Here is a 72,089-nt window from a genome sequence, read left to right as displayed (position 1 = left end):
ATGGCATTTGAGGCATATTGTATGCAGCATAATATGGATTAGGTGCAAATGGCATGTTAGCAAACTGTGCATTCATGTTCTGTGTAGGCATAGCATTAACAGGCATAGGAGGCATGGCATTCATGTTAGAGAATTGAGGCTGAACAGACATGGGAGTAGGCATGGCAGATTTGCAATTATCAGACAAATGATTTACACTACCATATTTGACACAGATTTTTCTAGGAGCATATTTGTCAGGTGTGTAGTTATTATGTTTGTTAATCCCTACTTTACCATTCCTATTGTTTTTCCTTTTAGTCTCTGTTTTTACCTCTATCTTCTCAAGTCTGTCACTCAACTGTTTGACAGTCATGTGACCAACATTAGCCTTCTTCCCTTTCTTGGCTTGACTTGACTCCCTTGAAACAAAGTTCTTGGAAACAGACCCATACTTTTCATTTAGCTTGGTTAATTTGGCTTTGCTAATGGGTTTGCTCACAGCCGACGGATTAGGATTTTTATCATTTGACGGATAACACATTTTGTTATCCGACGGATAGTCCTCATCATCCGTCGAGACATCTATCAGCAATCCATCTACCAAAATAGGTTCTAGTTTCTCCTTATTCTTTTTCCAGGCTTCATCACAAAAGGACTCAATTCCTTGAACCTTGGTGATTTGAGCATGAACATCTCTGGATGTTTTCCATGCTTTAATCACCTCCTGTTCACGATCAAGCTGCTTCTTTAAAATTTCTTCCTTTTTCAAGGACTCAGTTAATTCCTCCTTAGCAATTCTACACTCAATTTTTAGTTTCTCAAACTCAACAAACTGAGACTCAAGCACATTATTCCTCTCACTCAAAAACAAGTTGTTTTCTTTGATTTTAGCATTTTCTTTAGTGAGGGACTTAAGTGTAACACGCAAATGATACAATTCTGTAGACATGTCATTTAATGCATCATTACACTCAGCTTTAGATAAATGTGCAAGGTTTGTAGTAATTACCTGATTGCTTGAGGAACTTGTCTCTGTTTCATCAGATTTGGCCATAAGGGCTAGATTGACATAGCTGACATCCTCATCTTCATCCAAACCATCAGCTGCCCAGTCATTCTCTTGTGTAATAAAAGCCCTTTCCTTCTGTTTGAGTAGATCAAAGTATTTTTGCTTATAATCCACAGACTCAAATCTCTTCTTACTGGAATCTGACTTTCTACACTCATTTGCAAAATGCCCTGCCAAGCCACATTTGAAACACTTGAATTTTGACTTATGCACCATGTTTCTATTTGGCTTGGCAGCTCCAAAGTTCTTCTTGAACTTGAGCTTGGCAAATCTTCTTGAAAGGAATGCTAGGTGCTCATCAATGTCTTCCATATCATCTTGACTCAAAGAATCTTCACTTTCTGCAGCTAGCCCTTTACCCTTGCTTTCACAGGCCTTTGAAGTTGATTCCACAGCTTTCATCTTCACTTCCTTCTCCTTTTCCAGTTCAGCCACTAGTGCAATGGATCCTCCTTTCTTCTTTCCTCTCTCCATTCTTTCATCTTGCTCTATTTCAAGCTCATAGGTCTTCAGAATGCCATACAGTCTCTCCAAAGTAAACTCCTTATAATCTCGAGAGTTTCTCAATGAGACTGTCATTGGTTTCCATTCCTTTGGAAGAGATCTGAGAAATTTCAGATTGGAGTCTTTAGTCTGATAGACTCTTCCATGCAATTTAAGAGCATTTAGTAGCTTTTGGAATCTACTAAAAATGTCAGTGAGTGACTCACTTTCTTCATTGTGAAAATGCTCATATTGCTGAATTAGGAGCTGCATTTTATTTTCTTTTACTTGCTCAGTACCATCACAGATTATCTGTATTGTGTCCCAAACTTCCTTGGTAGTCTTGCAGTTGATGATGTTATCAAACATATCTGCATCAACACCATTGAACATAATGTTCATGGCCTTTTTATCTTTCCTGACTTGTTCAAGATCAGGGTCAGACCATTCATACCTTGGCTTTGGAACAGATGGTTCATTTCCTGTTGCAGCTCTCATTGGAACATGAGGGCCTCTTTCTATGCAGTCCACATAGGCCTCATCTTGAGAAAGCATATGAAGATGCATCTTTACCTTCCAATGATGGTAATTATCTTTATCAAGAAAAGGAATCTTGACTCCAACATATTTCTTGTTCATCTTGCTGTATTGTTTTGATCTTTAAACTCTTTGTAGATTATGAGCCTGCTCTAATACCAATTGTTAGTCCCTTAACAATATAGCAAGAATTATAGAAGGGGGGTTGAATGGAATTCTTGAACTTTTTCTTGAACTAAAAATGTTCAACTCGATTATAGATATATTTGTTTTGATTAGCACAATACGGAATATAAACTTTAATGAATCAAAACAAGAGTAATTAAAAACAAGAGTCTTTAAAAACTTTATGGTGGATTTAAACAATTCCACCAGAGATATATTTAATATATCGAGAGGACTCTGTGTGCAGAAATGCTCACAGCTGCTTATACAAAATAGAACTACTAAGAACACAGGAAATGCTAAAGATAGTGTTTACAAAGATTTCTCTGTGTTTGTTTCTTAGCTCTCTTAGTTGTTTTTCTATTTGCTACTCTCTTGGTTTATATATATTACCAAAATTACAAAGTCAAAAGAACTGAATAAATATAAAATCTAACAGTCTTGATCTTTGCTGCTTTTCGTCCTCTATTACCCAGTTAATGGGATTCCACAGTGTGTTTGTATCCAACTCGACGGCTGTGTGTCAGCTTTCACTGTTCAACTGATGTTTGAATCTTGATATGATCATCCGTCGACTTTCAGATCATCCGTCGATGACTTACTTGATCATCCGTCGAAGCTTTGTTAAGCATCCGTTGATAGCTATTTTGGCACTTGACTTCATTTCACTTATACAGAATTACAAGACATTGCTTATGTACAGTTAATCAACCTATTATGCATATCTAGTTAAAGTCAACATGACTTATATACTACTACAGATTCTATGCAAAGGTGCATACAACACTGTGCTACAAACTTATTATTACATAAGCTACTCACTCGATGGATAATAAGTTACTCATCCGTCGGGACTAAAACGAGTTATCCGTCGGGACTATAATTCTTATCCGTCGAGTGCTACATTATTTCACTAAGTAAAATTTACTTAGATGTTTTGTTTAGGTAATCATCAAGTACACAACATATTCACAACAATTTTGCTGTGGAGTTCCAGGAGAAGAGAATTCCTGCTTGATTCCTTGGTCTTTGCAGAACTCTTCCATAAACAAATTATTGAACTCAGTGCCATTATCACTTCTTATGATTTTCACGGAGTCTTTAGCCACTTTATCCAGTTGTTTAACATGATCAATCAAGATAGATGCAGTTTCACTTTTTATGTGAAAGAAATACACCCATGTGTATCTGGTGAACTCATCCACTATAACCATATCATATTTCTTCTTTGCAATAGATATGACATTCATTGGACCAAATAGATCAACGTGTAGTAGGTGATAAGGCTCAAGAATTGAAGATTCAGTCTTGCTCTTGAATGAAGATTTTCTTTGTTTTGCCTTTTGACAGGAATCACAAAGGCCATCAGGAGCAAATACTGATTTTGGCAATCCTCTCACAAGATCTTTCTTGACTAAATCATTTATATTGTTGAAATTTAAATGAGAGGGTTTCTTGTGCCAATTCCAGCTTTCTTCAATTGATGCACTACTTAACAGACAGATTGCAGAACCATCAGTACTTGTTGAAAGCTTGGCTTCATAAATGTTACCATGCCTGTATCCTTTCAGAACAACTTTGCCTGTAGATTTGCTTACAACTTCATAGTGTTCTTCGAAGAAATCCACATGATAACCTCTGTCACGGATTTGACTAACACTCAGCAAATTGTGTTTAAGTCCGGAGACTAGAGCTACTTTTTCAATGATGACATTCCCAAGATTGATATTGTCATATCCCAGAGTTTTTCCCATGTTGCCATCTCCATAAGAAACACCTGGGTCAGCTTTCTCCACGAAGTCTGATAGCAGGGCTTTATTTCCAGTCATATGTCCTGAACATCCATTGTCCAGAACTAGGATGTTTGTTTGGATCCTTTGGCCTTATTAAGTTTGTTAATATTTGCAGTGGATTTAGCATCAGAATTTATGTTAACAGTTTTCTTATCAGAATTTGCAATATCAGACTTTGCTTCAGAACTTACACTAGAAGGAATAATGCTAACTTTCTTTAAAGAAGGTTTTATTTGATAATAATCATAGTACAATCTATGATATTCCTTACAAGTATAAATGGAATTCCATAAACTACCACAATGAAAACAAGGATTTTGTGGCCTATATCTAACAGACTGACTCTTAACTCCTGATTTTGAAGGTAAGGAGTTTATGTTCTCATTCTTCCTGCAAAAAGAAGCCAGATGGTTAGAATTTCCACAGTTTTAACATTTCTTTCTAGGAGTATTAGGAACAGGCTTATAATCATTACTTTTATTCACACCTTCCTTTCCATTCCTATTTTTCCTAGGTGGCTTTACCTTGTTTACATTCTTAACATCTTTCAGCTTATGCTTAAGCTGCTTCTTTGTCATTAAGCCTATGTTAACTTCAGTTGGCTTATTCTGTTTTGGTTTGTCAGAAGTTAATTTCTCTTTAACTTCTGATTTATCAATATCAGACTTTACAGCTACAAACTTAACAGGATTTACCTTTGGCTTTTGTTTAACAACTATAGGCTCAATTTTTACAGATCCTTTATTATTCTTATCATCTCCATAACTTAAGCCCTCTTTCCAGTTTCCACTACTTAACAAATTCTGAGTTGTTCTACCAAAGTTAGTCCAAGTCCTGATAATCTCTCTTTCCTTTTCTAACTCAGTTTTTAGAGATTCATTCATTTTAAGCACTTCATCTCTAACATAGAAAGTATCATATCTATCTTTCTGAGTTTAATGGAACATAACTAACTTTTTTTCTAAATAATCATTCCTCTTTTTATAAGCAAGATTTTCAGAAGTTAATCTTTCACATGTTAAAGTTTGATCTCTATAACTAATGAACATGGTTTTAAGATATCTTCTCAACTCAATAATATCATCAGTATGAAAAGCATAAGTTGTTTGAGGTACCTTTAACTCAGCAGCTTCAAAACTTCTATCAGCATTTGCCATCAAGGCATAGTTCACCTCACTTTCAGAATCTGAAGTGTCTGTCCAGATTTTCTTCTTTGTGACAAGAGCCTTCCCTTTTGTCACTCTTCATTTTCTTGCAGTCAGGAGATATGTGGCCTTTCTCACCACAGTTGTAGCATTTGACATTTGAGTAATCTTCTATATCAGACTTTCCTCCTTTGCCATCAGATTTTCTGAAACCTTTCTTATCAGAACTTGCACCTTTCCTAAAAAATTTCTTTCCCCTTCTGAATTTCCTGTATGCAATCTTTATGATTCCTTTCACCATAAGAGCACACAGCTTCATCATCTCTTCATCAGGGTCCATCTCAGATAGACTTTCAGTTTCTGAATCCTCATCACTATTAGGACTTGATGACTCAGTATCAGACTTTGTGATGAGAGCCTTTCCTTTGCTTTTCTTTGAGATAGCCACTTTAGGGGATTCCTCCTCAGCCTTAAGAGCAACTGTCCTTGACTTTCTCCCATGCCTCTTGCTTCTTTGATCCATCTCAAGTTCATGAGTCTTGAGCATACCATAAATTTCATCAAGAGTAGTTTCATCAAGAGCATAGTTGTCTCTTATAGTTGTGGCCTTCAAATTCCAATTTTCAGGAAGAGCTAAAAGGAATTTGAGATTAGTATCTTCAAGATCATATTCCTTATCCACCAGTGACAGATCATTCAAGAGTTTGACAAATCTATCATATAAACCAGTTAATGACTCATCAGGTTTTGAGTCAAAGTGCTCATACTCTTGAGTGAGTATAGTCCTCCTATTTTTCTTAATTGAATCAGTTCCCTGGCATCTTGTCTCCAAGGCATCCCATATCTCCTTTGCAGTCTTGCAGTTAATTACCCTGTTTGACATTACATTATCAATGGCACTGTGTAGCAAATGTCTTACATTTACATCCTTTGTAATAGATGAGATATCTTTAGCTGTATATTCACTTTTCTCATTTGGTACAATCTGTGATGGCTGATCTACAACTACAATAGAGAGCTTGGTTGGCTTGTGTGGTCCTTCATTGATTCTGTCAAGGTGTTCTGGATCTGTAGCTTCCAGAAACATAGACATCCTCACCTTCCATATGGGATACTCAAAAGGTTTCAGTATGGGAACCCTAATAGTCTCATATCGATTATGGATTTGAGTCTTTGGAGTTTTTTCAGTTTTGGTGGGCTTGGTTGGAGTTTGTGCTTCTTCAGACATGATTGTTTTTTGGATCTTTACTGTATGTATGTTAAAAGATTACTCTGATACCACTTGTTAGGTCACACACACGGTAGAAGGGGGTTGAATACAGTATTTACTACAATCAAATTGAATATAAGAATTCAAGTAACAGAAAATAGATTTTATTCAACATAATAAACTCTGTTACAAAGAACTGCCCTCTCTTAGTGATGAACAAATTATCAAGAGAGCTACTAGGGTTACAATGAATAATAAACTCGATTATAATAACATATATAGTATAAACCCTATTTCTGTGTTTATATACTACACAGTTACAAGATAATCTTCTAATTGATATCGAATACAATTCTGCTTCCTAATATATATCAATCAGTTATCTTTTCTTCAAAGTATTCCATTCTTTATAGAATTCTTCTTCATGCATATCTCTTCTTATGTTTGTCTTGATCTTCTTTCCTTTCAATCAGCCGCCTTCCTTATCTGAACGTCTCCTTAAGTCCTGATATTATGTCCTGATAAATATCTCCTGATAACTTAAGTTCTGACAACTTAAGTTCTGATATCTTAAGTCCTGACTTCAGTATAAGTACTGATTTCCAGTTAAGTCCTGATTTGTCCTGTTAAGTAAGATCTGAAAACTAAACATAAATCATATTAGACATGACATCACAGATATATCTAACAAAAAGCTTCTATTGCAAGGAAACCTTCAAGGCCTAAGGAAAAAGGCATTGTGATCAAGGAGAAGTCAAATACTGAGGCATCAAAGCTCAAGACTAGAGCACAGACTGAGATTGATCCCAAAGACAAAGGGAAGGGAAAAGTTGATGAACCAACCAAGCCACTGGAGATTAGAATTCCTCAAATCCTGATGAAACCAGTGTGCAAAATGGTTCAAGTTACTGATGACACTCTTGCTGAAGATGAAGATGTTCAAACTCTGAAAAGAAGGAAGATTTCTGAAGAATCAAAGACAACTTCTGATAGTGCTCAAGTTGATTTAGATTAAAATGAAAGTAGCTGACAAAAAGAAACTTCTTTGGAAAAATGTCAAACCATCAGATCAAAAGAAAAGCCAATTGATGTCTGATTTCATGACTATTGGGTTAAATGCTGGAGAACCAAGAGACAGGGCTGGACTAGGTTCTGATGAAACTAAGATCAAGACAGGAGTTAAAGTTGCTACTAGAGATCCATTTTTGCTAACTGACAAACCTCATGAAGATGTTACACATAAAACACCTTGATAAGGTTATCTCTGTTCAAGTGGTACTGGATGCTCATGACAAACACAATGTCAAGGAAAATCTGATTCTATTTATTGAAGATGGAAGGACATATCAGATGTTAGAATCAGATGTGCTAAACAAATTACTGAAAGAACTTCAATTCTTTCATAACCTTTTAGAAATAAAGTCTGATATTACCAGGAGATAGTCAAATTTCATATTGAAGACCATAAGAGATAAAGCTAGAATTTCTGGTTCAAGGGTTATGATAAGTGGATTTTATATCCACTTGGAATGCTTTATTACAAGCTTAAATTGGTGTTTTGGACTCAAGTTATTGGTATTTTGATGTATTTTTGTGTTATTGCATTTCAGGTATCAGTTATATGAAGAAATGAGCTTTTAAAGGAAATATGATAAAAAGTGATCGGATTTGGAAGCCAAGGCCATTGTCAAGTTGTAGAGAATCTCAATAGCTTCACGTGGACAGTTGAATCGCCTAATTCTGACCAGTAGAACTCAAGTTATGGACAAACAAGATTCATCAGAAATTTTTCCAAACAGGAGCTGAGCGCCAACCCAGGAGAGCTGAGCGCCCGCCCAGGAGAGCTGCGCGCCCACCCAGGAGCTGAGCGCCCGCCCAAGGCGCGGCTGGTCGCTGATTTCGCTGAAAAAAGCATTTTTTGAGTGGAATTTGATGATTTTAAGGGTCCAGGTCCACTAGGGGTGTATATATACTTAAAAAAAAGGTTTTCATCATCCGGGAAGATTGGGATACCAAGGAGAAGACCTAGAAGCACAAAACAACTCCGAAAAAGAAGATCTTGTTTTCAACTTGTGATTCTTTGAATTAGTTGTAACTTTGGATGCTTGTTTTCGTTCTTATTGAACCTAGATCTCATTTATTCGTACTTTAATTATTATTCAGTTTATTAAGACCTTGTTTTATACCATGCTTTCATTGGAACCCATGGTGACGATGAGTTCAATTATGGGCTAATCATTGTCATGGGTATCTAGCGGATTTACTTATGGATTTCAATAATTAATTTGTTTTGATATCTTGGTGTGTGGTAATTGATTGATATCCCAGTATTGGTTGTGCTTATTCTTCTTATGTGTGTAGCTAACATATAAGATAGCGTGTTAATCTATATTGAAGCGACAGTGAATATAGAGGTTTAGAACTTGCCATGCTAGCATAGGTTCATGTATGTGTATGCATGATTAGTAGGTAACTCTAACCGTTTTACTTGCCCTATGTAATCATTATGGATAACTTGTGCTTAAACCGTTATGTTGTCAAATTCTATAAACATATAGGGTCTCAATATAATTGGTGCCTATTCAGCTTCTATCTCTTTTGTGGATGTCTGGTAGAATGGTACTCGTGCAACGAAAGTTGGCGTTTATTAGTTTCGTGTTATCTGATTAGTGTCATCACCATCACATGCTAAGGTTAAGAACAATAAGGCTATTGAATGAAGTAGTAATGAAGTTAGAATCCCATGTTTGTCATATATAGTAATTCAACCTCAATTCTCTTAGTTAATGTTATTTAGTATAATCTCTTAGTTTAATCAAAACCCAATTTGTTATTTGTCTTAGCATTGAGCGATAACCATACATTGTTGCATAGGTGCATAAATTGAACTTAACCTAAACCAGTCTCTGTGGGAACGAATCTGATTTATATCTTATACTACTTGCGAACGCGTATACTTGCGGAATATTAGCGCGTGTTTTCGCCCTAACAAGTTTTTGGCGCCGCTGTCGGGGACTCGTTGTTAATTTTTAGTTTATGTGCTTGTCATCAGTGGTCGTTAAAGTTCACTGACTCAGATTCTTTTACTTTCACGGTTTATTTGTTTGTGTTTCAGGTACTCATTACAATGGGAGATCCAGCAGCACGAACGAGAGCCTTGATGGATTTTTCTCAACCCAAGATCAATGACATTCAATCTAGCATAATCCGACCAGCTATCACAGCTAATACCTTTGAGATCAAGCCTGGCATAATTCATTGGATACAGACTTCAGTCCAGTTTGGGGGTTCTCCAACGGAAGATCCCCACACACACATTATGGATTTCATAAAGATCTGCGATACCTTCAGGTTCAATGGTGTTTCTGAAGATGCTGTGAAGCTGAGACTGTTTCCATTCTCTCTGAGGGACAAGGCTAAGAGCTAGTTACACTCTCTACCAGCTGGTTCGATTACTACTTGGGAAGATCTTGCTCAGAAGTTTCTTACTAAATTCTTCCCTATGGCGAAGACAGCTGCAATCAGGAATGCTCTTACTCAATTTGCGCAGTAATTAGGAGAATCTTTATATGAAGCTTGGGAGCCCTACAAGGAGATGCTTAGGAAGTGTCCTCATCATGGAATGCCTGATTGGATGATCATCAATTATTTTTACAATGGGTTGGGAGCACAGTCCAGACCCATGCTCGATGCAGCAGCAGGTGGAGCATTATGGGCAAAGAGCTATGAGGAAGCTTATGATCTAATTGAACTGGTGGCTGCTAATGAATATCAGTATCCAGCCCAGAGATTGCCACAGAGCAAGGTAGCAGGAGTTTTTGAAGTGGATACAGCAACGGCTATCACTGCTCAACTGAAGGCGTTATCTATGAAGATCGATTCTGTGGCTAACTATGGTGTTAAACATATAATTAGTGTTTGTGAGCTGTGTGCAGGTCCGCATACGACAGGGAAATGCGCTATATATAGTGACTCAGCTCAGTTTATGAGCAACTTTCAGAGATCATAGAAGCCGGTTCCTGGCACTTATCATCCTGACAACTGGAATCATCCTAACTTCAGCTGGAACAACAATCAGAATACGATGCAACAACCATTCCAGCAGTTTGGAGCAAAACAATTCAACCCTCCTGGTTTTCAGCAACAAATTGCACCAAAACAACAACTCCAAATTCAACAACAAAATTATGATGCAGGTCTATCTTCGAATGAAAAATCTGAATTGGAGGAGTTGAGGCTTATGTGCAAAAACCAGGCTCTTATATGCCAAAGCCAGGCTATTTCTATCAAGACTCTAGAGAACCAAATAGGGTAAATTACTAACGCCTTATTGAATCGACCACCAGGAACGCTTCCTAGTGATACAGAAGCCAATCCAGGAAAGAGGGAAGTTGAAGAACATGTGAAAGCCATCACCTTAAGGTCTGGAAAGGTCACAAGCCCCCAAATTCAGCAAGACGAAGAGCCTGAAAAATCTCAAGTTTCAAAAAATGTAGTTGTGGCTGAAGAAGAAGTGCAGAAGGAAGCAGAGGTGCAACCAAGGAAGACTACTGTGGAACACACTCCTCCTAAGGGTAATACAGGGGAGAAACATATCTATCCTCCACCTCCTTTTCCTAAAAAGCTGCAGAAGCAGAAGTTGGATAAGCAATTTGCTAAGTTTCTGGAGGTGTTCAAGAAACTTCATATCAACATACCTTTCGCTGAAGCTCTTGAACAGATGCCTAGCTATGCGAGGTTTATGAAAGGTATTCTCTCTCGGAAAGTGAAGCTCGATGACTTAGAGACTATTGCTCTAACGGAGGAATGCAGTATTGTGCTGCAACATAAGTTGCCTCTGAAGCTTAAAGATCCTGGAAGTTTCACTATTCCTTGCATCATCAGAAACTTGTCGTTCGACTAGTGTTTATGTGATTTAGGAGCTAGCATCAATCTGATGCCCTTGTCTATCTTCAAGAAGCTTGGTATGCCTGATCCGAAACCAACATACATGTCATTGCAACTAGCTGACCGTTCCATCGCTTATCCACGAAGTATAGTGGAGGATGTCTTAGTCAAGGTGGATAAACTCACCTTTCCAGTTGACTTTGTAATTCTTGATTTCGAGGAAGATAAGAAGATTCCCATTATCTTGGGAAGACCATTCTTGGCTACAGGCCGAACTATGATCGATGTGCAAAAAGGAGAGCTTTCGATGAAGGTTTACGATCAAAAGGTCACTTTTAATGTGTTCAAGGAAATAAAGTTACCCACAGCTAAAGAGGAGTGCTTTAAAATAGAGCAACTGCAGGTTTTGAATGCACCTCCGTGGAAGAGGAAGTTGGATTTGCCATTCGATACTCTTGGGTTAGTAGAGCTGAAAATTTTTCAGGAGCATTTTGAACCATTAATTCAAGAAGCTCCAACACTTGAGCTCAACCGAAAGCCAGATCACTTGAGTTATTCATTCTTAGGTGCACCCCATGATAAGGGGTTGGGATATATTTTTGATGATGTAGAGAGTGGCTGGACGGATCTTCCAGTGTCTACAGAGGGTTCCTCTTATGCGCCACGGGCAGTTGATTGGTTTGGTCTTGGTGGTGAGCAGTACAGGCGAGTGACTAGGCTAGGGCTGAGCATTCGGTCGGTTCGGTCCAAAACCGGACCGAACCGAATAGACCGAAAAATCGAATTAGTATTTTTTTCTTGGAATGGACCGGACCGAAATTATAATATGGACCGGACCGAACCGAACCGAAATAATTCGGTTCGGTCCGGTTTTGGACCGAACAGACCGAATTTTTTTCAAAAATAAAATTGTATTAAAATTTTAAACCAAAAATTATAAAATCTAAAATATAATTAAAGTAAGGTGATATATAGAGTAATAAGAGTGTAGAAATATAATTACAAATTAAAAATTATGATTATAACTTTAAGATATATGTAAAATGTATATAAAATAAAATTATAGTATTTATAATTTGGTCTTTTCGGTTTATTAGGTCCGGACCAAAATATTTTTTAAAAGAACCGGACCGAACCGAATTTTATTTCGGTCTATTCGATCCGGACCGAATAAACCAAAATTTCTGAAAAATCAGGACTGAACCGAACCGAATTAACACGGTTCGGTTCGTTTTTTCGATTTTGGTTCGGTTTTCCTCAGCCCTAGACTAGGCATATGGAGGCCATGCACGACATTCACCATCGTTTTGCTGAAGATTTGACACGCTTTCGGTATTGTTGTTCGAGACACTTGTGGCGAGGTTGATTGGCCACCTGATCCTCCACCCGACGAGGGTGACTCTCCCGCTAACTAGGTATGCCTGAAATCCTTATTATTAACTTCAATGAGGACATTAAAAATTTTAAGTTTGGGGGTGATAATATAATGATTAGTAGTGTGTGTGTCCATATAGATTCATATAGATTCATATTGCATGTTTAGTTGTAGTTCATTCATATTTTTGCATGATTGTTCATTTAGGACATATTTGTTTATTTTTCTGTGATTTCATATAGTTGCATTTGCATGCATATTTAGCATGATCCCTTAAGATGAACTATGATATTTGATAAGTTGATTTTGATTTGAGTGTGGTGACGACGAATAGAGGGATGTTTAAGTTCTAATGAATTGATTTGCATGCCAGAAACAAATATTTTCACAAAGTCTTATAGGGTTGCTTTTGATCTAGATCATTATCATACTTGTTTATTGTTGAGATTTAATCACTTGGTTATATTTAGAATTTATGATATTCTCGTAATGACGTAAAAATACTAATTTTTTTGATCTGGAGAAAAACTTGGATTTCATTGATAGTTGTTGTAAGGCTAGGCGTCAAATGGCTAGTAGCCAGCTCATATTTTTATGAGTAGTCTAGGTTGAATGAGATGGAGCGAAACTCACTCATTCAGAAATTGTTTAAAAAAAGAAGAAAAAAAAAAAGAAAAAAGGCAAAAAAGTATGTGTTTATGCATTATTGATCAAGAGTGAGCTCTTTAATACTCGAGTTATTAAGTTCTAGGGGACTTTGTGCCTAGTGACCTAAGGCTTTTATAGTCTGGGATCCGCTAACCTAACGCTCGCTACATGGGTATTATTGCATAAGTCTTTTGGGACCTCATTCATTGCACGGTCAAATAAGCATCTTTGTTATGTGTTCAATAATAGTGTGAATCCTTGTATAACTCTAGTAGAAAGGAGGTGTTGTGAGTCATAATGCGTTTATTATCTATTCTGTTTATAAACTTTTGATTGTTTCGATGATAGGTTATGGTTATTGATCTAGTATCGAGAGATATCTGTTAAGCATTCCACACACGCACGTTTCTGGTTTGTGAGTTGGTTTGTGGGATTTATTTGAGCTCTGTTCTAAGTCATTGCATTCTTAGAGGCATTGGCTTATTCATTTGGTTATGGTTATTCTGAGGGGATCGATTGCATTATCATTTAGTTGCATTCACATAGTTGCATTCATGCATTAGGTTTGTTTTGTAGTTTTGAGTCTGTTTATGCTTGAGGACAAGCATCGATTCAAGTTTGGGGGTGTGATAAGTGGATTTTATATCCACTTGGAACGCTTTATTACAAGCTTAAATTGGTGTTTTGGACTCAAGTTGTTGGTATTTTGATGTATTTTTGTGTTATTGCATTTCAGGTATCAGTTATATGAAGAAATGAGCTTTTAAAGGAAATATGATAAAAAGTGATCGGATTTGGAAGCCAAGGACATTGTCAAGTTGTATAGAATCTCAATAGCTTCGCATGGGCAGTTGAATCGCCTAATTCTGACGAGTGAAACTCAAGTTATGGCCAAAACATGATTCATCAGAAATTTTTCCAGACAGGAGCTGAGTGCCCGCCCAGGAGAGCTGAGCGGCCGCCCAGGAGAGCTGAGCGGCCGCCCAGGAGCTGAGCGCCCGCCCAGGAGAGCTGAGCGCCCGCCCAGGAGAGCTGAGCGGCCGCCCAAGGCGGGCCTGGTCGCTGATTTCGCTGAAAAAGCCTTTTTTGAGTGGAATTTGATGATTTTAAGGGTCCATGTCCACTAAGGGTGTATATATACTTAAAAAAAAAGAGTTTTCATCATCCGGGAAGATTGGGATACCAAGGAGAAGACCTAGAAGCACAGAACAACTCCGAAAAAGAAGATCTTGTTTTCAACTTGTGATTCTTTGAATTAGTTGTAACTTTGGATGCTCGTTTTCGTTCTTGTTGAACCTAGATCTCGTTTATTCGTACATTAATTATTATTCAGTTTATTAAGACCTTGCTTTATACCATGCTTTCATTGGAACCCATGGTGACGATGAGTTCAATTATGGGCTAATCGTTGTCATGGGGTTCTAGCGGATTTACTTATGGATTCCAATAATTAATTTGTTTTGATATCTTGGTGTGTGGTGATTGATTGATATCCTAGTATTGGTTGTGCTTATTCTTCTTATGTGCGTAGCTGACATATAAGATAGTGTGTTAATCTTTATTGAAGTGACAGTGAATATAGAGGTTTAGAACTTGCCATGCTAGCATAGGTTCATGTATGTGTATGCATGATTAGTAGGTAACTCTAACCGTTTTACTTGCCCTATGTAATCATTATGGATAACTTGTGCTTAAACCGTTATGTTGTCAAATTCTATAAACATATAAGGTCTCAATATAATTGGTGCCTATTCAGCTTCTATCTCTTTTGTGGATGTCTGGTAGAATGGTACTCGTGCAATGAAAGTTGGCGTTTATGTTAGGTCACACACACACTGTAGAGGGGGTGAATACAGTGTATAGTACACTCAAATCGAACTTTAAGAACTTAAGTAATAGAAAACAAACTTTATTGAAACAATAAACTCTGTTACAGTATGGAACTGTTACCTCTCAGTGATGAACAATATCACGAGAGCTGCTAGGGTTACAATGAATAATCTTCTCGAATAATGATAACACTTATAGTGTAAACCCTATGTCTGTGTTTATATACTATACAGTTACAAGATAATCGCTAATTGATATGGAATATAATTCTGCTTCCTAAAATATATCAATCAGATATCTTTTCTTCCAAGTATTCCATTCTTTACAGAATTCCTTCTTCATGCATATCTCTTCTTATGTTTATATTGATCTTCTTTCCTTTAATCAGCTACTGTCCTTATCTGATCGTCCTTTAGCACTTAAGTTCTTATATCTATCTTCTGATGATTATCTCCTGATAACATAAGTACTGATATATTAAGTCCTGACTTCCAGTATAAGTACTGATCAACAGTTAAGTACTGATTTATCCTGTTCAAGTAAGATCTGAAAGCTAAACATAAAATATATTAGCCATGACATTATCAAATATATCTAACAATCTCCCCCAACTTGTAAATTAGCATAATATACAAGTTTAACAGATATTTGATGATGTCAAAAACATTAAGTACAAATGCATGAAAATTAGACTAGATAACTACAACTTACAGTCCTTAAAGCTTTACCAATATTCAACTTCTGATAACAACTTCAGTCTGTATGAATATCAGAATTTAAGCAGTTATAGATCTTTGACTTGGCTTCATTATTTTCTGATCTCTCTGATGTCAGGAGTTGTTCTGAGATAGTTCTTCAACAAACATTTCTCAGCATATCTGAGTTCATCAATCATTCTCCTTTTGACATCTTTAAGCTCTGCAGTATCTTCACCAGTTTGAAAGATTGCAGCTCTGAGATCATTGATCTTTGCTTTTCTCAACTCCTGATCTAGTCTTATGACATAAGCTTTGTCAGACTCCAGATTGAATTCAAGTCCCTTAATACCAAGATATGTTCTGATCTGTGCAGTATTAGGCTTCATATCAACAATATCACCATTGTGATCTCTGTACTTTGGAACATATGTGCTGTCAGACTTAACAGAATAAAGCCTTTTATGTCTCTGAATCTGTTCTTTTAAGTAGTTTGTAGCAGTCCCTGTTATTCTGTCATCCACTTGAAGTAAGAAAAGTACATGCTCCAATTCTTCAAAATACTTCAATGGAATGGCATTTTGTCTTATATGATAAACCCTACCATCTGTCATGAAATACAACATGATGTATTCTTTCAAGTAGGTATGGTAAACCATCTGTACAGATTCCAGTTGATTCAATCTCTCAGGAGTTGCTCCAATACCCGGTTCACTCAAGGAAGTTGGATCATTGGTAGTGTTGTGTACTCTTCTTTCATCAGCACTTCCCAATCCAGTTTTATCTCTTGCTTCCTTTCCAGTGACTACTCTTGCTTCAAAACCACTTGCAGTAGTCTTCAAAGATTGAGTCTGTTTTGCTTTAGTGAATCCTGGTAGGAGTGTCTTTGATCTATTTTCTGATATCAAGTTAACTTGAGCTATGTCAGAGGTTACTTGCTTCTTCTAAATATCAGAACTTATAATTTCTTGACTCTGAACAACTTGAGCCATGTCAGAGGTTGTTTTAAGAACTTTTCTTGAAGTCAGAGCAAGATCATCCTTTTCATCAGTAATTTCTTCATCCTCAGGAGGTACATAAACCTTGATAGGTTCACCAACCTTTTCTTTACCCTTGGATCTTGGATCTATCTGTGGTTGTGATCTAGCCAATGCTGCTTCAGTATGTGTCCTTTCTTTGATCACAATGCCTTTGAGTTTTGGAAGTGACTTTTTACCAGAAGCTTCAGATTTGGATGTGACTTTCTCTGATTTAAGTTTGGCTTCTTCTTCCTTTAAACTTTCCAAGTCTATTCCTGGATTTTCTTAAAGAAATAACCGTCTTGACATTTCCTCATCAAGATCTAAAAGTTCATCAGAACTTAACGTTTTACCAGCAGCAGAACTTATTCTTTTCCCAGTATCAGAACTTGTCCTGTGACTAGCTTGTCTTGATGTAAACCTTCTACCTTGACTATGACCTCTACCCATTCCAGAGTATCCTTGGTCATCATTTCCATCATCCTTTCCTTGCAGTGTCTTGATAGTTTTGCATTTGGACTTAATTACCTTCTCCCCCTTTTTGGCATCAGCAGGTAGTAGAAGAGAGAGAAGCAATTCCACTAAGGATTGGATTTCAGTTAGTTGTGATTGCTGAGAAGCTTGATTTTTCAGAATTGCATCAATCTGAGCTTGTTGATGATCTTGAGTCTTCTCAATATAAGCAATCCTGTCAATGGTAGGTTGGAAGAACTTTTTCTTATCAATTTTCCAAACTTGTTCCTGTTTGATAAAGTTCTCCTGAATCTTGTGTAGCTCTGCATGAGTAGTTGAATGAAGACCTTGTAAATGTTTATTACTCAATGTAGTGACTCTAAGCTGAGTTTTGAAATCATCAGAATTTAACATTTCACCAGCTTTAGTCAAGTGCTCAGCAAGATGTTTTTCAGTTGGAACACATGAAACTGAGTTCCATTCCTTAGTCCACTCCTGACCTGCAGGAGTTTCACTCCAAGGTACTGGTGCTTCCCCGGTAATAAACTGCTTAACCAATTCAGACTTAGGAAGAGTCTGTTGAGGAGTATGTCCGGAAGGACCTGCTGCATCAGTATCTACAACATGAGCAGTTGGAGCAGTATCACCAGTATCTCCATCATGTGCAGCATCAGAACTTACAGAATCAGTATCCTCTGATAAAACAACAGTGTGAGTAGCAATGGAGGCTTCAGCATCCTCTAATTGCTGATCGGATACTAAGTTCTGATCAACAGCCATATCCTGATGCTCACCTAAAGTCCGATCATCAGTATCTAGATGCAGAGAAGGTGTCTTAGATAATTCTGGAGTTTGAACAGCATCAGTAACAGGTGTTGGTGAAGGATTTAGTGCTGTTGGAGCTTCTAAGAGAAATACTTCAGACACAACCAAGTGTTGAACATCAATATTAGCACTTGTGCCTGGATCAACAAGAGACACAGATGGTGAGTTAGCCTTGTCAGATACAGCTTCCTGAGATGGAGTTGATGGAGAAGAAGTGACTGGAGCAAATTCCTTGTCTTGTGAGATCAGAGATTCCTGATCCCCTTCCTTAGCTGCTTCCTCTTCATCATCTGAAACTGGCCTTTGTGCCCTCTATTTCTTGTACTTCTTTGTTGATTTAGATTCCTTGGGAGTTTCAGGAACTGTCATTCGACTAAGCCTCTTGAGAAGCCTTGAACCCCCAATTTCAGAATCCTTTTGAGAAATCTCTTTCTCAGCTTCAGAAACAACAGGTTCTCTAGAAGGAACCGGTTCCTCAGAATCAGATTCATCTCTCAATGTAATCCTCCTTCTCTTTTGAGGTGTTTGAGGAATATTCTTTGTCCTCTTTGGCTTGGAAGATGAAGGTTGAGCAGTCTGTGAAGTAGAGAGATAGGATTTGAGATATGTTCTGAGGGTAGGTTGAGTAGAATGAGTGGTAGGTGCTGAGGATGATGGTTGTTGGGTGTTTGTGGTTGGTTGGACATCAGAGTAAACAGATCTATAAGTATCAGGATCAGCATTTACTAGGATGTGTTTTACAGACTGAGGAATCTGTAATGGTCTAACCACTGTTTTCTTAGTATCAGCATTTACTAGATCATTAAAGTATCATTTTGTAACTCTAAAAGGTGGGGTTGAGGAACTGACTAATTGAGGTTCATCAGTACAAAAAGTATATAGAAGTTGACAGAATCTAGCAAAATAGACAATATTTCTATCCTCTGTCATCCTATCCCCAATAAAACCAATTATTCCAGTTGCAAAATCAAAATGAGTTTGATGAATAATAGCATACCCTATGTGCTGACTCAGAATTGGGATAGCATCAAAATTCGAACATTTGTTCCCAAAAGCTTTGGTGATGCAGTCAAAGAAGAAACTCCATTCTCTTCTGATATTAGCCCTTTTTAACTGCCCAAGCTTTGCCAAACTCTTTTCATATCCCAAATCAGCCATTAACTCCTGAAGTGCTGATTCCTCTGGAGTTGAAAAAGTACAATTTTCTGGGAGATGTAGAGCTTTGCGTATTGTACCAGGAGTGACTACATAAGATGAATCACCCACTTCAAAAACAATACTGGGAGTGCCATGTTTACCACCATCATCAAAGTGCCCAGTCCTCCAAAATGTCAGAACTTGTTGACTCGAAAAAACTTCAGGCTGTGTTAATGCGTACCCAATCTCACTGTGTGCAAGAAGATCTTGCACAAAATGCAATTCAGATGGAGCTTTAGCATGATCAAGAATTGCAGCATAGTTGTTTGGAACAAACTTAGCTCCATCAATGATTAAATCCTTAGGTTCCTTGTGAAAAATTGAGATTCAAAAGTGCCTGTTAGGTGTTTGATAAAATGTCCATTTGCCTAGTTTCAAGGAAAAACCGTTCCATTTATCAAGAGAAACAGTTTTAATTCAAAATTTAAACCGTTATCACTGATTGAATTATTTTTTACTGCATCATTAATATTCTGAAAATAAATCACATGAAAATGACCAAGATAAATTAGATAAGTAAGTGCTGAAAACGAATCAGAACTTAATATAAAACAAAATTTATATGGTCATCAGAATATCAATCAGGATTTATCAACACAAGATAAAATAACTCAGAGACAAAATCTTGAAGTAAAAACAACTTTCATTAATATATCAAGACAATACATTCATGAAATGGAAATTACATCAATACTTATACAAGATTTTCCCTAAGCTTCTAAACCTAACATCAACAGCCTTAGTCCTAGCTAAGAAGCCTGATAAAGCTGATGATGAAGAAAAACAGGAAGAAGACGAGATTAAGTCATCTTCTTCTTCCTACTCTCGACAAACAGAATGGCGAGTCGAATGATTCGCTCTTGCTGGCGAAGACGATGAAGATGAAGTTCTCTTCGAACGGCCACCAGATCACGTTTGATAACCTCTGGAAATTGAATCCATAGATTGTGAGGAATGTTGGTGATAGGGTATGGAGTTGGAATTCCATTCAAAAAGACATGCACAATCTCATCACCATAATTGTAGAACCAGCCAAATGCAGCCATTTGTGATGATAAATGAAAAACGAGAGTGAGTTTGTGATAAAAGTGTGATGGGAAGGCTGATGTGAAGTGGTTGCTTATATAGGCAAGAGAATGCCAGAAGACGCAAAGAAATTGAATGCTGACAGGTAGAATTAATTCTACCTCGTCTCCCTAGACTTTGAAAAAGAATAACATTCATTGGAAGGAGTTAACATGGTTTAAAACGCACAAGAAACAAGTAACAGTGGACTGTTCAAGTACGAATACCATTAATCCTAATCATAGTGACTATTAATCTTCCACTTCAACATATTCTAGTTCGAACTGAGACTGTTACCAAATTTTATTCACAGATAAGCCAAGTAAAGGATTAGACTGAGAAATCAGAACTTAGACCTATACCAGAACTTAACAGTCATCAGAACATAATTTCTTAACTCGAAAAAGGAATGCCCATCTTAGTAAATCCTCATACAAGTTCTGAGTTATAGACTTCAGAACTTAATCATCAGAACGTGTAACTAGAACTTGTCCTCAGAATTTGTGTAAAGTGACACAGTGACTGTTTATCTAAAATAACATAGACCACCACAGTAATTTTCATCATTCATATGGAGTGATTAGTGTGTGTATTAAGCTAAATAACAGATAAAGAGTAAAGTCTGATTCACTTCAGTACATCTTAGAAATAAGGCATAATTAAAATTTTGCTAAAGAGCTGTCATTATCCTGAAACCTACTGATGAATGAGGTCATGCATGAGTCCACCTCAACTGTTTTGTGCTAATTTTATGCATCTTTTCAAATTCTATGTTACAGTGGCTTCTCAGTGTAAGTGAGTCACGACTGCGTATCAGAATTTATGCTTTTATCAGTGTATTTCTCCAGTAATCATAGAGTGTGAAAAGTCACCAAGAAAATATTTTGCTTTTCTAATGCATATTTACTTAATACCAGCAATGCACGTGGGTCGTCCCTTCCACATTTTTACTCTAGATCTCAAAGGAGTACCTGATGTTATTCTTTGATTCTTTTTCTTTTTCTTTTGATAAGTGAGGTTTATCAGCACTTAGAACATTCAGCAGTTTTACTAGAATCAGAACTTAACAGATGAGTAGCATTATTCTAATTTGTGACTTAGTAATAAGATAAACAAAGTAAACTCAACTAAGCTCCATTATCAGAATTTGCTTGTGTCATAAGATTTCCACAGAAATAATTACTTCTTACATGGAATCATTTGTTTATTGAAGACTACTAGGTCAGTATCTAGCACAGTTATCCTCATAGGATTGAATAATTACTTAAACAGACATATCACTTATCAGAGTTGAGAAATATATATCAGACAACAGTCAGTACTTAAAAACATTTATCAATTAAGCACAGAATACACAATGAGATTAATTCTGTAAATACAGAGCATAAAGTCTGATAACACAGAACAAGACTAAGCAGATTTAGAGAAAGAACCTGAAACCATTCCAAGTTCATTTACCAATCTTGTAAAAGTAGCTTCACACAGTGGTTTTGTGAAGATATCTGCTAGTTGTTGATCTGTGGGAACAAAATGCAATTCCACTGTACCTTCATCCACATGTTCCCTGGTGAAGTGGTACCTGATGCTGATGTGCTTTGTCATAGAGTGTTGAACTGGATTACCTGTCATAGCAATAGCACTTTGATTATCACAGTAAATAGGGATTTTGAAATATGTTAACCCATAATCCAGTAACTGATTCTTCATCCAAAGAATCTGTGCACAACAGCTTCCTGCAGCAATATACTCTACTTCTGCAGTTGATGTGGAAATTGACTTTTGTTTCTTGCTGAACCAAGAAACCAATCTGCCTCCAAGAAATTGGCAGCTTCCACTTGTGCTTTTCCTGTCAATTTTTCAGCCTGCAAAATCTGTATCTGAGTAACCTATTAGTTTAAATTCTGATTCTCTAGGATACCACAATCCCAGATCAGCTGTTCCTTTAAGATATTTAAAGATTCTTTTCACAGCTGTTAAGTGAGGTTCTCTTAGATCTGCTTAAAATCTTGCACAAAGACAGGTAGCATACATGATATCAGGTCTACTAGCAGTTAGATAGAGTAGAGAGCCAATCATACCTCTGTAGTCAGTAACATCTACTGATTTACCGGTATACTTATCCAGTTTTGTTGCAGTGGCCATGGGAGTGGATGCACTTAAACAATCTTGCATTCCAAATTTCTTCAGCAAGTTTCTGGTGTACTTAGATTGACAAATGAAAGTGCCTTCTTCATTCTGCTTGACTTGAAGGCCCAGAAAGTAGCTAAGTTCCCCCATCATACTCATCTGATATCTTGACTGCATCAGTTTGGCAAACTTCTTGCAAAGTCTGTCATTTGTAGATCCAAAGATGATATCATCAACATAAATCTGGACAAGAAGTAGGTCCTTTCCATGGTTGAGATAGAAAAGTGTTTTGTCTATTGTTCCTCTGTTGAATCCACTTTCCAGAAGAAATTGAGCTAAAGTCTCATACCATGCTCTAGGAGCTTGCTTAAGTTCATAGAGTGCGTTATCAAGCCTGTAGACATAATCTGGATATTTGGTATCTACAAAGCCTGGAGGTTGTTCAACATATACCTCCTCCTCCAATTCTCCATTGAGAAAAGCACTTTTCATATCCATTTGAAAGACAGTAAACTTTTTGTGAGCAGCATAAGCCAAAAATATCCTTATGGCTTCTAACCTAGCAACTGGTGCAAATGTTTCATCATAATCAATTCCTTCCTGTTGAGAATATCCTTTTACAACCAGTCTTGCCTTATTTCTTGTAATTATGCCATCACTGTCAGTTTTGTTTCTGAATACCCATTTTGTACCAACAACAGATCTATTCTTTGGTCTTGGCACTAGGGTCCAGACTTTGTTTCTTTCAAATTCATTTAACTCTTCCTGCATTGCTTGCACCCAATCAGCATCTTGAAGAGCTTCTTCAACTTTCTTTGGCTCAGTCTGAGAGAGAAAAGAATTGTAGAGACATTCATTTGAAGTACATGTTCTAGTTCTAACACCTGCATCAGGATTTCCAATTATCAAATCAGGTGTATGTGATTTTGTCCACTTCCTTGCAGATGGAAGGTTGTCTCTAGAACTGGATGCTCCCCCATGATCCATGCTATCTTCATTTTCATTTTCTGATGCTCCCCCTGAAACTATGCTCTCTGAGTTGGATTCTTCATTATTTAGATTTTCAGCACTATCAGAACTTGGCTTATCAGAACTTGACGAATCAGAACTTGAAGAGCCAGATGCATGTTCTGATGTTTCTTGAGATGAGGTAGGATCTTGAGTATGCTCCCCCTACATAGGTGCATCTTCCTTTGACGTAGTTACCACAGTTTCAATAACATCAGAGTTTAATCCATCAGAGTTTACAGTATCAGGACTTAGACTGTCAGGATTTTCAATATCAGAATTTGAGTCTTCATTTTCAAATCTCAGCTGATCATGGTCAATGAAATCTTCAAGACCAGTAATCTTCTTGTCATCAAAAGAGACATTGATAGATTCCATGACCACTTTTGTTCTCAAATTATAGACTCTAAAGGCTTTTGTGGAAAGTGGATATCCAACAAAGATTCCTTCATCAGCTTTTAGATCAAACTTTGATAGCTGTTCAGGATGAGTCTTGAGAACAAAGCACTTGCATCCAAATACATGAAAATATTTCAGATTTGGCTTCTTTTTCTTCACCATCTCATAAGGTGTTTTTCCATGCTTGTTAATGAGTGTTGCATTTTGAGTAAAACAAGCAGTCTGCACAGCTTCAGCCCAGAAATAGGTTGGAAGCTTCGCTTCTTCAAGCATTGTACGTGCAGCTTCAATGAGAGTCCTATTCTTTCTTTCAACAACTCCATTCTGCTGTGGAGTTCCAGGAGCAGAAAATTCCTGCTTTATTCCATGGTTTTTGCAAAACTCTTCCATTATCAAATTCTTGAACTCAGTGCCATTATCACTCCTTAAAATTTTCACAGAATCTTTGACCATTTTATCCAGCTGTTTGACATGATCAATCAAGATAGATGCAGTTTCACTTTTTGTGTGCAAGAAATACACCCATGTGTATCTGGTGAACTCATCCACTATGACCAACGCATACTTCTTCTTTGCAATAGACATGACATTTACTGGACCAAATAGATCAACATGTAGTAGATGATAAGGCTCAAGAATTGATGATTCAGTCTTGCTCTTGAATGAAGATTTTCTTTGTTTGGCTTTCTGACAGGAATCACAAAGACCATCAGGAGCAAATACTGTTTTTGGCAATCCTCTCACAAGATCTTTCTTGACCAGTTCATTTATATTGTTGAAATTTAAATGAGAGAGTTTCTTGTGCCAATTCCAGCTTTCTTCAATTGATGCTCTACTCATCAGACAGATTGCAGAACCATCAGTACTTGTTGAAAGCTTAGCTTCATAAATGTTACCACGCCTGTATCCTTTCAGAACAACTTTGCCTTTAGATTTACTCACAATTTCACAGTGTTCTTCAAATAAATCAACATGATAACCTCTGTCACAGATTTGACTTATACTCAGTAGGTTGTGTTTAAGTCCTGAGACCAGAGCTACTTCTTTAATTATGACATTTCCAAGATTGATATTGCCATATCCCAATGTTTTTCCAATGTTGCCATCTCCATAAGAAACACTTGGGCCAGCTTTCTCCACAAAGTCTGATAGCAGGGCCTTATTTCCAGTCATATGTCCTGAACATCCACTGTCCAGAACTAGAATATTTTTCCTGTTGCCCTGCAATCACAAAGACCACTAATTATTAGTTTTAAGGACCCAGACTTGCTTGGATCCTTTGGCCTTTTTAAGTTTGTTAACATTTGCAGCGGATTTAGCATCAGAGTTTATGTTAACATTTTTCTTATCAGAACTTACACTATCAGACTTTGAATCAGAATTTACACTAGAAGGAACAATGGAAACTTTCTTCAAAGAAGGTTTTATTTGATAATAATCATAGTACAAGCTATGATATTCCTTACAAGTATAAATGGAATGCCATAAACTACCACAATGAAAACAAGGATTTTGTGGTTTGTATCTAACAGACTGACTCTTAACTCCTGATTTTGAAGGTAAGGAGTTAATATTCTTATTCTTCCTGCAAAAAGAAGCCAGATGGTTAGAACTTCCACAGTTATGACATGTTTTCCTAGAAGCATCAGGAACAGGTTTATAATTATTGCTTTTATTCACACCTTCCTTTCCATTCCTATTTTTTCTAGGTGATTTTACCTTGTTTGCATTCTTAACATCTTTCAGCTTATGCTTAAGCTGCTTATTTGTCATTAAGCCTATGTTCACTTCAGCTGTCTTTTCCTGTTTTAGTTTGTCAGAAGTTAATTCCTTTGTAACTTCTGATTTCTCATTTTCAGACTTTACAGTTACAAACTTAACAGGTTTTAACTTTGGCTTTTGCTTATCAACAGGCTTAATTTCTTCAGTTCCTTTATCATTCTTATCTTCTCCATAACCTAAGCCCTCTTTCCAGTTTCCACTACTTAGCAAATTTTGAGTTGTTTTGCCAGAGTTAGTCCAAGTCCTAATTATCTCTCTTTCCTTTTCTAACTCAGTTTTTAGAGATTCATTCATTTTTAGCACTTCATCCCTAACATAAAAGGCATCATCTCTATCCTTCTGAGTTTGATGGCACATGACTAACTCTTTTTCTAAGAAATCATTTCTTTTCTTAAATGCAAGATTTTCAGAAGTTAATCTCACACATGTTAAAGTTTGATCTCTATAACTAACAAACATGGTTTTAAGATATCTTCTCAACTCATTAATATCATCAGTATGAAAAGCATAAGTAGTCTGAGGTACCTTTGTTTCAGCAGCTTCAGAACTGCTCTCAGCACTTGATTTATCAGCATTTGTCATCAATGCATAGTTCTCCTCACTTTCAGAGTCTGAGGTGTCTGTCCAGCTTTTCTGCTTTGTGACAAGAGTCTTGCCTTTGTCACCCTTTACCTTCTTGCAATCAGGAGATATGTGGCCTTTCTCACCACAGTTATAACATTTAACATTGGTGTAATCTCCTCTGTCAGACTTTCCTCCTCTGCCTTCAGATCTTCTGAAATTCTTCTTATCAGAACTTATGCCTTTCCTGGAAAACTTCTTTCCCTTCCTGAACTTCCTGTATGCAATCTTTGTGACTCCTTTCACCATAAGAGCACACAGCTTCATCATCTCCTCATCAGCATCAGTCTCAGGCAAGCTTTCAGAATCTGAGTCATCATCACTCTCAGAACTTGATGACTCAGTATCAGACTTTATGAAAAGAGCTTTACCCTTGTCTTTCTTTGAGGAAGCTGCTTTGGGGGATTCTTCTTCAGCCTTAAGAGCAACTGTCCTTGACTTTCCTCCTTTCCTCTTGCTTCTTTGTTCCATCTCAAGCTCATGAGTCTTGAGCATACCATAGATTTCGTCAAGAGTTGTTTCATCAAGATTATAGTTGTCTCTTATTGTCGTTGCCTTCAAATCCCAGCATTCAGGAAGAGCTAACAGGAACTTAAGGTTTGAATCTTCAAGATCATACTCTTTATTAATCAATGACAAATCATTCAAAAGTTTGACAAATCTATCATATAAATCATTCAATGACTCATTAGTCTTTGAGTCAAAGTGTTCATACTCTTGAGTGAGTATTGTCTTCCTGTTCTTCTTAATTGTCTCCGTTCCCTGACACCTTGTTTCCAGAGCATCCCATATCTCCTTAGCAGTCTTGCAGTTGATTACCCTGTTTGACATTACATTATCAATGGCACTATACAGTAAGTGTCGTACCTTGGCATTCTTTGCAATTGATGCTATATCTTCAGCAGTATAATCACTCTTCTCCTTTGGTACGGTCTTTGCTGCTTCACCTGCAACAGCAACAGCGAGTTTGGTTGGTTTGTGAGGGCCTTCCTTGATTCTATCAAGGTATTCTGGATCTGTTGCTTCCAGGAACATGGTCATCCTTACCTTCCATATGGGATATTCAGATGGTCTCAGTATGGGAAATCTGATGGTCTCATACCGACTCTGAATTTGTGTCTTTGGTGGTTCCTCAGTTTTGGTAGGCTTAGTTGGAGTTTCTGTGTCCGACATGATTGTGTTTGGATCTTTAACTGTATGTGTGTTAACAGATAGGCTCTGATACCACTTGTTAGGTCACACACACACTGAAGAGGGGGTGAATACAGTGTATAGTACACTCAAATCGAACTTTAAGAACTTAAGTAACAGAAAACAAACTTTATTGAAACAATAAACTCTGTTACAGTATGGAACTGTTACCTCTCAGTGATGAACAATATCACGAGAGCTGCTAGGGTTACAATGAATAATCTTCTCGAATAATGATAACACTTATAGTGTAAACCCTATGTCTGTGTTTATATACTACACAGTTATAAGATAATCGCTAATTGATATGGAATATAATTCTGCTTCCTAAAATATATCAATCAGATATCTTTTCTTCCAAGTATTCCATTCTTTACAGAATTTCTTCTTCATGCATATCTCTTCTTATGTTTATCTTGATCTTCTTTCCTTTAATCAGCTACTGTCCTTATCTGATCGTCATTCAGCACTTAAGTTCTGATATCTATCTTCTGATGATTATCTCCTGATAACATAAGTACTGATATCCTTAAGTCCTGACTTCCAGTATAAGTACTGATCAACAGTTAAGTACTGATTTATCATGTTCAAGTAAGATCTGAAAGCTAAACATAAAATACATTAGCCATGACATTATCAAATATATCTAACAGTTTATCAGTTTCTGTTATCTGATTAGTGTCATCACCATCACATGCTAAGGTTAAGAACAATAAGGCTATTGAATGAAGTAGTAATGAAGTTAGAATCCCATATTTGTCATATATAGCAATTCAACCTCAATTCTCTTAGTTAATGTTCTTTAGTATAATCTCTTAGTTTAATCAAAACCCAATTTGTTATTTGTCTTAGCATTGAGCGATAACCATACATTGTTGCATAGGTGCATAAATTGAACTTAACCTAAACCAGTCTCTGTGGGAACGAATCTGATTTATATTTTATACTACTTGCGAACGCGTATACTTGCGTGAATATTAGCGCGTGTTTTCGCCCTAACAGGTTACAGAATTCATTCCTAATATTGTTGAAGATGATGGAAGTGAAATTCCAATGAAGAAGAATTCTGCAAAGCTTGAAGTGATACTGAAAGAGAAATGCCTATGCTACAATGAAGATTCTTCTCATCCTAGGGTAACAAGACTGGATGATGGTTTAGAAAGAAACCATATCTCTGTTTTAATGACTGCAATCTACCAGATTGGAAGTCAGAATGAAGAGATGAAGCAAGTCAAAACTACACTATCTCAAGTCCTGAGGATTAAAGAAAAAAAGCTGATATCAAGCTTTGTCAAGAATCATTTTGGATTCAGATTGACTCGGTGAGATTGGTAAAAGCTACAAGGACTGTAAGTTGTAGTTTGTTATCTAGTTAAACTCTTATTGCATTTGTACTTAAATGTTTTTGACATCATCAAATCTATTAACTTGTATATTTTACATAATTTACAAGTTGGGGAGATTGTTAGATATATTTTAGATGTCATGTCTAATATGATTTGTGTTTAGTTTTCAGAACTTAACAACATGGCAAATCAGGACTTACTGAAATCAGGACTTACCGGAAGTCAGAACTTAATATAAGAACTTAAGGTCATATCAGAACTTAAGTGCGGAAAGACTTTCAAATAAGGAATGAAGCTGATTTACAGGAGAAGATCGAGACTAAAACAATAGAAGATATGCATGGAAAGAGTTAGAAGACTGGAAGATTTGTAGAAGATATCTGATTGAAATATTTTAGGAGACATAATTGTATTCCATATCATTTAGAATATATCTTGTAACTGTGTACTATATAAACACAGACTTAGGGTTTACACTATATGTGTTATTATTCTCGAGAAGATTATACATTGTAACATAGCAGCTCTTAGTGATATTTGTTCATCACTGAGAGAGAACATCAGTTCATATTGTAACAGAGTTTATTGAATATACTTGATCTTTGTTACATACTTGTGTTAAATCAATTTGATTGTATAAACATTGTATTCAACCCCCTTCTACAGTGTTGTGTGACCTAACATTAAACAATATATTTAACCTACAGAATGTAAAATTAAAAAATATAAAACTCAAGCACTAACAACTATAAATAAGTTTATTTTAATATATATTTTTTAAAATAGTAGATATGAAGTAAAATATAACGCAACCCTACATAAATAACAATAATAAAAACTCTACAACTGAAGTCGTTGCAAATTACTGAAAACAGTCTTAACTACTCGAAATACTCGAACTGGTCGTCTACAAGCCGCAATCTACCTATTTAACTGACCATCCCAAAACCGACATTGTCTACCTATTTTTTACTTTTTCCGTAATGATATACTTTCAATTTCCAATCATAAAAACTCTACAATCGAAGTCGTTGCAAATTACTGCGAATAGACTTAACTACTCGAATTGGTCGTCTACAAGCCGCCCTCTACATATTAACTGATCATCCCAAAACCGACATATACCTATTTTTCTCTTTTTCCGTAATGATATGCTTTCAATCCCTCAAACCGGAGCTAATGCACCTTCTCTGGCGTACATTATACTTATATATATATTTTTAATAATGATGAGTTAGAAAACAAGAAATTGAAAGAAAATTCAAAAAATGTTGCACACATCTATCAACTTGAAAATTTAAATAAAAGGAAAATATAGAAAGTTAGTCAATATTTTAAAATTGACAATTTTGTTCAACCACCACCGAAACTTATTTTAAAAAGGCAAAAGGATTCAAACTAGCGAAAAAGATCAAGGCTAGGGGGACTTTCCTAGATGGGACCCAAAAAGCCTAATGAGGCACAAAGGGTGAACCCCATTCCATTATTACATATGGCAGGATGAACCGGCAAAATTCCAGGTTACAGCACAGATAGTCAGAGAAATTATAGATATACACATACATACAAACACATTTACATATATGAAAGAGAAAAATATGATGAAGATGGAGTTACCAGTTATAACATCATCAACTTTTGTCTCCTTCCAACATCATCTTTCTCTTCTTCTTGTTCTGTCCAAAACCCTCTTTCTCCCCCCCCCCCCCATTTTCTTAATTTAATTATAAAATAAACCCCAAATCAAATCTATTCAATTTCTTGATTTTATTTACTATAAAACAAGAAACCCCCATCTCCCCAGTTCCCCGATTCACGTTTCCCAAGTAGTAAATTTTTAATTAATTACTAGTACTTGTACTTACCATATAAAAATACCCTCTTTTATTTTTTATTTTTTGAAACTATAATTTTAAAGATTCCTTTTTTCTCTGCTTTCCATCCTCTCGTATGGATGGTAATGAGTAGATTTTAATTTTAACAACTTCTTTAATTAAATTCTTGTCAAGATCGAATTTTTATTCAGACCCTTTATAAATAGTGGATTGATCTAGGGTTTTTTTATTATAATGTTATGACTGGTTTGCTCTGGTTTGATAATTTTGGGATTAGGGTTTGTGTTTGTTTATTGATATGGGCTGTGGGGGGTCTAAAGTTGATAACTTGCCATTAGTGATTAGGTGTAGGGAGAGAAAAGAACTTATTAAAGCTGCAGTTGATCAGAGGTATGCTTTTTCTACTGCTCATATTTTGTATTTTCGTGCTATGATTGATTTTGGTGACGCACTTAGTAGGTTTGTTGATGAGGAATTTGTAGTTGGCGATTCGCCTCTCGATTCGCCTGTGCTTACATTGCCTTCTGATGAGGGGAAAAGGGGCAAAAGTAGGAATGTGGGTAGTACTAGTAGGAATGATGATGAGGGGGGTCATTTGCATTTATCGGATTCTGACTTGGATTTCGATGATGGTCATATTCATATAGATGATGATGAGGATGGTAGTGGTCATATTCATATAGATGATGATGAGGATGAGGATGGTGGTGGTCATATTCACATAGATGATGAGGATGAGGATGGTGGTGGTCATATTCATATAGATGATGACAGTCCGGATATTAGAGGTAAAAAGGTTCCCCCAGCTCGGAAAAGAGGTTTTCAGCTGGATGGTTATGGAGTCGATAGATATCCTCGTAGGGAGCCAGATAGTTATGGAGTAGATACATATCCTCAATGGGGGCCTAATGGTTATGAAGCTAATTTTAATCCACCCGTTCAGTCGGATTGGCAGTCATATGGTTATGGAATGAACCTGCCTTATGCTATGAATGCTGTAACTGAGCCTTATGGAATGAATGTAGGAGATCAGCCTTATGGAATGAATGTAGATCAACCTTATGGAATGAACATAGAAGATCAACCCTATGGAACAGGTTGGGGACAGTATGGAGGGAGTTCAAATTCGTATGCATATTATATGAAAAGTTCTGGGCCATCTGCTCATACAGTGATACATGGCGAAGAACCACCTAGTTATGCAAATTCATACTCAGGGAACCTTGGGGGATTCTTTGGGTTTCCAACAAGTTGGCCAACCGAAAGGCCTCCCATGAATAACCATACGGGTCCTCGGGCTGATCCACCTCCACCTCCACCTCCTCCCCCGAGTGGTTCTGGTTGGGATTTTTTTAACTTTTTTGATTACGGAGAGAATTTTAATTATGGATCTATTGCTAGCAGTCCAGATTCAGACGAAGTAAGGGAAAGGGAGGGAATTCCTGATTTAGAAGAAGAAACAGAGGCAGGGATCATTAAAGAAGTTCACAAGCAAAATGATGTGAATGATAATGTAAATAGAACTTCTAAACCAATGCCACCAAAAAACGGTGAAAGTTCAAGAGATGTTCGATCGCATGAAAGTGAGGATAGTCCCAGGATGGTATCGTCTCATAGTGGTGATGCTTCAAGGGCAATACCATCATACAATGACAGAGGAAAGAAGGCAATGCCATCATACAATGATGGAGGTAAAAAGGCAATGCCACCAGTACAAAGTGAGGGCACTTCTAGAGCAGGACCATCACGGAATAACAAGGCAAAATCGTTAAGTTCTGCAAAAGGCGAAGAAGGCAGTCCCGAAATAGTTGTAACCATGAGCTCGGAGAATGATAATGTGCAGAAAAGTGGGGTCAGTTTTGAGGCAGAAGAAATGTCACATCATGATGTTGAATCATCAAAGACGAGTAGCTTAACCACATTATCTACGCATGGTTCTCGAGATATTCAGGAGGTTGTTAGTGAAATTAAGAATGAATTTGAGATTGCTTCCAATCATGGGAAAGAGGTTGCATTGATGCTTGAGGTTGGGAAGCTACCCTATCTACCAAAGGCAACTGCGCTTAAAGGTATGGATCAAACTTTGATTTCTCTTCTAGTCTTGAATCTGGATGTATATTGCTAGTTACTTGAATTTCTTAAACATCCTTTTCCTTTTTTGCAAGCACATATAGTATTAACTCAAAATCATTCATGAGTTGCTCAGATTAGATAATTGGGATTTTGTTGCATGACAACAATGTCTTTATATAATTTACCAGAGTTCCATTTTTCTATTCTGATGAACTTGAAATCTGCCTCATATCAGACAGGATTAATTAGTATATAAAATTGTGATATCTAGAAATAGTAACTATCTTTCTTTGATAATCAACATGTTACTCAAGGGTACGGAATGGTGTTGTACAATGCTTGTAGCGAAAATGGTGGGAGGAATAGCGTAGGTGCTGCAGGACCGGGGTTTAAAAACTCCGAAAGAGACTGACTGGGAGCGATGTAAAAGGCTTTAAAATCCCCATTAGCTAGATTATTTTGCAATTAGCCCTTCCATATGAGTAGGTACTTAAATTTTGAAGGAAGAACTATTGGATAGTTACTAAATTATTGGATAAACTATAAGCTATTTACTAAAAATTGAAGGACCGACTATTGGCTTTTTTGAACACTGTTAGTCAATGCTGCTGGATTCCAGAATGCTTTACTTTCATATTAAATGAACTCTTGATTGTACCACTTATTTCAATATTACTTGTATCTGAAGCCAATATTTTGATTTTCTGTGTAGAGGAATAGCTTTATATGACCATAATGATTGTTTTTAAGTGTTTGTAAGAGCTACATTTTTCCATATGACCCTGGTCTTGATCTAGTAACTTTACAGAGCAGACTGTTTCTGAGAATTCATTCTATTCGTATATTGGAAGGCCTAGAGACACCTATCATCAAATTGTCGGATTTTACTTGCATGAGGTCATTGTACAATCTTAATGACCTATGCAAAAAAGTGTCCTTGACTTGCTGTCCCACACTTCATTTTACTTGGATGATCAAAACATGAAGTTGATAATACTAACTTGGTAATTAAGAATACATGGCTTTGTGTTCTTTCCGACCTTCATGACTCATGAGAATGGGTTTGTTTTAGTATCTATAACTCAAAATCTCACCTTGGATAATAATGCTATACCTGCTGGATTTTTTATGTTCATGTTCCGTCACATTTTAGTTGATTTTTTCTTTTCCCAGTTTACTAGCTACTTGTTGATGGATTAGTTATTATAGTACTTCTCGTTAGTATTTTATATATATATAGATATCTATCCTGCTATTTTATAGACCTATTTGTGTTTATGCAGTGGCATTGTCCAGAATTATGTATCGGAAAGCACCTTTGTCGGCATCGTCAGTAGCTAGTTCTAGACCTTCAGCCAGAGTGGATTCAAAGACAATAAAGCTTGCAAGATCCTATTATGAGAATTCTGGAAAGGACACAAATGTTGAGTATGGCAACATCTCATCTATTTTGGAGGAGCTTTATGCATGGGAGAAAAGGCTATATAAGGAAGTTAAGGTATATATGAAGCTAATTTATACCCATACACACCATCTTAGTGAATCATGTATGCCTAATGCCAAAGTGTCATATATATGCCTGATGTCAAATTGTCAAGTATCCCCTGAAATGCCCAACACTTAATGTATCTATTCAGAAGTGAGTCGATGTTGTGTTGATTTTTTTTCAAATGGATAGCTCACTCCTATACTAAAAATGTCAAACCAGTCTAAAGTAAATTTAAATATTTTGGTGGACTATTAATTTTTTTTTGTAAATTTTGGTTTCACCTTGTCCAAGACCCAGCCTGTCTTTAAATTTTAATGAATTAATGATCCAAGAACTAATTTGTAGTTTAAGTTTAATGAACTGAAGATATTGTTCCCCTGCCTTTAGATCACTATTACTCCGCTGTTACAGAACACTAACATTTGGCTTCTCGAAATTTACTCGAGAACTTGTCTGAATTCAATTATAGTATGCTCTGTCAATTTTAGTCACACAGTGTTTTATGTTGTAAACCTTTAAAAAACAATAGTGGCTTCTCTAAAGTGTTTTATGAGAAGATATATTATGAATTGAATGTGATCTGGACAACCTCAAAATCTTTTTTTATAAAATATTATCTTATATCTGCAGTACTGTAGGTTTGAAAGGTTTCTACAAGGGCTACACAATATGCTGTAAATTGCTTCCAACAATCGTATTGTAGTCCAACATGACTTGAGCACTTAAAAGTTAGATGTGAGTATTTTCTTTTAGAAAGAGTCAGGTGCCCAGTGACCACATTATGCTTCTATGTGTCATGTTTGTTTCAGTCGCTTTTAAATTGTATTCTGAAATCTGGTGTGCTATTTCAGCACTTTAAGATAGGAATCTTATCCTAATCATATCATTTAAATTATTGTCGAATGTAGGTCGAAGAAAGGATACGACTTAATTATGAGAAGTTGTGCAAGAAGCTTAAAGTTCTGGATGACAAGGGAGCTGAGTCTAGCAAAATTGATGCAACACGAGCATCTATTAGAAGTTTACTAACAAAGCTTAAAGTTTGCATGAGAGGTATTGAGGCCATCTCAAGCAGGATTCATAAGCTGAGGGATGAGGAATTGCAACCCAGGATCACCAAATTGATTCATGGGTATGGATATTAGGATTTCTATGGATGATAACTGAGTAGCATACTACACACAAGCTCACATTCACCTATTTTTACCTGTTCCACTGATGTCCAGGTGTTGCTATTTAAGCTAACGGCTGATGGTTGTTTTGGGTTTTGTGTTTTCTTCTAGAATATTTAAGTAGCTTTTGTCTGTTACTTTTGTATCTGTTTACTCTCTGGAAAAGGTAATTTTACATGTTGATTCGGTAGGTTGCAATTTTAAGTGATGTGAATTATTTCATGTTTGCTTAAATACATTGAACTGGGACCAAGGGAGTTAAAATGCATGTAGTGTATGAGGGAAAGTGGGAAAAAGTGAGACTTTATTTCCTGACATTACAGTTGCTTTAAATGTTGAAGGAGAAGATAAATTTGATTCAGCCAATGATAATGTAATACATTAGATATTGGTCTCCTGCAAAGAAAACTTACTGATGCTGTCTGACACAATGGCTTTTCTTATCACTAGTCTGTACTGTTATGCCTTGTTATGGTCCAGTTATAAATAACTGAAGTCAGAACACTCTAGTTTTGATAGTAAATTATCATAATGGTTAATGAAGTACAACTGGCTGACTGGGTATGGCTTAATGAAATATGCTTAGGATTGATATACGAGGGATATGACCAGTGATAAATATCAGATTGCCTCGACATGTCTTCATACTTGGTGCCTCTGTCTATGATGTCTCATATAATATATTTAAACTTGCAGGCTCACAAGGATGTGGAAGTTCATGCTCAAGTGTCACCGGAAGCAGTTTCAAGCTATCATGGATAGTAAAACACGAACATTGAGATCTAAAACTGGATTGCAGAAAGATTCGAGGTTGAAAGCCACTATGGAACTTGAAATGGAGCTCCGCAGTTGGTGCTCTTACTTCAATGATTGGATTACAGCCCAAAAGTCCTACGTAGAGTCTTTAAATGGATGGCTTTTTCAATGTCTTGATCATGAACCGGAAGTAACATCTGATGGAATTGTACCCTTCTCTCCGGGACGTATTGGAGCTCCTCTGATTTTTGTAACATGCCATGATTGGCACCAAGCAATGGGAGTTATGAAAGAAGACGGGGTTGCTAATTCAATGCAGCATTTTGCTTCGAATTTGCGAAATCTGTGGGAGAGGCAAGACGAAGAGCAACGTCACAGGCTCAAAGCAGAGTACCTTGCAAAAGATTATGACAAGCGGATAAAAGGGCTTCGTGGTGAGAGGGAGAAGCCAGGGCGAAACCAAGAGGCAATGTCAGGAAAAACAGTTGTTGCCTCAGACAGTGGAATTTCACGCCGTGATGATCTTAAAGTAGACTTGGATTTAATGAGAAAGAGATTGGAAGAAGAGAGAATACGACACAGTGATGCTATGAAGTTAGTGCGTGATGCAGCTTCTAGTAGTTTACAAGGAGGTTTGGTTCCAATATTCAAGGCTCTTGAGAACTTCTCATCACTGGCTTTGACAGCTCATGAGCAAGTAAGGCTACAGATTTTCGAAGAGGGCCCATAAGAAAATTAAAATGGTACAGCTAGGAACTCCTTGACGCAAAAACCTGAATTCCTACAAGTAGCCGGCAGTCTTAGAAGACAGAACCTAATTTTTAGAAAATGAGAAGTTTACAGTTAAGATTAGACATTGTACAGATTAGAGTCAGGGTAGTGAAAACAAAGGTAAGGTTAGCAGAACAGGCGTAGTTATAGATTATGAGAAGCTTAAAGAAGTTTTGTTTAGTTCAGCCTTCCAAATTCTCATCCTGGATTTCGGGTTTTTTTTTTGGTTTCGGAGTCCGGTTTTGGCACACCCTTCTGAACTAGTTAGGTAGGATTATATACAGAAATGGGTTAATTATTTCATTTGTTGTGTTGAGTGGATCATTTGTCTCATATGTAAAACAAACAGAAGGGTTAAGGTAGCATAACAATTTTGGTAGTAATCTGTTACTAAAGATTGAGGTACCTTTGTTCATTCATGTTTATTTGTGTGTGCGCACATACATATTTAGGAGTGAACAAGCTCTTGCAGCATCAGGGAAACGTCCCTTTGCTGTGCAGCTCTTAACATCTTTCCCTTTGCTGTGCAACCTTATTAAGAGCTACACATTATTAAGAGGCTTGCTACACATTATACATTATTAAGAGCATCTGCAAAGGTATTAGCTAAAATGGCCGGTTAAAATAGAGTTAGTTATATTTTGCAATCTCTATCTTTATTTGAATAACAAAACTATATATTTACTTTTAAAATGTAGTTTGTAATCCCTAACTTACTATATTATGCACTCCTTTAATCAATTTGTTAAAAATATTATATTTTGAAGGGTAAAATTGAACTTCAGCAAAATATTTAAATAATAATTTTAAATTTTTTTAACATTACACTAAAATTAGAATTTCAAATTATAAAAATAAAATTAATGTCAACTATTATATATTTTACTTAGTGTAAATTTTAAAATTATAAAATATAGATACATTTAAGAACTTTATGATTATATATATAAATATATATTTTGCTTGATAGATATATTTTAAATATTTAGGTTGTGTTTGATTGGGTGAATGGAATGTAATGGATATAAGTAAAGGAAATAAATGGGAGTTGGAGGTAATATTTGAAAAAAAATAATTAGATGGACAAAATTGTTATGACTTAATTGTGAAGAAAATGAGGTTAGTAAGGAATAGAGCATTCTATCTAAATTGGGGGTGTTTAATTATAATGTAGATGGTTAGTAATGGAATAGGTGAAAGAATAATTTTTTTAGAAAATTTAATCATTTTACATTATATTTTTATTTAAAAAAATATATTTAAAATTATTTAGGAACCATACTTTACGGAAGTCTTACGTCCCCAAATGTAAAGAATCCAGTGAGACGGAGAGAGTATAATATTTTTTCATGTAAAAAGTGCATTAAAATAAATATTTTTATTGATTTGAAATTTTAGTTATTAATATTAACATCTCAATTTCAATTTTATAATCGGAAGGGATGCATGTTAAAATTGATATTGAAAGTTAAGGGTTGCAAACTGTATTTTGTAAAATAGATATCCTGTTTTGATTTTAAATGAAATGTATAGGTTATAAAGTGCAATTAACTCGTTAAAATAATATAAAATAATAATTATGTAAAATTTGTTGAACTTGTGGTTGTTTATAATATTAAATTTGTATTTAAAATTTTGTTATTGTTCTTGAGAAGTTCCACAAAATTAGCCCATATAACTCAACTGTCTATAATTTTAGCTAAAATTTTTGTATAATTTAAGTTCTCAAAATTATACAAATCATGTATAATTTGTTACACCTACTATTCTTGCTAAAAAAAATTTCATTATAGATGCTCTTAATGTCAATCCCATTAATGATACGAGAGTGCGAGATTATACAATAGATTGTAGTAATTGTTTAAGGATATATGGGATTTGATTGCTTGCAAGTCTTATATGGATTATAATTTCTATCGTTTTATCGGACCCTGAAATCAGAATTGTAACCATTTTTATAATAATTAAGAGTATCTTTAATATTAAAATATAAAATAGTTGACTATAATAATTATCAATCATTATTTTATAAAATTTTAGCTAAAGTTTATAAAATTTTAGTTAAAGGGTGCAATATATATTCTAATAATATTATTTATATTTTAATTAAATAAAATTATACCTAATAATTTTCTTGGTTGTACAAATATAGCCAATTAAAAATGATTATCTATAATTTCTATTAATGTTTACATATTATTTGAAAAAGTGCCACATACTTAACACATATATATTACCTAAATTATTTAATTAAGAATTTTTTAGTATTAGATATGCTCTAATAGAACCAAAGTATGAAAAGGAAATGCAGCTAAATTTTTTTTTAGCCTCGTAGATTTAGTCATATATTTTCAATCCATTATTATCTTTTGATCTAAAAAATAAGTCAAATATATAAATATATTGGGAATGCTGAATTATTATGGAGTCAGAATCCAAATATTTTGCCCAATAAGGATGAGTTTACTAATAATTGGCTCATTACATCTTCTTGGGGTAATTTTACATATAATGACCGGATATCCCATTGAATGATTATGCTCAATAATTATTACAAAGTATCTCATACAATTTATTTATTTACATATTACATCCCTTTAATTTTGATAATATCATTTTAGCCCTAGTAATTTTATAAAAATGATATGTTGTAACTCTGATATAAAAATAGAATTTTATTACTTGATACAATCAACAAAAAATTAAAATATTTCAGAAAACATAAAAATAGCTGCATATCTGATTACTTGTAATCGCAAACTGTATGTCTTATAAATTTTTTTCAAAATAAACTCAAAAAAGGCAGTATATGTGATAATTTCTCTAAAATATGGTAATGTGCTGGTAAATAATTTGGAACGAATAAGCTGGAACAAAGAAAGCAAAATGCATACGGAGTCAAAACAAAGAGCTGAAATATAGAGGGGGATGATCTGATTAAGCAGACTCACACTGTTACATTCACTAATTGAATCACAGCTCCTCCGGCAATGGCGTCTCGGGTTCCGATGATCGTCATTATATTACTCTACTCCATCAACATAATTTACGCTAAAAACAAGTTTGTATTGACACTTGATTCATCTAATTTCACTCAATCTCTCGCCAAACACAACATTTTAGTTGTCGAATTTTACGCTCCTTGGTAATCTTATTTACTTTTGAATACGTGATTACATATGTATCATCTGATCCATCCGTGTTAGTCGATTTCGATGTTTTTTTCGATATACATTGTTGTGCTTATTAACTCACTTAATATTGTTGAATTGTGCGGAACAGTTCTAAATCTAATTTCAAAATGAAATGACCTACTGTTGATAGTTTATGTAAATATCTCCGCAGCTTGTTAGTTTCGATTTGATATTTAGTTGTTAGTTATGGTTTTTAGTTTATTAGTAAATATATAAACCGTGTTTCTAATAAATTGATATTTGATTGTGAAACTTTGATGCATCGCGAATTCTTTACCTAGTTTGAGGTTATGTCAAAGACTACTTTAGAGGAGACTGTTTCAGATTTTGGGCGTTGGACAAAAGGAGACTGATAGAAATTGCTCCTTCATCTTATATGTGTGTGTATGTGTGTTCGTTTTTCAATATTGTATATGAGTATGCATGTAATACGTTAGATTTTACTAGATTTATTGATCACTTAGTTTGGCAAATAGTACGTAACTTTGAAGCATAGTCACTCAGGTCCTAGTGTCCTATTGATGGTATAAGTAATTTTATCTTACGAAAAGCATTTGCAATTGTGATTCCCATGTGTGATTCTGTTGTAAAATTATCTGTTCTAATAAATTTATTACATATTGAAGCGAAATATGTGATTCACATTTGATAACTTTAAATCATGTTAAATGTATGTAATGCAATTTTTTCCATAATGGTTGATAGGTGTGGTCACTGCAAGAAACTGGCTCCTGAGGTAATTGTACTCCGTACCTCTAAGTTGTGTGATAGGAAATTTTCAAACTCACTAGACTATGATGACGTATTTTAGTTTTTTTGGTAAATCTGATAACATTTCAATCTTTTGCAGTACGAGAAGGCTGCAAAAATATTGAGTAGCCATGATCCTCCAGTTGTGCTAGCAAAGGTTGATGCCAATGAGGAGGGAAACAAAGCTTTAGCACGTGCATATCAAATTAAAGGTTTTCCAACGCTTAAAATCATCAGAAATGGAGGGACAATTGTCCAAGATTACAAAGGACCTCGTGAGGCAGATGGCATAGTTACCTATTTAAAGAAACAAAGTGGTCCTGCTTCTACGGAAATAAAGTCCATCGATGATGCTGGCGAGCTTATTGTTGACAACAAAATTGCTGTTGTAAGTGTCTTGATAGTTGTTTCTTTCTTCTCTTCTCACTCTTACTGTTTTGGACCAAAAAAAGATGTATTCATGAATATATTAATCAGGTTGGAATTTTCCCAGAATTCTCTGGAGAGAAGTTTGAAAATTTCACAACTCTTTCTGAAAAGTTGCGGTCAGACTACCAGTTTGGCCATACATTAGAAGCAAAACACTTGCCGCGTGGTGACTCGTCATTGTCTGAACCTACGGTCAGGTTGTTTAAGCCATTTGATGAGCTCGTTGTTGATTTCCAGGTTAAATTATATTTTCTTCTAATAGAATTCTGCCGGCATACTGCTTTATGTGCAATCCGTAGTTTCTTTGCTAGACATGAAGATCTGTCCAAGTCTATGATATAGAATCGTGATTGCAGGATTTCAGTGTTGACACTTTAGAAAAATCGGTTGAAGAAGCAAGTATTCCTATTGTGACTCTATTTAACAAAGACCCGAGCAATTATCCGTTCGTTATAAAATTCTTCAACAGTCCTAATGCGAAGGTTAGTGTTATTACTCTGTTGTTTGTTAAATATGTAAAAAGTTGCTTTGCCAGCAGAGTATGTACACCATCAGTTTTAAACTCGAATATTGTATTTTTACTGTTAAAGAATTTTTGTATGATTTATGTTTGAATATTACCCAAACTACATTTCTTCTTCATGGTGCGGTCAAGATGCTAATTCTTTATCTATCAACCTTATGCTTAAGATTTAAAGCAGCTGTTTTAGGGCCTGGTTGGCTTACCTAAGAAAATTCAAGTGATACTCTGAGTAAATATTCAACTTGGTATATAAGTTATCTTTTTTAGATTTCAGTTGATCATGTTTAGTCTATAAGTTCTTAAAATTAAACTAAACTATGACAAAAAAGTACTAAAAGTTACTTGTGTGAGGATGATATCAATTTTTGTTACTTATAAGTGAATTTTAAGTAATAAGTTGTTATAGGACAACCACTCTATATAAGTTAATTTGGACTTTTAATTTAGTCTCAGACATTTGGTTTCTTTGTCTATCTGTAGTTATGATTTGTTTTACGTTGTTTGGTTTGCACAAATTCAGATGCTTTTTCCAGTTTCTGCTTCATTTGTTTTACAACTTAGTTATTGACATTTAACGTACAGTATTTCATTTTTGTTTTGCTTCAATGCAGCTTGTGCTTTTCTTTCTTTTTTTGTCAAGCAGCTTGTGCATTTCAATATTTATGTTTAGGGCTTAATAGGATGCGTTGTTGCTGTTCCCTATATTTATATGAACCCAAGACTAAATTATCTATGATAAGCGGTCTTGTAGGGTTTGCTGTTTATGAACTTCAGCAGTGATCTTTATGATGCTTTTAAATCAAAACTACACGACGTTGCTCTGCAATTTAAGGGACAGGGAATAATTTTTTTGATGGGAGATGTTGAGACTAGTGCACAAGCTTTTCAGGTTGGGCAAAATTGTTTTTTGGTACCACGTGTGAAAGGTTCTTGTATTCTGATTATGTTTTGGTTCAAATGAACAGATCTATGGTCTTAAAGAGGATCACGTGCCTCTCATCCTTATCCAGACCACTGATGGACAAAAATACCTAAAAACACATGTGGAGCCTGATCAAATTGCGCCATGGGTGAAGGATTACAAGGTTGCTCTAGCTTTATAATGGTTATCTATGTTTGTTTCTAGTTTCTTAGCAGCCTTCACTGGTAATGTAATTTGATAAATCTTTTATTTTAGTAAGACAAAGGTTTGTTATTGATCATTTTCAAAGAGGAAGTGGTATTTGGAGAATAATTTGATTGCAGCTAATTGTAGTTTATAACTGCAGGATGGCAATGTACAGCCATTTATAAAATCAGAGCCTGTGCCCAAGGTCAACAGTGAACCGGTTAAGGTGGTAGTTGGTGACAGCTTTGCGGACATGGTTTCTAAATCTGAAAAAAATGGTCAGGTCTACTATTAGCATACTCATAATTTGTTTTTTGTTGCATATTTTACAAATGTTTCTTTTGTTAAGCAGTTACATACTACTTTTATCAGCTATAAAATGCTTGTTCAAGTACTTACTTGCAGTGTTTTAAATATATCAGATTCCATTTACGGAAACTAAGGAGGAAACTAATTTATTTAATTATGATTCTTTTCCCTTGCATTTTTATCATGCAGAATGACTATTAGTGTTATTAATTACAGAAAATTCTGTGACGAGGATGGTTAAGGTTAAGGTTTTTTTAAAAAAAAACTAATAGTAGCAAGAGCCAACCAAACTATTTGCATTAAAATAATCGAGTGCAACTGAATATAGGACAATGCTGGAGGAAAGAAAGAACCAGAGAATGAGAGGAAGAAAGTGGAAGATAGTCATAGTTTAATTTTGTATTATTTTTTGGTCCTCTTCACTTTTTTTTGCTGTCCACGGTCTACAGTGCTTTGGTGATGTGTTGTTAGGATAGTAACTATAAAAGAAATTAAATTGGTTCTTGCTCGGTGAAGAATAACAGCGAAACCATCTTTACCAGTTTGCTTGTTTGTTCCTTATGACGAAGTCATGTAGCATAACTGTTGAACATCATCTTTATAGGAATGATAGCATAATGCATGAAATAGCATAAAAATAAAAGATTTAGATCATCTTAGTTTTGCATTACAGATAATATCATACAGTATATGATGTATTTCTTGGTAGTTATTTTTTTGAAATTCATAGATCTGATATTTGAGTCTGATTATGCAGTTCTCATTGAATTTTATGCGCCTTGGTGCGGACATTGTAAAAAATTGGCTCCGATTTTGGATGAAGTTGCCCTCTCATTTGGTAATGATGCCGAAATTGTTATTGCAAAGATTGTAAGTTGTCAGCTGTCTTTAATCTGTCAATCTGGTGTTTTTTAAAATGTGGTTTCATATCTAAGTTTGAAACTATTGGTCAGTTCAGATGTTAATTCTATTTTTTGTGCGGGTATATGTGTTACTATGTGCATGCATGTATATTGAGGAAATGCTATTTCACTGAGGTCAATTTTGCATATGGGTGGATCTATGTGAGAGGGGGTCCTGTATTCATACGGATATACCAGTGTTAGTTGTCTAATAGTACTTGCTGTACTGAAGCACTACAATGCTATATTAAGAATTGCACAATTATTGCTATTTTGCAGCGCCCATTCCAAATAGTTACATTAGTGGCTGATACATATATGTACTTCTTTTGTCATGCTATGATATGCCATGAACCTGGAGAACATTATTTAATTGAAGTCATTTGTATATAAGATTCTATACTATATTCTATCCTAGATTATATGTTACATTTGATTTTAAATTTAGATGAGATTCTATGTTAGATACGATATGTTAAGCTTAATTGTTGTTAAATATTGTATATTTAGAAATTAATTCTAATGAAAAATAAAGTGTTATGATGGTGTTCTTCCTTATTTTTTATGTAAGACTGTTTTATAGAGTGCAATTATATATATATATATATGTGTGTGTGTATGTATATTAGCCTAAAACCCGTGCGATGCACGGATTGTTTTTAATATTATATAATTTTATGAATTTAATTTGAAGTGAAAATTTTAAGCTATAAAATTTATTTATTTGAAATTTTAATAATATGATTTGATAATAATTAAAAATATTCACACGGGTGTATAAGTTAGTGATATTTTAGTTTAAAAAGTAATGTAGGGATTGAAATTTATAATTTTATTGATATTTAAAGATGTTTTTATAAAAGATAATTATGTTTAAATTAAAAGCTAAATTTTAGCTCAAATCAATAGTATATGAATTATCTTTAGTCTTTTAATCGACCAAATCCAACTAACTATATTCAGATTTACATTAGTTTAATTTGTGTAATCCCGGATCAATGGTAAAAATTTATGCATCAATGGTAAAAAATTTATGTAAGCCCGGATCAAAGTACATATTATTTTATTTTAGTTGGTCTAATTAGTTTTTTATTGTAATTTTGATTTATAATGAATCAATTGTATAATTTTTTTTAACCTAGATGAGCTATTTTGATTATTTTAGTTTGATGCAATTATACTGCGACAAAGGAATCAACTCTATTTTCATTTTATTAAAATAATACTTATGTTATAGAATTTAAAGAAAACCCGCAATTTATATAAATCCAAACATTGCACACACAAATCAACTATCAAACTTTAATATTTTGGCTATCAGGGTCGGATCCTTGTTATTATCCCACTCTTCTAAACCTATATTAAACCTACCAACGAATTAAATACATTTTAATTTTATTTTAGCCCGGATCAATGATATAATAATCATCTTTAGTTTGAAATATAATTTTGGTTTTAGCGTAGATCAATAATATACATTGTTTTTTTAGCCACATACCCTTTATATCTACCAAATCCAGCTAATTACATCTAGTTTGTTTTAAATTTTATTTTAGCTCAGTGAATATAATTTAATTTTAAATCGAATAATTCATATATTTTATTTTGTTTTAGCATAATGACATTATATCGATCAACGAATTACCTTTAAAATTTTGATTTTGTTTCCAACCCGATTCAATAATATATTTTTCTCGGTTGTATTTATAACTTTGTTTTAGCATGAGGAATCAAATCTTTATTTTAGGTTCAGGCCTGTCATATCAATCAAATCCGGCTAATTATACTTAGTTTTTTGTTTAAATTTATTTTAGTTCGTGATGAATATTATTTTGTTTTAGACCAATTGTTAATATATATTATTTTATTTTAGCCCGATGACATTATACCGACCAAACGGATTTTCTTTCAAATTTTTATTTTATTTGAGCGGGGTCTTTATTATTTTATTTTAGCCCGAACCTGCAAATCCAACCAACTTTATGTTGTTTATTTTTATTTTTTAATTAAGATGGGATCAATAGTATAATTTTGTTTAGCCCGGCCTGTGTGAAATTTATATATTATTTTGTTTAAACCAAATTATAATTATGTTGTGAATATTTATCTATTTCTGAGAGTATTTTATTTTAAATAATATTACTATAATTACGGTGATCAGACCGACTACCGACCAAATTTTCATTGTTTCGTCTTTAATATAATAGTATATATATATATATTCAGGATCACAGATAAATTTTTCTAAGTTACAATGTCACAAATATTTTGTTTAAACACATATTTAATAATAATTAAAATTATGTTGAATACATATAATTTAATTCTTCAATATCATACGGGGTCCACCAATACTAAGTTGGGGTACAAATTTAATATCTCATTTGTTTAGTATAGGGATGTGTTGAAGTGCAATTACATGTTTTTGATTGATTATTGCATAATTCTCAACGATCCTTCTGGAGTTCACTAATTCAATAATACCAAATTAGGGTATACAAATTTGAAATATTATTAATTTCAAATAAGTTTCTTAATCATACCGATGTAAAATTATTTTATATATTTAGATTTAACACAAGTATAAGTATTGTTCAACCAAAGATGGTGTAATCAAGTTATATATATGTTGAACACTCTTTATAAAAACAATTCAATTCTTTGTAAAAAATGTTGCAAACTATTTTTAAAAAAATTGTAGAATTTATGAATATGTTTTCATTATAAATTGATTAAAATTTGAAATTCAATAAAATTTTAAATATTAGTTTAATAAATGATGTTGAATCCAAGTAATATATGTGTTGAACAAAAAAAGTTTGCAAGTTTTAACTTAAGACAGTTTGTACCGAAACTCACCCCTTATATATATATATGTACATGCGGTTTGTAGTTTAAATTTTATTCTTTTTCAGTTTGTTTTGTCTTAATTTCTTAGGTTTCTCATCTAAATAATACATTTCTTTTTCTTTTGCTTTCCAGGATGCTTCCGCGAATGATATACCGAGTAAGACTTTTGACGTCCAAGGTTACCCAACTTTGTACTTTAAGTCTGCAAGTGGAATCATATCACAGTACCAAGGGGACAGGACGAAGAAAGATATACTACGTTTTATTCAAAAGCATCGTGAAACAAATGTTCAGCAAACTCCTGTAAAGGAAGAGCTGTAATAAAGTAGGTAAATTTAAGGTTACATTTTGTTTTCATGTATACATTTAACCATAAAGAAATTTATCTGCATATTGTTTTGTGTTCAATCTAAATATTAATGCTTTTCGGAAAAAGAGAATCTTGAAGAACTTCTAATTACTAATCATACTGAACTAGTTGGAATATGGATCAGGATAAGAGTAGGAGTCACAAAATGAACGAGAGTTTTGGGTTGAAGTTGAGATTTTGGTCTATAAATAAACTACATTTATAGTTAGTTCTTGGTCCTTTTATCCATATTAATAATTTTACTTTCAATTTGTCGTATTCATTTGCGGTTGCTCACTCAACTCGGTGAAATGCTCTCTTCTTGCAAACGTAACATTTTTTTTCAGGATTGACTTACACACCAAGTATTGTAAACTCCATAAATTTGTTCAAGCAAATTTAGGTTGTTGACTATTGAGTGACTCGAGGCGGACACATATGGAAACCATATAGTGTAAGTTGCTGGTTTCTAATGTCTTGGGAAATTTTGAGTTCATAGAGTACTCTTTGGCGCTTGAGAAAAAGATAGATATGACTCGAGTGTTAATTTTAGAGCAAAGCTTGTAAACAGTAATAGTCTAATTAGAATTTCAGACAAAATGGAACTTAAAAAAATGGAAATCAAGTCATTAGTCATCTATATGTGCAAGAAGATGTCTTTGATATTGGACCCATAATTCCACTTTTAGTTAAGCTAATGAGTAGTGGGTAATGAACCATCCTCAATTTATACTACATTCTGTATTGAATTATGCTGTTAATTATTAATGTATTACCTTTCTCTGTTCTTTAAGTTGTTAATAAGATCCTTGGTATATTATTTCTTATTTAATGTTCTAAAAATAATCAGATAATAGTATATGCTTTATATGAGAAGAATACTAAATAGAATTGTAAATAAATTCCTGGCATGGATAAGATCTAATGTATTAGATTAGGAATGTTTCTAATCAACAATAAAAACTGTATGAGCTACCTCTAAAACATGTTATGAATTATGAAAACTCTGTATAGGATATGTCAAGGTTGTAGTAATAAAACCATATTTCCTGGGATATTGAATATGGGATGATATTGACTAATCCTGATCCTTGCAGAATACCAAGTCAAATACCGTAAGTTCACCATTGTAAATCACGGAATATATAAGTTATAGTATATGATCAAATCTAAACTACTTGTGTTTATATCCTTTGATGATTTTCCTCTTATACATGTAGGGTACCGAAAGAAGCAGAGACCAGGACATAACTTTGTGGATCATAATTTTTGGCAGCTTTTGCACTAAACAAAGTCCAACAATAGGAGGGAAAGGGATTGATCTCTTCATCTTGACTGGTATGTTGAATTGGCACCAAGTAGGAAGCCTGCCCTTCTACTAATTGACCACTATTATTTGTATGTATTGTCAAATTAATGCACCACCAGTAGTGATTTTTAGCAATGACATGGCTTAGTTCACCATGCAACAATTTTGTGGCCTTGAGACTATTTTCAGTCAAGATTCAGGGCTTGTTTATTTTCAGCAATTGGGGTGATACAGATTGTTAGTGGTCTGAATTCGTACTTCTTTACATTGAATTGAGTTTTCCTCACGTTTACACAATAATAAGTTGCTGTAGACGTAATTTTTTCACATGAATAAAACATTCAAATTTGTTTAGATCTCTTTATGTTATATATTGTGATATGAAAAAAACAATAAATTTGGCTTGGTCTTGCTTGGAAATCCCTTTTCTCTAGATCACTGTTGCCTTATCATTATCATAACTCAAACTGAAAATACAAGCTGTAGGTTTAAAGTTAAATAAGCAAAGATGACGAGGAGACGAAATTGAAATAGATAGTAAACATAGGAATAACATACATAGTACTGAGGTTTACAAACAAACTCCCGCAAGTAAGAGAGGAATTATGATAAACTAAAGCAGCATTAACATAAATATCTATCGGTACAGTCCTCACAAGTCTCCCACTCATACTTATCGTCACCGTTCTTTTGAGTTGTGGTTGAGCATGCTAGCTTGCATATCTATATATGTCGATGAAGATATAGGTGCCAGATAGATAGATAGATAGATAGATAAGGTAGATAAGGGACAAGTTGGGCAGATCTGCAACTGCAAGTTTTGGTAGATTCACTTCTAAGTTCTAAGCAGTTGACATTTCTCTGTCTTTGATCTCTCTTTGTTTTCCCCAGTCATGCAGCCTGAGGTGCAACTCAGCAGCAGCAACCAAGAAATGAAGAGACTGACTCGGGGTCAAGATATTAATCACCCCTTTTAAAGTCCTCAGTCTCAAATCATCTGCCCTCTTAAGTACTCTCTCTAACCCTTCTTCCTTTTGCCTCAAAACCAACTCAACTTTCTCCCCGTTGTCATCCAACTCGTGAGTCAACTCCACCATATCCGAGTCAGCCATGTTTCCCTGCTGCTTTGCCATCTTTTCACTGATCTCCCTCTCCTCCATAGTGGTCCTCCTCTGCAAACTGTCAACCTGGTCAATCTGACTTGCGTTGAGATCAGCCAGATCACCAGTAGCGAGTCCCAAAGCCACATTAAGTATGCGTTCCTGGAGCTGCAACCCGGATTTTGAGTAGAGGAGGTGCGTAGCCATGGTAGGCCTCCAGCCTCCAATCCAGAAGAAAGCCTGTTCCAGAGGGGTGGTCCAGGTGGGAGAGAGCATTAAGATAACATCTTGTTTGGCACAGTGTGACTTGATTCGATAGTACTCCTCATAGTGATCAACCACACGTTTGACAAGATCACGTAAATAACTAGTATTCTGATTCTGTTGTGGTGATTATGATGCTGCGACAAGATCATCGAGATGTTGTTTTTGTTGGGCAGTCCATCTCTCGTAAAAATCTTCAAAGTTGCTAACGCTATCAGTAGGCATAATTAATGTACTAGCGTGAGGAGGTTAATAAAGCCAGAGATATAGGTTTTTAGCTGAGATGAGGTTATGAGCAAGCTATCCCAAGTGAATCTTTATATAGGCCAAGGGATGTTCAAGCAAATATCAGATATGGTCTCTGATAACGTAAGCATTTTTGGACGATAGTATGCTTGCCTTGAATGCATGAGCAAGACATTATAATATATTAGAGTTCTGATATGAAGTATAGTTAATATAAAGAGAGAAACACAGAACTTGGAGATTCAGAATATATAGACTCGGGGAGATGAAATATTATTAGACTTCTACGGGTTAATACATGACATTATAAGTTAGTAGTAATTGGTTTCACAATCCACTTGATACCAGATATTTACGAGAGATTCATGAACCAATAATACTACCAAAACAAGGAGAAATCTGTGTGCTGTTTCTTGAATGTTTGGGAAAACTTGGGTCAGGGTGGGCCTGAACTTGGCCGGGCCACTTACCAGCAATCAATTAATGCTAAAAAGCTCTCGTGCGATAGCGGTTAATATTTATATATTTTTATTTTTAATTTATATAATTTTATTAAAATTTTATATAAATAATTAAATACTAAATAATGATTATATAATTATAATTTTATTGTGTATAATTTTAAATTAAGTCCAAATAGTACATGATTGATGAGATCTTATTCACAAATAATGTAAATATTTGTTGTTGGTGAGATTCGAATAAAACTTATATATATCTAAAATTACAAATTATATCCCATTTCGGTTATTATAGTATAGAGTCTTGCATAATTGCAAGTTTCGTCTTGTTTATATAACAAGGTACGAGAGATATTTTTCAATTTTAAAATTATATTGAATCTGAAACAGAGATGGGAACATCAGCAACTAGTTTGGAGGACTTATACGCACGACTTAATCTGGAGGAAGAAGATGAGGGAGGGGTCATCATTGCAGAGGGAGAAATACAACCAGTCAAGAACACGTATGTTTTGGTGGGACGTTTTCTAACTGATAAGAATATAAACTTTAATGCGATGCAAAATGTCCTTGCGTCGCTATGGAGGCCACATGAAGGAATGGAAGTTCATGATCTTGGGGGACATCGCTTTTCTTTTATTTTCTATCATATATTGGATATGCAAAAGGTGTTAGAGGGAGGGTCTTGGACGTTTGAACAGAATATGTTAGTATATCACAAACTCAAGGCCGGTGATGATGCATATCTGGTGAAGTTAAATACTATAGACATCTGGGTCCAAGTCTATGATTTACCAAAGGGGCTTATGTCCGATAAGTATTTTCAAGCATTGGTAATTTTGTTGGCAAGTTCGTCTCATCAGATCTTACAAATCTTACGGGTGGTTGGAAATTGTATGCACGTATTCGAGTCACGATGGATTTGGAGAAGCCACTCAAGAGGAGGATGAAGATTAAAAGAGAAGGCAGAGAATGGAGCTGGGTTAACTTTAAGTATGAAAGGCTAAGTACATTATGTTTTGTTTGTGGAATGTTGGAGCACTTTGATCGAGACTGTGGAATCGTATATGACAATCCGGAGAAAGAAATTATTAGATCTTATGGCATATGGTTACGGGCACTATCAAAAAATATGAAGAGTCAAAATTTAGGAGCGAAGTAGCTAAGAAATGGCGTTGATAGTAGTACTTCGGGTGCAAGAGATGGATGGAAATCTGCCCAGCCAACCACCGTACACGGCAAGGATAAGGTGAGAGAAAATTTCATGGAGGTAGATGGGCGAATCATCGAAAATTTAGGAGAGGATGGGGGAATTAGAGTTATGACACGGAATCAGGAGAGTGATTTAAGGAACCAGGATAATTCAAATTTGAAGGATGCAAATTTCGGGGGGAATTTGAATAAAAAGGAAACAGTTGTCTTAGATCCAAAGATAAGACGTGTTGAAAATTTGGATATTGTGGAGGAAATTATGGAAACTGGTGCTGGGCCTATAGTAAGACATGGGCCAAAAAAACGTGAAAGAGGCGGGTCATGTGTTGCAGGCCCGCCCAGAACAATGAGTTGTATAGCATGGAACTGTCGTGGTTTGGGCCAACCACGTACATTTAGATTTCTTAAGGAGATCAATAAACAGATACATCCCAGTTTTATTTTTCTGTCAGAAATATTAACAAATAAAAAGAAAATCAAAGCAATATGTAAGTCTATAGGTTTTGCTGGATGTTGGGTAGTAGATGCTCATGGTCACAGTGGCGGTTTAGCACTACTTTGGAAAACTGAAGGAGGTTGTAAGGTTAGGGAATGAAATAACCATTATATTGATTTCGAAGTTGAGAACCAGCAAGTTGGGAGATGGCGATACACTGGTTTCTATGGGTGCCCTGAAAAAAATCGTCGCCATGAGTCATGGGGATTAATTCAATGCTTATGAAAAAAATATGACTTACCATGGTGCATTATAGGAGATTTTAATGATCTAATGTCCTCTAATGAAAAGCGGGGAGGAAGAGATCATCCTCGTGATTGTCTCGTGGGTTTCACTGAAACAGTAAGGGCATGTGGGTTGAATGATTTGGGGTATGTAGGCGAAAAATTCACGTGGGAGAAATCTAGAGGGAAAAACAACTGGGTGCAAGAAAGGCTTGATCGAGGATTAGCTACTAAAACATGGTGTGAACTATTTCCGTTAGCTGAGGTTAGAGTCCTGGAAGTTACAATATCAGATCATCTACCGTTGAACTTGCAGTTAAACAAAAAGGTGTACGTCCCTCGAAGTAAACGGTTTAAGTTCGAAAATATGAATTAAAGAGAAGGATTGTGTGGAGATACTTAAAAAAGTTGGGAGTACACGGCTGGTAGTGAGTTGGTGGAAAAGGTAAACTATTGTTCTCTTAAATTAGAGGAGTGGGGAGGTGGGGTGAATCAGGAGTACAAGAGGAAGCTTGTGGAATGTAAAATCAAGCTAAGAAAACTCAGGTGACGTTGGGATCAAACTGGTATCCAATGTTATAATGAGGTGAGATGAGAGTACTTAAATTTACTGGAGAAGCAAGAGACGTATTGGAAATAACGTGCGAAGCAGTTTTGGTTACAAGAAGGTGATCAAAACACTAGTTTCTTTCACATATTTGCTTCAGCCATGAAACGAAATAATTGTCTGCAACGTATCAAAGATGTTAATGGTAATTGGAAGTAGAGCCCAAGTGAAATTCAAAAGGTTGTGACTGACTATTTTTCTGAACTGTTTAAACCCTCTAACTGAAATGGCAGGCTGTCCGATACAGAAGTAGTAGCCCAAATTACAGATGACGAGAATGATAAGTTGATGGCAGAAATTACTCCAGAAGAGGTAAAAAAGCAGTATTTTCGATACACCCTAATAAATCTTCGGGACCAGATGGATTTAACCCGGGATTTTTCCAATACTTTTGGAGTATAGTTGGTGGAGATGTGGTGAAATTTTGTCAGACATACATGAATACTGGAGAGCTCCTTGATGGCATAAATCGAACTATTATCTGCCTGATACCAAAATTTAAACAACCACAAATAATGCAAGAACTTCGCCCTATTTCACTGTGTAATGTATTGGTTAGAATCTTATCGAAAGTTCTGACGAATAGACTAAAACCATGTATTAGGTCGGTGATTTCAGATAGACATAGTGCATTTTTAGAGGGTAGACTGTTAACAGATTACGCGTTGATTGCGTTTGAAGTTAACCATTATATGAAACGTCTATCTCAAGGAAGAAGTGGAGTGGTTGGACTAAAGATTGATATCTCAAAGGCTTATGATAGGTTGGAATGGGGATTTATACGAAATATGTTGAAAAAATTTGGTTTTATGGAGAGGTGGTGTAGTAGAGTAATGAGGTTTGTTGAAACAGTATATTATAGTTTTCTTCAAAATGGTGAGGTGTTTGGAGAGGTTGTACCACAAAGAGGAGTGCACCAGGGTGATCCGATATCACCATACATATACATTTTATGTGCAGAGGGGATTAGTTCTATAATTAGGCGTAATGAGGATGTTGGACTGATCCATGGCTGTGCTATAGCTCGAGGGGGCACCACAAATATCCCATCTTTTGTTTGCCGATGAATGCTACTTTTTCTTTAGAGCAATGTCAGCAGAGGCAATTGTTATGAAAAGGATCCTTGATAGATATGAAAATATTTCTGGACAAATGGTTAATTATTCGAAGTCAGCAGTTACTTTTTCTAAGAATACTAGTGAAGAAAACATGAGAGCAGTATGTGATCAATTGGGGGTTAAAGAAACTCGAAATCCAGGTACGTACTTGGGAATGTCTATGTATATAGGTCGGAGGAAGACTGCATTATTTTCGGGTCTGGTGGATAAAGTTGAGCAAAAAAAATACATACTTGGCAGAACCAAACCTTGTCCAAAGCAGGAAATGTAACACTATTGAAGACGGGTACCCAGGAAATTCCAAATTTCTGGATGAATATGTTGTTAATTCCTGCTGCAGTTTGTGAGGGTTTAGAAAGAAGGATGAACAATTTCTGGTGGGGGAATGGCAGGTCGGGAAAAGGAGTTAAGTGGATGTCTTGGGACAAAATGTGTGAGGTAAAGGAAGCAGGTGGTTTGGGGTTTAAAAAGTTAAGAACCTTTAATATCTCTATGCTAGCAAAACAGGCATGACTGCTTGTTACCAATGCAAATCCTTTAGTGACAAGCATAATGCGTGCAAGGTACTTTCCAAATTCTAATTTTCTGGATGCTAAAATTTGGTGCGAATCCGAGCTACGTTTGGCGAAGTATACTAGCAGCACAAGATGCGGTTCGAGCTGGGTATAGAAGAAGAATATGAGATGGGGAGAGTACAAGAATATGGCAAGTTCCATGGTTGCCTTGTATAAATGATGAATCTCACAACTGAAATGCCAGAAGCGTTAAAAGATGCGAAAGTTTGCAATTTATTTGATGATAGTCTGCAGGGCTGGGATGAAGATGTTTTAAAGGATATTTGTAATGAAAGGGATAGGGAGTTGATAAAACAGATCCTTATTCCAAGAAGAGTCAGAGAAGACTCTTGGTTTTGGCTGTTAGAAGAGAAGGGAGATTTTACAGTGCGAAGTTGTTATAAAAGGCTTCGAGGTGAACAACATTGCCCAGACAGAATTTTTTGGAAGAAGATTTGGGGTTTAGCACTCCCAGGTAAGGTAAATAATTTTTATGGCGTGTGTGCAGAAATTGCTCGCCTACTGATGCTGCATTACTAGGGAGACATGTTGATGTTAGCCCTATTTGTTCTTGGTGTCATTCGCAAGTTGAAGATGATATGTACATACTTTTTAGATGTTGATTTGTTAAAGATCTGTGGGCGGAAATTGGTTTCAGTCAGTTGGTCTCAGACTATGCAGATAATATAGTCTGTTAAATCGAGTGTTTCAGCTAGGAACTAAAGAACAACTGGTCATGATGGGTCTCTTGTGCTGGAATTTATGGTAGAGAAAGAATACATGGGTGTGGAATCGAGTGAACTTGTCAGTCTTTGGAATTAAATCTAAAGCATGTCATATGTTGGCAGAGTGGAATCGAGCAAAGGAACTGAGTGCTAGGAAAGTGACACAACAAGAATGTGGCAATCGGGTATGGTGTAAACCCAGTACATGATGGATAAATATTAACACAGATGCAGCTTGTCTGGTAGGATCTAATCGTGTAGAATTTGGCTGTGTTGTGAGAGATGAAAGGGGTAGATTTGTTCGATCCAAGACCAATGTCTTTACGCAGCAAATGCAACCACGGGAAGCAGAAGCTATGGGACTGAAAGAGGCTCTTTCTTGGGTTAAAGAGTGGAGACATAACACGTGTGTTTTTGAATGCGATGCAAAGCTCTTGGTCGACGCGGTCAACGGAGGTGCAGGAAAATCTTACTTTGACACAATTGTTGATGATTGTCGGGATATACTTAAACACTTTGAAGAAATGATGTTACTTTTGTTTATAGATCTGCGAATACTGTAGCTCATATGTTAGCTAGGGCTGCATATTCTATGTCAGATTCTCGGGAATGGTTATCAACTGCTCCTGAATTCATTTCTTGTAATCTTATTTCGGAAGGAATCTAATATATGCAAGAAAAAACTTATATATATCTTTATAAATAATAATAAAAATATTTATTGTTAACGGAATTCAAACCTAATAACTTATATGTATCTTTATAAATAATAATATAAATATTTGTTGTTAACGAGATTCGAACCCAAGAACTTGTGGAGTGTATTTTTTTAGTATTTGGATCTAACGACTCTGATTATTTGATGAAGAAGATTCGACGGTTATGATGAAAAGAGATAACCAAAATGAGGGGTTAACCAAATTACAAATTATACTTAATTCCGGTTATTATAATATAGTATAGATGTGTCATGTTTTGACTAATAAATGGTCAAATTGTTTAAATTTTGACCGCAAATTATACTTAATATATAATTAAATAAATTTCAAAACTTATATATATAAATTTGTCTTAATTATCCGTTAAAATATGGTTAACTTGACGATATAATAGTAAAGGAGTATGCATAATAAGAGAGAAGGGAGTATGTGATTTATTAAAGGCTTAATTATAACTTAACCCTTAAAGTGTTACACGATGGACACATAAACCCCTCAACAAAAAAGTTATACGTTTTAACCCTTCAACTATGAGATTTGTACACTTTAACCATTTTCTTAATTTTTTTACCGAAATCACCCTCAATGGCTATAATGTTCGCATTGTATACTTCAAGGGCAACATTGTTTGTAAATCATTTTCTTGTCCCTTTTTATTTATCAAATAATAATATTTTTTAAAAAATTGAATTGTGTATTATATATTGATTAAATATTTATATTTTTGAAACTAATTAATATGATAAACAATATTATAATATTATGATAAACTTATTAAAGAGTTAAAGTGTACAAAACTAATAGTTGAGGGGCAAAAATATACAAAACTCGTAGTTAAAGGGCAAAAGAATACAACTGTGAGGGTAATATTGGAAAATATTTTAGCAAAAGGCTTGAAGTGTACAAAACCTATAGTTAAGGGGTTAAAATATACAACTTTTTTATTTAGGGGTTCATGTGTATAATGTGTTATACTTTAAGGGCGAGATTATAAGCCTTTATTAAATGGCAAAAAGGTGAGTAATATATGTATCTCGGCATGTGTCTTGCGTTCTTAGGTTGTTGCGCACAAACTATTTTTCCGTTCTCTTCTCTTGCGATTTTCTAGAATTCTTACTTCGTTTATATTTTGGGAGTAACGCGAAAATGTAGAAAGCCCAATGGTTATAACTTATAATGAAGTGAATCAGTGAAAAGCAGTGAACTGAATATTCCTGAACTGTTAAGTTGGAGTTTGAACATTTAGTGCCCGTTTGGTAAATTTCTCGGATTTTTCCTTAATTTCTGAATTTTTCAGATTTCCAGCCCTTTTTCGACCAGGATCCTAGTCGAAATTTCGACTTGGATCCTAGTCGAAATAGGGGTCAGCCTTGCCATCCTGGTCGAAGGAATTCGACTAGGATTCACGACCTGGAATTCGACCAGGATCCTAGTCGAAAATTCGACCTGGATCTAGGTCGAAAATTCCCCCACCCTCCTTTTTTATTTTTATTTTTATTTTTATTTTATTTTTTTTCAGCTTCTGGTCTTGAGCCTATCGACTAGGATTTCGACCAGGATTCTAGTCGATATTTCGACCTGAATCCTGTTCGAAAATTCTCTGGTTTTCTTGCTTCCTGGTCGAAGGATTTCGACTAGGATCCACGACCTGGAATTCAACCAGGATCCTAGTCGAACTTCGACCTGGGTTTATTCGACCTTATTCCTGGTCGAAGTTTCGACCTCAATTCAGTCCCGTTATTCCAGCTATTTGCGGGTGTCTGCTCTAAAGATTTCGGGTAGGATTCACGACCTGGATTTCGACCTGGATTCTAGTCTTTATTACCCGTTATTTTCGGGTGTCTGCTCGAAAGATTTCCGGCAGGATTCACGACCTGGATTTCGACCTGGATTATAGTCTTTTTCTACCCTTCTCCATTGGGCCTTACATCTTTTAGAGCTACAATTGAATTTTCCAAATCCTAATTGGATTTGGGCCTGGCCTTTTTTATTGGGCCTTATTAAATTTTACTGAGCCTCTATTATTGGGCTTTTCCAAATCTTATTGGGCCTTTTCAAATCTTATTGGGCCTCTTTTATTGGGCTTTTTCAAATTTTATTGGGCTTTACCAAATATTACTGGGCCTCTTTATTGATCTGGGCTTAATACACCCTGTTTAGAATGCTCTAGAATTCCTAGGAATATTATGGAATATTCCTTTTTCTGGGCGTTTTCCTATGGGCCATTGTCCTTAATGGGCTTTCGTCCCTTCAACTTCCTTTTCCTCTTATATAAAGGAATGAGGAAAGGCTACTACTCCTCACCTTCTCATTTCTAAGTTTTCTTCTTTCTCCTCCTGCTAAGATTCTCAGAGCAATAACAGCAAGTCGGAGCTCAAAGCCTTTTTCAGGAGTGCTTCTTCAGGTAAAATTCCTCCCTTTGCTTTTCGTGTCTATTTTTCCATTGTGTGCCATTTTAAGATTGCCTGTTTACGTGCCCCTTTCTTTTTTCAGATGGCTGACAAAAAAATGACCCGCTTGGCCAAGATGAACGTGGCTAGAAAGTCCAACGAATTTCCCATTCGATCGAGGTATACTTCCTTAATCGACATGATCAACACTCGAGGGGACGAGTACCCGTCTGATACGCATCTGGACGCGCACGATCATATTAGTGCTTTACGGGATCCCAAGGAGCTGGAAAAGTTGAGCAGCTGCTTTAAAATGAAGGAGCCTTTTAAGCTGGTTCTTGCGGGTCCGGCCGACAGGGCCTGCCAGTGGAAAAAGGACGCACTATGCGTCTACAGGGATACTCTAAGGGCAGGTATCAGACTCCCTTTTCATCCGTTTATTCCCTTGTTACTGGCTGATGTGGGCATCAGCCCTTGCCAACTCCCCCCTAATTCTTGGAGGCTGATTCTGTGCTATCTGTCACAATGCGCCAAACACAATATCCCCACATCTGTTGCTGTCTTCAGAAAGATTTTTCAGTTCAAGAACAGCCCTGATAAAAGTCCGGGTTGGGTTTCTATAAATCAGCGCCCCACTATCCCCCATATCGTGAATGGGAAGTCCATCCCTAACAACAACTTGGGGTGGAAGAAAGATTTTTTGTTCATTATTTGGGAAGGTGGAGATTGGGGCTCCCTGTTTTGATCATCCTTTGGGCTGGCCGTAGACGGGAGCCCAAATGATATAACTTTGTCTGAGGAGGAGGCTAGAGCTTTCAACCTCCTTACGCAAGACAACGGTACTTCCCATTCTTGGGACCTTATCCGGGAGACCGTCCTGGTAGAACGCGGCCTCTCGCCCGTTCATAAGAAAAGTAAGTTCCCTTTCTTACCTCCTTTATTTCCTGCATTTTTTATTCTATTGATTTTCAACTGACTTCGTTTGTTGCAGTGGCTGAGAAGATTGAGGAGGCTACCAAGCCTAAGGACCTGGAGACAACCAGGATGAAGAGGGCTGGGAAGGTCTTTAAAGACCCTCGACTTGGTGACCGCTTCCCTGAGTTCCTCCTTCAGGCAACGGAGCCAAGCGAGGAAGGCCCCAGCCAAGTTTTGCGCACCAAGCAGAGGCCAGGGGCCTATTTTCAACCTGCTTGGGGGATCCGGGGCAAGGACTCAATCGTGGGCAGCACGGCGCTGTCCAAGGAATGGTCTAAGCATTCCATCTCCCCGGTGGACTATCAAGATTTTGTCCTTCAACAGGACTTAGTGGGGAATGAGCTATTTGAAGCCCAGGCTCTGGCGACGGTACGTCCTTTACCTACGCCCTTCATACTTATCTTTCCATGTTTCTTTTCTAAACTTTTGCTGTTTTTCTTGCAGGCTAACGCCCATTTCCAAGGGGCAATTCACCAAGCTAAGGCTTGGAAGGTTGGCCTGGAAGATGCCAACAAGAAGTTGGAGGAGGCCAGCCAAAAAAGAGAGGCCCTTGAAGCTCAACTGGCCTCTTCCACTTCTGACCTGGAAACAGCCCGGGCCGAAAATGTTATTCTGAAGGCGCAGAAGGACAAATCTTTTGATGGCTGGATGGACACCCAGGAATTCAAAGACTTGATGGTGGAGCATGATGCCCTTCTTCACCCGGTTAGCTACAAAGAGGGCTGGGATGCTGCTGTGGAGGCCATCCAGGATGATTTTCCAGAGGTCCTCGAGCAGTCCTCCTTTCCTTGCCCTGTGCGAGTTTCAGAGCTTGGAGGTGTTACTGAGAAGCTTGCTGATATGATCAAGGACGGAGAGGAGGAAGATTCTTCCGAAGAGGAGTTTGAGCCTGTCACTAAGAAGGCCAGGGTGGAAGAGCCTCCAAGAGCAGCGCCTCAACAACCAGCATCTCCCGCAGAGGGAACCTCTACAGGGACTTCGTAGGGGACGACCGAGACGTCCGAAGGAACGACTGAGACATCCGAGGAGACTTCGGATAGTGGTTCTGAGGAATCTCAGCCTTCCAAGGCCTAAGTTTTTTTATATATCTTCTTTTTGAACTTCATTCATATCAGAACTTGTTACCCTTCGGGATTATATTTCATATGTTGCTTTTCTTGCCTCTTTCTATTTTAACTTTACAATCTTAATATGCATTTGAACTTTAAACATCCTTAGATTGAAATAATTTCAAACTCTTTAATATGAAGTCTGGTTTTCCAAAACCTTACACAGCATGGGTTCGACCCTAATCAACAATAACTAGACAATGTAAATTCTACTGAAATATAAAATTCTACGCAAGCAAAGCTTCAAGGTGCTTCTAAACCTACTTGTCACAATGACAAGTGAGAATAGTACTTCGCCTATCTTACACGTAGTAAATCTTCAGGTTTTGTGCGTGCCAGGTTCTCGGGACTTCAAAACCATCCATAGTCTCCAGCTTGTAGGTTCCTCTACCCCGAACGCTCTTGACTCTGTACGGCCCTTCCCAATTCGGGGCAAGCTTTCCTTTCTGTCCGACACCAGAAGCCTCTATTTTTCTCAAGACTAGGTCACCTTGTTTGAAAAACCTCTCTTTAACCCTTTGGTTGTAGTAGAATGAAGCCTTTTTCTGATATTCTACTATCTTTGTATGTGCTTTATCTCGCACTTCATCGATTAAATCCAGGGCTAACCTCTGCCCTTCCTCATTTTCTTCTGCATTGAAAGCCTGAATCCTTGGAGAGGAATGTGATATCTCTACTGGAACTACTGCTTCTGCCCCATATACCAACATGAAGGGAGTTGCTCCTGTCGTGACTCTACAGGTAGTCCTGTAGGCCCATAATATTAGAAGTATTTCATCCACCCAATTATTTCTTGACTTCTCGATCCTCTTCTTTAGTCCATCCAGGATTATCCGATTTGCTACCTCTGCTTGCCCATTGGCTTGCGGGTGAGCCACAGAGGTGAATAGTAACTCAATTTTATTTTCTTCAGAATACTTCTTGAATTCCTCATTGTTGAATTGTGTTCCATTGTCAGTGACGAGGATACGGGGAATTCCATATCGGCACATAATGTTTTCCCACAGGAATTGTGCAACCTGCTTAGTTGTGATTTTGGCCAAGGGTTTGGCTTCGATCCACTTGGTGAAATAATCAATGGCTACAATCAGAAACTTCCTTTGTGCCGTGGCCATAGGAAAAGGCCCTAGAATATCCATCCCCCACATAGCAAAGGGAATAGGCGAGTTGATAGAGGTCATCATCTCGGGGGGTTGTCTAACAACTGGTGCATGCTTCTGACAAAGATCACACTTCTTCACATATTCTTTGGCATCAGCCATCATTTCTGGCCAATAGAAGCCTAAACGGGTTATCTTATGAGCCAAGGCCCTGCCCCCCAAGTGTTGCCCACAAATACCTTCATACACTTCCTCAAGAGCCAAGCGTGCCTCGTTGGGCCTGAGACACCTCAAGTAAGGAACCACGAAAGATCTCTTATACAGAATTCCATCTATCAAGGAGTACCTTAGTGCTCGAATAGTTAACTTCCGTGCCTTAGTTGCATCGCTTGGCAACCAACCAGTCTGAATGTGAGCCTTGATGGGATCAATCCATGACGTCCCCAAGCCTATGGGCGCCACAAGCTTAACATCTATGCTTCGTGTCTTCAAAACACGGAAGTACACACTTCCTGAACTTTCTTCAATCTCAGATGAAGCAAACTTTGATAGCGCATCTGCCTTAGCATTTTCTTCCCTTGGAATGTGTTCAACATGGCACTCATTAAATTGGGTCATCACAGCCCTTACTAGGCGAACATACTTAGCCATCGTATCATCCCTTGCCTCAAATTCTCCCTTTACCTGGGATATGATCAGCTTTGAGTCTCCGCGGACCTTTAAGTTTTTGACTCTAAGTGTCCCAGCTAGACCAAGGCCAGCTATCAGGGCTTCATATTCTGCCTCATTATTTGTTGTTGGGAAGTCTAGCTTCATAGCATACTCAATTAAGAACCCATCAGGGCTTTGCAAAACCAATCCTGCTCCACTTGAGTTTGTTTTTGATGCTCCATCAAAATAGAGAACCCAATATTCTTTCTCATCCTTCTCTTTGCCCCCATTATCGACTCCCTTGTCTTGAGGCATGGCATCTTCCTGCCCCCCGACTTCTTGGTTGGGTATGGTACATTCCACCACGAAGTCAGCTAGTGCCTGGGCTTTTATTGCCGTACGTGGCTTATACTTGAGATCGAACTCTCCCAGCTCTATTGTCCACTTAATCAGTCTCCCACTTGCCTTGGGACTGTGAATGATATTTCTCAGGGGCTGATTTGTTAGCACTTCAATCTGGTGAGCTTGAAAATAAGGACGCAGCTTTCTTGAAGCCATTACCAAGGCTAAAGCGAATTTCTCAATAGTTGAATAATTCAACTCAGCACCATGCAAAATTTTGCTGACATAGTATACGGGTTTCTGGACTTTCAGTTCCTCTTTAACCAACACCGTGCTCAAGGCGCTCTCTAAAACAGCCAAGTACAAGAATAAAATTTCACTCAGAACTGGCTTGGCCAACAACGGGGCCTGGGCCATATACTTCTTTAACTCTTCAAATGCCTTCTGGTTTTCCTCACTCCATACAAAGTTTTTGATGTTCTTTAGTGACTTGAAGAATGACAAGCACTTGTCTCCTGACTTGGAGATGAATCGTCCTAGCGCAGCAACCCTTCCTGTAAGCTTCTGAACATCCTTAACAGTTTTTGGTGGTTCCATGTCCAGGATCGCCTTTATTTTATCCGGGTTAGCCTCAATTCCCCTCTTTGAGACCATCAGTCCCAAGAATTTTCCAGATCCTACTCCGAAAGCACACTTCGTAGGATTCAACATCATCTTGTGGTACCTCAGGACCTCAAAAGCTTCCCTTAAATGGGCTATATGATCAGTCTTTACTAGACTCTTGACTAACATGTCATCAACATAGACTTCCACAGTCTTACCAATAAGATCCTTAAAAATTCTATTCACCAACCTTTGATAGGTGGCTCCTGCATTCTTGAGACCAAACGCCATAACAAGATAACAATAAACACCAAAGTCAGTGATAAATGATACATTTGGAATGTCATCCTTATGCATTTTGATCTGGTTGTATCCGCTAAATCCATCCATGAAACTCAGCATCTCATGTCCAGCAGTGGCATCAATCAAAGTATCAATTCTAGGCAGCGGAAAACAGTCTTTGGGGCATGCATCATTCAGATCAGTGAAGTCTATACACATCCTCCACTTTCCATTAGCCTTCTTCACCATTACAGGGTTCGCTAACCACTCCGGAAATTGAATCTCCTCAATGAAACCAGCCTCTAAGAGCTTTTCTACTTCCTGTTTTATAGCCTCTTATCTTTCCGGGGCAAAATTTCTTTTCTTTTGTTTCACTGTCTTCCGGCTTGGATCCACGTTTAGCTTGTGAGTAATTAACTCCGGGTCTATGCCTGACATATCAGCTGCTGACCATGCAAACACATCACTATTTTCTTGCAAAAATTTCACTAACTTCCCTCTAAGGGGCTCCTCTAATGTGGCTCCAATGAAAGTCATCCTCTCAGGATTCTCGGGGTCTAAAGGAACCGAAACCAATTCTTTTGCTGGCCTTCCTCTATTCTCATCATTTTCTCGAACATCCATATCTTCAATAGGAAGAACCTGCCCCCGACTCCATCTGCCCTTCAAAGAGGCCACATTACAGCTTCTAGCCATTTTTTGATCTCCTCTCTCTTCTCCAATCCCGTTTCGGGTGGGAAACTTCATGACTGAATGGTAGGAAGAGGGGACTGTCTTGAAGGCATGTATCCCTGTTCTCCCCATGATAGCATTATAAGTTGAACTAGCCTTTACCACCACGAAATCCAGCATCTGCGTTGCTTGCCTTGGTTCCGTACCTATGGTGGTCGGCAATTTGATTATCCCTTCCACAGGACATTCTACTCCAGCAAATCCATATATCGGCATGTCGGTTGGTGTCAACTGGGAGTCGTTATACCCCATCCTTAGAAAGGTGTCGTGGAGCAAGATATCCACAGAAGCACCATTATCCACAAGGACCCTCTTAACCGGGCTTCCTATTATCGGTGTTATGACCAGCGGGTCGTCATGGGGAAACTTCACACCCTCTAGGTCAGAATCATCAAAAGCCAATGTTACTTCTGTCCTGGCCCTCTTCGGGGCTTCTCCAACAATATGCATAACCTCCCTAGTATATGCCTTTCTGGAATTTTTGGACAATCCAGCAGCAGTTGGACCTCCAAAGATCGTGTTTATCACAGGTCCTCGAGGGCGTCGCGGTCCTCCAAAAATTGCATTTATAACCGGCCCTCTGGGTTGGGGATTTCGCCCCTGATCGTCTTGGTCCCTCCTACGATCTTCAAAGTTCTTCCTTCCATTATTATTTCTGTCCCCTTCATCTCCAGTATACTTGTTCAATCTTCCTTTTCGAATAAAAAACTCAATTTCATCTTTCAATTGCCTACACCCATCGGTGTCATGGCCAACATCTTTGTGAAACCTGCAATACTTGCTCTTATCTAGCTTGGCGGGATCAGCCTTCAAGGGCTTAGGCCAGCGAATATCTCTGTCTTTCTCAATCTCCATCAAAATCTGACTTCTAGGAGCATTCAGCTTAGCGTATTCAGTGAACTTTTGCCCAGGTCATCCCTTCTTGGGGGTTGAATCAGGGTTTTGTTCGGTTCTAAGATATCTGTCCTTTGCAATATATTCTAAATCAGTTTTCCGCTTCTTGCCTCCAGTGGGCTCATTACTTACTACGGTCTTCCTCATACTTTCTTCAACCTTGATATACTTCCCTGCCCTCTCTTGGAGCTGCAACATGCTTTCAGGGGGACGTTTGGCCAAGGATATCTTAAAAAATTCGTCCCTAGTTCCTTGTTGTAATGCTATCATGGCTACCTTATCATCAAGGTCCGGGACTTTTAAAGCCTCCTTTGTGAAACGATTCAGGTAATCTCTCAAGGATTCCTTAGCTCCCTGCACAAGACTCATAAGAGATGCTGAACTTTTCTCATGGACTCTTCCACTGATGAATTGCTTAATAAAAGTCTGACTTAATTCTCTGAACGATCCAATAGAATTTGGGGGCAGGCGACTGTACCATCTTTGAGCCATACCCGACAGGGTTTGAGGGAAGGCCCGACACTTTATAGCATCATTCACGGGTTGCAGCAGCAATGCATTAGAGAATGTCCTAACATGATTAGCGGGGTCTCCCGTGCCATCATAGGCTTTGATAGCGGGCATCTTGAATTTTCTTGAGATATGGGCATTCATTATCTCTTCTGTGAAGGGTGGAGTTGGATCATCAGGATCTCCAAGGGGAAGGAGATTGCTTGGATCAGTTCTTGGGACAGCAGCCCTTCTTCGTACCGGACCATCCAGATCTATGACAGGAGGAGGATTTCTCCCCCTAGGAGGTATCTGGGGTCTGGTGGCCTGGTGAGCCTCCAAATCACGCCTCAGCCTTTCCTGCACTTCTTGGGGATTCACCCCTGGGGTGCTTTGGGGGCGTTGCCTTCCATCGGCCATTGGCTCTTTTTCAGGACGCCTCCTTCTCGGGGCCACTTCATCATCCGAAGATTCGGAGTCTCTCTCAGTGTAAGGACCAGAAAATTCCTGATCCTCAGGGATAGGACCCAAACCTCGTATATAGGGGGGCGATTGCCCTCGTGCTTCGCTTCGCCCAGCATATCCGCTTCCTCCAACCTCAGGGTGAAGGGGCATCCCATAAGGGGGGTTAGTAGCAACAATAGTTGAATATTCATACCCGACGGGTCGAGAATTCACAGGTATATGTACTTGTTGAACTTGAGGATTCGTACCTTGAATAGTCGAGGGAGTTGTCCCTTGTGGCTGAGGTTGAGTTGCCCCTATCTGGGCTTCCCCCTGAGTAGATGCATAAGTTGAATGGGGAGGAACCTCCACGGTTGACGAAATCACCCGGGTTGTCTCTGATGGTGTTCCTTCCTCTAGAGCTCTAATTGTTCTCCGTGTTCTCGCCATGATTGTTGTTGTGTTTTCCATAGACGACGCCAAATGTTATGGACAAAAAACTAAGGTTATTATTTGCTGTATTTATTACTAAGATTCAGGAGCTCAAGGCCTTTAATGGCTGCTCTCGTGTTTCGTAGCTTAATTCTACCTTTACGAGATGCCTACGTATCTCTGTGAATTAGAGAATCAAGCCAAAAAATGTAGTTCTGATTTGTGGGGTGAGGCCCCTTATATAGATGTTGGGAGTCCTTGAATTGGACTTGGTATAAGAGACTTTGTGGGCAAGTCTCATAATTAGAATGGACTTTGGAGCCCTAGATAGTAGGAAACTGATTCCTTATCCTTTTAGGTCCCCTTGAGGCTAATCTATAAGGATTTATATCCTTATCGGGACTCTTCTCAATAGCTGATTTTTCTCTTATTAATTAATTACGAAATTAATTAATAATCAGGGCTTTTGGGCCTTCTTTATTCCATCAGGCCTGATCTGGTCCATCAGGCTTAACCTTTCTGGTCTGAGTATCATATATCTTTTTATTGGGCCTAGCAGCCCACACCTTGCAGTATTTAATTATACTATCATAATTTATTTATCCCTATCACGTTGAGTACTAATTATTGAATTTACAATATTAACTATATTTTAATTCACACTTTTAAATTAATTATAATATGTTATTTTTATATTTTAAGTGAGAAAATAAATATATTAGATTACTTTTTACTTTTTACTTTTTACTTTTTACTTTTTACCAATACTTTATATTATAAATTGACATGATATGGTGTGAAATTATGAAATTAATGATTTAAAATTATAAAAACGTAAAAAAAATATTTTTTAATTATTTTCCGCCTAAACCACCTAAGACCGATTTTTGACCGCCTAGCTCGCCTAATCTCGATTTTGACCCAATTTTTTGAAAAAACGCCTAAATAACCGCCTAAGTCCGAGTCGGGGCATTTTACCACCGCTTAGCGTTTAGGCGCCGCATAGACGGCTATACGGATTTTTAGAACAGTATGTAGATACTCTCATATTATCTTTTACATGAGTATACATTGATTCGTACTCAATATTTTTAGTCGAAATTCGGCTCAATTAGACTGCCTCGACAGTCCTGCCTCCCTCCAGGTTGACCAATTTTCAAAAAGAAATAAAAAATGTTAAATGCCAACATATACTCGACATTTCTTACATGTTGTTAGGGATCCAGCTAATAAATTGAACAAGTAAAATACAATGCATATGAGAAAGATAAGCTAGATATTTACAACAGCGGTGCAATGTAATCTGTGTGCTGTTTGACTTGTTTGCAGTGTCAGATATTTTATCATAAATGTGTAAAAGACCGGCGCAAGTAGCAGCATGAGTTGATGAACTGGGTTCAAAACTTAGCAGTGAAGAAAGGTTATTTATTTATTTATATGTCAAAAAGGTCATACATGTATGTATGTGTCTGTGTAACACCCCCTTCCAAAAATCGAAGAAGATATTACTTATAATTCATAAATCCGTAAATAAATTACTAAAAATAATCTTTTAAATTTTTTTTTAAGTCTAAACAATTTCGGAAATCCAAAATCTAATCAATGAAAGATATGGTTGCTCTCCATTAAACAGCCCTAGATCCCCCTAAGAACCTGTTAGAAAAAAATATGGCATGAGTCAAACGCCCACTACGGATTTGGAATACAGTTTATAAACCAGAAGATTAGAAATAAATAATTTGCAGTTTATAATGAAATAATAATTTTATTTCATACCGAGATTAAAACAGATACAAATACACACCTCATAGGGTACCTAATATGTGCAACAGAACGGATAACGTGTACGGCATATACAACATCACCGTAAATCAAATCACAAATCAAACTCTGGGTGCACCCGCGTATCCTGAACAAATATCAAATGCGCAAAAACTCCTCCCAAGAGCTAACAGAAGGATACGTCGTGACCAATCACACTGTCACAGAAGTGTCATGTCACTGGTGCCACAATGACATGGCTGTAGTACCCCCTACAGCTGGTTAACTCGGTATACCTATATCAAGCTAAGGGTTCAAATGAAAAACATTATTTCTCGTAAAATTTGAAAATCATCTGAGACAAATAATTCAGATTTCCAAAGTAAAGGGTGTCATAAATAATTTTAAAAACCGCATAAACTCATATCTAAAATTTTCAAAAATAATTTTTTAAAGCAATTTCCGGAAGTTAAAACGATCAAAGCAATTATTAACGATACGAGCAAAAAGTATAATGAAAAAAAAGATTAATGCTCAATAAAAAGAGGACATAATCCGTAACTCGAAATCGCAGTCTCAAACTCTAATAAAATCCGTAACCGGTTCTTCTAAAATTCATGGCTTTCGATCTACGTTAGAGAATATAATTTTTTTATTATATATACTTTTTATATGATTCAATTTATCTACAAATTAACATATTTTATTCGTTCATAACTTAGACCTAGTCTTTGATCTTGATTTTGTAGTGATACATATGCCTGCTATTAAAACACTAACAATGAATGCTAGGAGCAATGATCCCTGACTTTCTTTTACAACTTGCTAACCACCACACACGCCCAAATAATGCCAAGAACCTATTTTAATAATAGTTTTGTTTTTAATAATTGACATCAATGAAATAAAATCAAACTTTAATCCCACAATTTCATGCTAGATGCTTGACGAATTTAAAATATAAGTAATATTACACATACATGCTTCCAAAAACTTAATTATTAAAATATAAATCTATCATCTAAGTTCATAAATAACATCCTGAAATAATCTAAAATAATAAAAATATGATTACCTAGTTCATGAATGAATACTCAGGGCATCATGCGCTGTTCAGGTCTGTGTAATCGATACACATTCTCCATTTTCCGTTTGCTTTTTTCACCATCACTACATTTGCCAGCCATTCCGGGTACTTGACTTCGCATATTATTCCCGCTTTCAATAGCTTCTCAATTTCTTCATCGATTGCTTTCTGCCTCTCCGGGGCAAAATTTCTTCTCTTTTGCTTGATTGACTTCCTCTCTGGGTTGACGTCCAAGCTATGCGTCGCTATGGATTCATCCAATCTGGGCATGTCTCTTGGTGTCCAAGCAAATATGTCAGAGTACCCTTGGAGTAGCGAAATCAGGTCTTTTCTGAAATTAGCCTCGAGCCCGGATCCTATCTTTATCTTTTTTGAAGGATCGCTTGTACTGATCAGAATTGTTTCTGTTTCAACAGCGGCCTCTATCTTGGATTGATCCGTATCTGATACCATCTTCTGGATCCGAGCCTCTGTGTTCTTTTTCATATAAATCTGAGTCTGGGCTGTCATCTCTTTATTGTTTCTTTCTTCAGTCATTTCTGTTGGATTTTTAAACGCAGCGGGGCGTGGAAAAACACTTTTACACACACAAAATCCAAATAAAAGCATATAAATCGTGAATAAAAATTCGAGGGATCGAATCTAACCTTTAAAAATAATTCGGAGACAACGATCAGAGATCCTTAGCAGTTGCTCCTCAAGTGTGAAGCACTCCACCGGTATCCACCAAGAAAACGACTTTTAGGAGGAGGAGGAGGTGGAGAGAATTTGGTTTTCTAAAACTTTTGGGTTTCTGGGGTTAGAATAAAAATAGGGTCTATAATAGTGTATTTATAGGCAAAATTTTCAGCTGAATTTTTTCCATAAATATTATTATTATTATCCCATTTATTATTCTCATTAATAATTAAAACACCTTTTAATTATTAATCTTTTTTCTAAACACTTTAGAAATAATTCTCTCTCTTGATTTAATTTCCAAAAATTAAATCCTTTAATTAATAATACTAAGAACTTTTCTTAATTAATTTATAATCAATTAAATCTCATTTAATCAATTATTAAATTTGCCAATTAATTATTTATTTCACAAATAAATAATTATTAGCCATTATTAATTAATTCCTCCACCAATAAATCATTCTCCTTTTATGGTGTGACCCTATAGGTTCAATATTAAGCCGGTAGTAGAAATAAATAATAATAAAACTATTTTATCATTATTTATATAAATTCTCTAATTTATTAAATATGATTAATTAATTAATCACATTTATTCTACATCGTGAGTGATGCTTCTCAACATATCGCGACTATCCGGATAATATGAATTCACTGCTTAGAATACCAAGAACCTGTCAGTGAATAGTTACCGTACAATAAACTCCTTCTACCCTACAATGTCCCGATTAAATACAAGGCATGGATCTCGTGTCAAGCCTATCTAATTTAATCACTTGCTTACCATTTATTATGCGTAGTTCTATGCAAATTAGAAACTCCTTTCTAATTTCATTCACTCTGGCCAGAGATTCCTGAACTAGCATAATTGGATCAGCCTTGAACATTCGCTTCCTTCACTGGAAGGGGTAGATCCTTTATTGATCATACACTATCTTCGTGTACAAATTCCTATACCCAGTAGAGCCCTAATAATTGTCCCTGGAGACTAAGAACTAAACCAAAGCATAGTTCAGTGTACACAAGATGACTATGATGACCTCAAGTCTAAGGATACTTGTACAACTATCACTATGTGAACAACTGCTGACACGTGAGTGAACTCCATCAGTTGTTCAGCTGTGCGAGTCATGTTCAGTGAACTTATTCTATAATAAGCACCTACATACTAGCTATAGTGTCACCACACAAATGTCTATGAGAACAGACATCCTTCATAATGAAGCAAGCATAGTATGTACCGATCTTTGCGGATTATTAATTACCAGTTAGTAATCCTATGACCAGGAACTATTTAAGCTTAGAGTTATCATCTTTTTAGGTCTCACTATTATGATCTCATCATAATCCATAAAAAGCTTTACTCTAAACTATGGTATATCTTATTTAAACACTTAAATAGATAAAGCCCGTAATAAAAACAAAACAAGTCTTTTATTAATATCAATGAAATCAAAACAGATTACATAAAAGTTATTCCTAAATCCTCATACATGATTGGACTTAGGACATATTCCTTTCAATCTCCCACTTGTACTAAAGCCAATCACTCTGGCATCTAATACCCATCCTGTCATTATGACGATCAAAGTGACTTTCATAAAGTAGCTTTGTGAGTGGGTCTGCTATGTTGTTATGTGTGTCAACTCTAATTCAATACAATATAAGAAATGTTATCGCGCTCCCACTAACCCTTTTGTAGACGCATGGTTCATCTGCA

General features: G+C 36.4%; 4 protein-coding genes and 1 non-coding gene across 8 annotated transcripts; 3 read left to right on the top strand and 2 right to left on the bottom strand.

Moving 5' to 3' along the window:
- Positions 1-9,901: 9,901 nt before the first annotated feature.
- Positions 9,902-10,008, bottom strand: LOC141716350 (small nucleolar RNA R71). The gene has a single exon (XR_012573062.1). It is a non-coding gene; the product is annotated as a small nucleolar RNA R71 (small nucleolar RNA).
- Positions 10,009-30,340: 20,332 nt separating this feature from the next.
- LOC141712892 (uncharacterized) lies at positions 30,341-37,251 on the top strand. The gene is made up of 4 exons (XM_074516011.1): positions 30,341-32,756; positions 34,044-34,258; positions 35,158-35,381; positions 36,118-37,251. The coding sequence occupies exons 1-4, from the start codon at positions 30,986-30,988 to the stop codon at positions 36,905-36,907; spliced, it is 3,000 nt and encodes a 999-aa protein (XP_074372112.1). The 5' UTR covers positions 30,341-30,985; the 3' UTR covers positions 36,908-37,251.
- Positions 37,252-39,762: 2,511 nt separating this feature from the next.
- On the top strand, positions 39,763-49,027 carry LOC141712890 (protein disulfide-isomerase-like). 4 transcript variants are annotated; one of them, XR_012571715.1, is made up of 12 exons: positions 39,768-40,093; positions 40,848-40,878; positions 40,993-41,280; positions 41,370-41,558; positions 41,678-41,803; positions 42,596-42,733; positions 42,810-42,929; positions 43,113-43,230; positions 44,019-44,131; positions 47,146-47,338; positions 47,710-47,816; positions 48,583-49,027. XR_012571715.1 is itself a non-coding variant. In XM_074516008.1 (11 exons), exons 1-10 carry the CDS (start codon positions 39,939-39,941, stop codon positions 47,332-47,334), a joined length of 1,467 nt encoding a protein of 488 aa, XP_074372109.1. In that variant the 5' UTR covers positions 39,767-39,938; the 3' UTR covers positions 47,335-47,342; positions 48,583-49,027. The 4 variants fall into 4 exon arrangements, 3 of the variants coding, with proteins under 3 accessions (XP_074372110.1, XP_074372109.1, XP_074372108.1); XM_074516008.1 differs by lacking the exon at positions 47,710-47,816 and having other exon boundaries at positions 39,767-40,093; positions 47,146-47,342; XM_074516007.1 differs by lacking the exon at positions 47,710-47,816 and having other exon boundaries at positions 39,770-40,093.
- Positions 49,028-49,180: 153 nt separating this feature from the next.
- Positions 49,181-50,548, bottom strand: LOC141712891 (protein DELAY OF GERMINATION 1-like). Its single transcript, XM_074516010.1, has one exon. The coding sequence runs from the start codon at positions 50,045-50,047 to the stop codon at positions 49,514-49,516; it is 534 nt and encodes a 177-aa protein (XP_074372111.1). The 5' UTR covers positions 50,048-50,548; the 3' UTR covers positions 49,181-49,513.
- Positions 50,549-55,133: 4,585 nt separating this feature from the next.
- LOC141714670 (uncharacterized) lies at positions 55,134-60,909 on the top strand. The gene is made up of 4 exons (XM_074518175.1): positions 55,134-55,428; positions 55,907-56,134; positions 59,779-60,131; positions 60,207-60,909. The coding sequence occupies exons 1-4, from the start codon at positions 55,134-55,136 to the stop codon at positions 60,744-60,746; spliced, it is 1,416 nt and encodes a 471-aa protein (XP_074374276.1). The 3' UTR covers positions 60,747-60,909.
- The last annotated feature ends 11,180 nt before the right edge of the window (positions 60,910-72,089 follow it).

The sequence above is a fragment of the Apium graveolens genome, chromosome 3 (assembly GCF_009905375.1).
Source record: "Apium graveolens cultivar Ventura chromosome 3, ASM990537v1, whole genome shotgun sequence".
Taxonomy (NCBI): Eukaryota; Viridiplantae; Streptophyta; class Magnoliopsida; order Apiales; family Apiaceae; genus Apium; species Apium graveolens.
Note: the sequence above shows the minus strand (reverse complement) of the source record. Positions and strands in the feature narration are given on the sequence as shown.

Coding starts and splice junctions, on each gene's coding strand:
- LOC141712892 (XM_074516011.1), top strand. CDS start 30,986: ATGGGCTGTGGGGGGTCTAAAGTTGATAACTTGCCATTAGTGATTAGG. Junction 34,259..35,157: donor GGCTATATAAGGAAGTTAAG/GTATATATGAAG, acceptor TGTCGAATGTAG/GTCGAAGAAAGGATACGACT. Junction 35,382..36,117: donor ATCACCAAATTGATTCATGG/GTATGGATATTA, acceptor TTAAACTTGCAG/GCTCACAAGGATGTGGAAGT.
- LOC141712890 (XM_074516008.1), top strand. CDS start 39,939: ATGGCGTCTCGGGTTCCGATGATCGTCATTATATTACTCTACTCCATC. Junction 42,734..42,809: donor CTAGTGCACAAGCTTTTCAG/GTTGGGCAAAAT, acceptor TCAAATGAACAG/ATCTATGGTCTTAAAGAGGA. Junction 42,930..43,112: donor CATGGGTGAAGGATTACAAG/GTTGCTCTAGCT, acceptor TTATAACTGCAG/GATGGCAATGTACAGCCATT.
- LOC141712891 (XM_074516010.1), bottom strand. CDS start 50,047: ATGCTCTCTCCCACCTGGACCACCCCTCTGGAACAGGCTTTCTTCTGG.
- LOC141714670 (XM_074518175.1), top strand. CDS start 55,134: ATGAATCTCACAACTGAAATGCCAGAAGCGTTAAAAGATGCGAAAGTT. Junction 55,429..55,906: donor TTGGGGTTTAGCACTCCCAG/GTAAGGTAAATA, acceptor ATATTAACACAG/ATGCAGCTTGTCTGGTAGGA. Junction 56,135..59,778: donor GGTCGACGCGGTCAACGGAG/GTGCAGGAAAAT, acceptor CGTTTGTTGCAG/TGGCTGAGAAGATTGAGGAG.